The sequence below is a fragment of the Muscardinus avellanarius genome, assembly GCF_963383645.1.
Source record: "Muscardinus avellanarius genome assembly, chromosome: 12".
Classification (NCBI taxonomy): Eukaryota; Metazoa; Chordata; class Mammalia; order Rodentia; family Gliridae; genus Muscardinus; species Muscardinus avellanarius.
The window spans coordinates 62,460,487-62,519,739 of NC_137798.1; the positions used below are offsets into that span (position 1 = coordinate 62,460,487).

The 59,253-nt window shown below is 38.3% G+C and overlaps 1 protein-coding gene across 1 annotated transcript; it reads left to right on the plus strand.

Moving 5' to 3' along the window:
• Positions 1–1,287: 1,287 nt before the first annotated feature.
• AP5M1 (adaptor related protein complex 5 subunit mu 1) lies at positions 1,288–30,946 on the plus strand (the record flags this gene model as incomplete). Its single annotated transcript, XM_080707791.1, has 8 exons — positions 1,288–1,361; positions 6,127–6,769; positions 12,279–12,506; positions 20,102–20,241; positions 21,233–21,318; positions 21,409–21,527; positions 27,419–27,515; positions 30,864–30,946. 8 exons carry the CDS (start codon positions 1,288–1,290, stop codon positions 30,944–30,946), a joined length of 1,470 nt encoding a protein of 489 aa, XP_080563917.1.
• Between the last annotated feature and the right edge of the window lie 28,307 nt (positions 30,947–59,253).

Genomic DNA, 59,253 nt, shown 5'->3' on the forward strand with positions numbered 1-59,253 from the left:
ACCTGTTGTATAGGTTTCGGAGTTTTGTGGTTCAATTAGGGGCATTTCTATTATATTATTTCAAACAATCATACAATCAAATTTCCAAGTTTAGTTTCTGAAGATGCTCAGTGAAATACACTTGAAATGCCCACGGTCTGTCACTGCCCACACATTGCAGAATCTCTAGCTAGCAGTTGGGTGGTTTGTTAATATACTCGAATTCCTTCAGATCAAAACACGTGAGTTCATTTTCATTCTGCTTCCCTTCAGTCATAGGACTAAGCAGGCCATGACTGTCCTTAGGGGAGGGGGGGCAGTCCCAGCCTTTTCAAATGTAAGGGCAACGCACTTGCACCCGAGGGCCACTTCTAACATTTCCTAATGGCATAGCGTCTCAACAACGAGAAGCCCCCAAGAGTCCCGACGTCAGGCGGCTCCCGGCGAACGCTGTCACGAGGAGAGGATTCCCAGACGGAGAAGGCTCGCCGGCCCGGGGCTGCGGGCTTCCTGCTCCGGCTCCTGAGTCAGCCCTTCTCGCGGCTCATCCCGGGTGGAGTCCAACGAGACCACTCCCCGGGCCCGCGCACAGGCCCGACCCGGCTCGGGGTCCGGCCCCCGCCCGCCCCTCCCCCACGGCGCCCGGAGCCGCCGCCCCCGCCCCCGGCCCGCCGCTCCCGAGCTCGGGGGACCCACCTCGAAGAGCTCGGCCGTCGTGGCCATCCCGGCCGGCTGAGAGGCTCGCCCCGCGCTGGCCGCCGTGTCCGCTTCACATGCTGCGCCTCAGCGGCGCGGCGCACAGGTCCCCGCTCCGGCCGCCGCGGGCTCCCGGGTCCTCAGCGCGCTGGCTGGGCGGGAGAGCGGCCATGAAGCGAAGCCGCAGACGCCTGTCAGCTGCGTCCCGGCGCCGCCCGCGCCGCTCCCATTGTCACCGCCTCGCGCGCCGGAAGTGGAGCTGCGCGCGCCGGGGTGGGCGGGGTGGGGCGGCGGCGCGGAGCGAGCAGGCTTGGGCCTCGCGGGCCACCGTCCCGGAAGTGGACGGCCGGGTTGGCAAGCGCTGGGACCGCTGGGGAGAAGCTGCTTAAGCTGCCAGGGGTGGATTCTCTGAACTTAGTGTGGCGTGCGTAGACCCGGAGGGACTGACTCAGTGACGCTAGCCACCTGACCTAAAGGAGCTAGATGAGCCCGAGTGGGGCGTAGAGCGAACCTCGGGGCTCCCCAGAAGAGTCCTTTAAAAAAAAAACGGGTCTTTGCTCGCGGTGGCCGGAGACCCGAGCCCTGTAGGAGCTGATGCGTTAGTGGCTAAGCATGGCCCAGCGGGCAGTGTGGCTCGTGCGCCACGAACCTGGAACCCCACGTTGCGGCACCGTGCGATTCTCCAGGTAAAACACGAGTCTCGGGATAATGAGTCGAAGAATGATTGATGTAGCGTAGTCGTGTGATGAAGTGTCTTAGATCGGCCGCGAGTGGCTGAGGGCCATTGGGCAAGTTGTTAACCTCTACCCAACTTTAGGCTTTTGTGGGAATTCTGTGAGTGGTTGCCAGGCACGTCTTACTACGTGGCGTTTTCTAGCCTTAGTGTTTATAGTGTATCGCTGAGGATCGAGAGGGAGATGATGAAGGGAATGGACGAAAACTTACTGAGCACGAAACGTGGTTCACATTTTTTCGATTCAAATAGATCAAAAGCATTCAAGGGCATTTTAATTCGTTTTGAAAAATCCTCGTTTTGAAAAATCCTTGTTGAGCAGTATAGATGTAATTTTCATCTTATGTCATCGTTTTGTGTCATTGCTAGAAAGGATAATTTACAGTTCCTAGGTGTTGGAGAAAATAGCTAGAAGTCCGAAAAATTAAATGCATTCATTTGCTTCTTAGACGGTAAAAGTGATCTGCTCCCACTCTTCGAATTTGCTATATTTTATCAAAATAGTTCTATGAGGAAATTTATGCAGTAATTCATTGTAAAATATGGGTGGCAATCGAGCAATCTATTTCACCTTTTATTCTCAGTAGCCGAGGAAAGTTCTGTAATGAAGTAGCTAAGTGGAAGTGAGATTGAGGGGATAAAAATGAGTGTAATTTTAAATGTAAAGTGATTGGCAGTATGAATATGAAAAATCTCAACCAGAACAGTTTTTGTTATTGAGGAAATCAGAGTTGAAGTTTACCATTTTCTCCCAAGACAGCTGGCTTATATTTGTTTGTGTTGGAACTTAAGTACAGGAGATGTACTTAAGTGGTCCACACTGTATCAGTCTCATATCCAAGATACCTCTCATACCTATTTCAAACTGCTGCTACTCCCTGTCCCCATCACAGGTAACACTTATGTGTTCCATATTATTCTTTTATTTGCATGTATTTGTGTATACACTTTTAAATTATGTAATTAAGTGTGCTTTAAATTTCATTGCCTTATGTTTGTCAGATTTTTCATTACTTTTTCTAAGCATCATATTACTCTGTGTTCTTTTAGAGCAGCGCTATCCAATAGAATTTTCTACAATAATGGAAAGGAATGTTCTAAATTTGTGCTGTCTAATATAGCCACTAGGCATATATGGCTATTGACCCTTTGAACTGTGGCTGGTATAACTGAGTAACTCAGCTGTTAATTTTATTTAGCTTTACGTTTAAATAACCAAATATGTCTAGGGATTACTATATTGGACTCTGTAGATATATCAGAGGTTCCTAAACGAATTTGGCTCACTGCCCCCTTTTCAGGGGGGGAAAAAATCAGCACCCCATGGGAATCTTCTTTAAGAGAAAATTATTCTTTCTGAATAAACAAAAAGATGCAGTGATGAATTTTGCAGTTTTTATGTTTGTATATTTCATTCTAGCACATGGAGAGGGGAGCATTATCTTGTACTAGAGAAACCTGTGATAGGCCATTGCTTCTACTTGCTCTGTGGTACTGCATGTTTTTACCTCCCCCATATTTTACCTATCCCCTTTTCCTAATGAGAATTTACCAAAATGCCTCCAGTTCATAGCTGTCAGAACAACACCCAGGTAGGTAGACATCCTCAAATAGGTCCACGGGGCATTTCTATGCTGATTTTGAATAAATATTGCCAAATAATTAATTAGCTTCTCTGAATGCCAATTGCATCCATCTACATACTCATCGGCAGTTAGTGAGGGTTCCTATATCTCTCTTCTTTCCTGACATTTATTCTAATTTATTTGCATTTCTTTATGTAGCAATAATGGTCAATCCTTTGGATTTCCTCTACTGTCAATTACCTATATATCCTTTGTCTTTTTTTTTTTCCTTTGAAAGTTGTTGGCTTTTATTTCCTTGTTGATTTTTAGTTTGCTGTGTATTCTTGATTTTAATTCATGCCATTTTTAGATAATATTCTTTTTTTTTTGAAAGTTGCTGGGTTTTATTTCCTGGTTGATTTTTAGTTTGCTGTGTATTCTTGATTTTAATTCATGCCATTTTTAGATTTTTTTTTTTTTTTTTTTTTTTTTTTTTTTTTTGCGGGTTTCGAGATGGAACCCAGGGGCATTTGACCTCCGAGCTATACCCCCGGCCCTATTTTTTATTCTTTTATTTTGAAACAGGGTCTCACTAAGTTGCAGAGAGCCTAAGTAGCTGAGGCTGTCTGCAAACCGTGATCCTCAGGTCTCAGCCTCCCGAATTCTGGGATTACAAGCATGTGCCACCACACCCAGCTTATTCTTTTAAATTATCTTTGTCAATTTAATGTTGCTCTTAAACAGACATCGTTAATTTTGATGCAATCAGAGTTGTTAGTACTTTGGGAGATTTTTTTAAAGGTCTTTTTCTACCCTTCCCAAATATCTCTTTCCATATTATCTTTTCTGAACTTTGTAATTTTATCTGTATACTTAGGTCTTTAATCAGTCCATCTGTAATGCATCTTTTGATATGATGTTAAGTAGGAATCTCATTTTTCTCTATATCACGGGACAATTTTCCTAACATTATCCAAATAGTGTATCTTTTATTCATTGATTTATGGAGATATTGACTGTTTATTGTGTTCCCCCATAAAAATAGTGGCCTGTCTCAGTTCTCTTTATTTGTTTTTCTTATGCTAATACCATACTGTTTTTATGTCTGTGGCTCTGACACTTATCTTAACATCTCATAGAAGTGAACGGTTTTACTGCTTAAGAGTAAGTTCTTTGAAGAAGTCATTCTAGTTTTCAAAATGTTTTCCCAGTCTGCCTAGATAAATGTTTTAGAAGAAAAACTCAAATGTGTTTTGACAAGTTTCTCAGCACCTTTGTGGAGGTATCAAATTGGTTTCAAGTAATTCATCTGTCATTATAATTCTATATGAATGAGTAAGTTTTTTTTATTTTTTAGACTGGTATTAGTGCTAAACAAATAAGCACTGGCGTATCGTCAATATGGCAAGGAATAATGACCATCATTTATGATTTAATAAAGTAAATGATCCTTCCTCTACATAGCAACTTATTACCCACAGCAAACTTGGTTTAGGTTCTGGTTTTAAGAATTTGCTGTCTAGATAATAACAGTATCAGCTTAAGTCTGGCTCTGGTTAGTATGGTACCCTATAGTTGTAGAGCCATTTAAGGTTTGAGTTCTTGTTTTTAGAAATAGCCTAAAATAAATTTGAAATAACAGGTTGAGTCATCCAACAGAATATTTATTGAGCACATAGTAGGGTGTTGTATAAGGTCCCATATTAACTTCTTGTTTATACATTCAACCCTAAAATTTTTATACTTAAGAACTTTTTCCTCCAGACAAGCAGAGAATCAGATGACTTGTTAATAATGGTGTACTAGCTAAATCTTTCTCAATTAGGAAAATACATCAGAGTATAAATGAGTGAGATTCACTTGTAAATGGTTAACTTTGGATACATTCTTTTTTTCTATTCTAAATGTTATTAGCAAACGTCAGTGCTTTATGAGTGAAAAACATTGTCTTTGCCTGGTATTTTTGACCCTTGATAAGAACTTGGTTTTTTGCCACTACTTTATTTTATTTTATTTTGGGTGCAAAGGATTGAACCCAGAGCCCATTGAGCATACCTCCCAAGCCTCTCATATATTTTGTAAATAAAAAGATAGGCCTGTGAAAGGCGATTTACTTGAAAGTTAGTAGCTAACAGATGGCTTTGTTCTAAATTTTGAAGTTGAGGAAGAGGAAATAGGGGAAAATATTGTTTTTGAAACTAAGAAAATGTGATTAAGAAATTTCTGTAAATGATCAAAAGCATTTTCTGTTCTGTTCCCCAGAGGGAGAGAAAAAGATAAATTAGTAACCAGTTGACACAGCATCCAAAACATAGAGTTATTCATGTCTTCTCCATAGTCATCCCTCCTTACCATATCTTCCAGGGTCATAGAGATAAAGCATTATTATTAAAATAATCTTTCATATTTTTGTAAAGTTTGACAAGACACAGGGTATGTGTTACTCACTATAGGCTGAGTAGAGTAGAATATTCCTTTTAAATTTGTATCACCTTGACTAATAAATTCAGAATTTCAGAAGGTTAAATTGAACTTCTTTAGTTCTAATAAAATTGAATGAAAAGAAAAAAAAATTCTCATAGATGCCTAGAATGGTCAAGGTACGCACTCCTTGCCTAACAAGAGGGAATCTGAGTGGCAGAGAAATAAGATTTTAAATTAGAATCATGTACTCTACCTATTTAAAAGATTATTAAAATTAAGCATTTTTTTTTTTCAGCACTGGGGATTGAACCCAGGGGCATTCCACCTCTGAGCTGCACCCCCAGCCCTATTTTTTGTTTTTTATTTTGAAACAGGGTCTCACTTACTTGCAAATGGCCTCAATAAGTAGCTGAGGCTGTCCATGAACCTTGAGATCTTCATGTCTCAGCTTCCCAAGTACCGGGATTATAAGCATGTGCCATCATGTCCCACCTAAAATTAAGAATCTTTAGAAATAAAGAAATAAATATATTATCAGTTAGGATAACATATCAAATGTGAAATATTTTAGTTAGGAACATAGCATATATTTTTGGTTGCTGCTTTTTTGGGTATATTTATGATTTGTTATTGTTATTACTGTTCATCTTGTGTTTAGGGTTGTTTTTCCTAATTTTTCCATTTTGATTTTACTTGAAAGAATTTATATTGTTTCTTTCCCTAATGTAGACGATATCCAACTGTTGAAAGGAGAGCCAAAGTCTTCAATGGAGGAAGCTATGTACCTGTTCCTGAAGATGATCCCTTTCTTAAAGCACTGCTCTTTGAACTTAGATTATTGGATGATGATAAGGACTTCATGGAAAGTCGTGATAGTTGTTCGCGCATCAATAAAACATCCATCTATGGGCTTTCAATAGGAGGTGAAGAACTGTGGCCAGTTGTTGCTTTCCTGAGGAATGGCATGATATATGCTAGTCTCCCACTAGTTGAACAAACTCTGTCCCCTCGTCCACCATTAATTGGCATTAGTGGAATTTCACAAGGCTTGGAACTTCTTTTTGGGATACAAGATTTTCTTTACTCGGGTCAAAAAAATGACACTGAGCTAAATACAAGATTGAACCAGTTGCCTGACTTGCTTCTACAGGCTTGTCCATTTGGAACTTTATTAGATGCTAACTTACAGAATTTATTGGATAATAATTTTGCTTCTGTGTCTCAGCCACAAAAACAACCAGCCTGGAAAGCTGGAACATATAAAGGAAAACCACAAGTTTCCATTTCTATCACTGAAAAGGTAAAATCTATGCAATATGATAAACAAGATATAGCAGATACGTGGCAAGTAGTTGGGACAGTCACTTGCAAGGTGAGATTTTCTCAGGTATTTGCTTTTTCATACCACTTAATATATTTATGGAGAAAATAGATTTTGCTACCTTAATGACACTCTTGATTTTTATCTTTAGAAACAATCATTTAGATGATAGAGTCATGAAATTTTATAGTGCTATCTTTTTAGATGTCTAACAGTTATCTTAGTTATCTATCACTGTGTAATAAACTGTCCTGTTACTCTAAAATATATTAGCATCATAGTTTTTGCAGATCAGAACCTCAGGAACTACTTAGATGGGATCCTTTAGAGAAGTCGAGAAATCAGTCAAGATTTGGCTGGGGCTGGGAGACCTATTTTAAAGATGATTCTCATATGGCTGGGGAGTTGGTGCTGGTTATTGGAGGGAGGCCTCCGTTTCTTTCCACATGGACCTCTCACCAGGCTGCCTTAAGTGTCCTCATAACTTGGTGACTGACTTCCTTCAGACTGAACAGTACAGGTGAGAGATTCAGAAGCTACTATTTTATTTCTTAGACTAGAAAGGTCACATGGCATCACTTCCACTACTTTGTGTTTGTTAGAAGTAAGTCACTTCTGGTCATATTTAAGAGGTGTGGGAATAGTGTCAAAACTTGTGAACTTATTTTAAAATTACCACCCTTATTTTCCATTTTCTCTGGAGAGGTGAAATTGATAAATCCTCTGACAGGATATTTTAAATCATTTTGAAGGGCTCTTGTTTTAATTAAACAACTCTGTTGGTTAATATAGGGCATAAGGTTAGGAGCTAAAGAAGAGGCAGCAGAAATCTCAATATAGTTAGTTGTGATTCATGCCATGTTGAGTAATGACCAATAAAATTTTTTCTTCAAATAAACTTGTACAAGTATGTGTTACTAGTATTCTCAGATGCCCTTATTTTTCCAACCTTTTTTAATTTTCTGCATGTTGATTATATGAAATTTAATTTATATATTAAATTTAATGTTGAGTGGCTATGTATAAACCCTGTAAAAATAAGTAGATTTGAAGAACAGTTAGACCAGCTCTGACAGGCCAGATGTCATGGCTCACACCTGTAATCCCAGATGATTGAGAGGCTGACATGGAAGGATCACGGGTTCAAGGCCAGCCTCAGCAACTTAGACCCTTAGCAACCTATGTAGTGTCATTCTGCCTGCAAGCTATAACCCCAGCCCTATTTTATGTTTTATTTTGAAACAGGGTCTCTCTAAGTTGCTGAAGAACTCACTAAATTGCTGAGGCTGGCCTTAAATCCACAATCCTGTCACGGCCTCCCAAGTACTGGGATTATAGGTATAAGCCATCTCACTCAGCTCTTTTCCTTTTTAATCATAGTTAAAGTGATCTAAAAGTTTTTGTCTATGTTAAATTTACTGTTATCACGGTCAAAATACATTCTGCTTATTCATTCTATTGGAACTATTTAAATGGCCCAAAAATCATGGATACTGTCTTTATTAAGCCCTAGTAATTTAGCAAGACCCTGTTTCAAAATAAAAAGGGCTAGGGATCCAGCTCAGAGGTAGAATGCCCCTGGGTTCCATCTCCAGTACTGATGTGGGGGGGGAATAGTTGATAATTCATTGGAGGTAACCATAATGATGCTGCTTCTCTGACCAGTGTTAGTCTGCTAGGGGATAACCTAACAAGCATAAACCAAGTATTTTAAGATTTTAGTAGTGCTTACTATTGAATGATTACTTATTACATAGTCTTCATAAGTCTCTATCAAGAAACAAAACTACTTCTTTTTGTTTTTGTTTTTTTCTGTTGTTTTGTTTTGCTGTTTTGGTGGTACTGGGGATGGAATCCTTTTACCTCCGAGCTACACTTCCAGACCAATTTTTTATATATTTATTTTATTTTATTTTTTGGTGGTACTGGAGATGGAACCCAGGGGCCTTCTACCTCCAGGCTATACTCCCAGACCTATTTTATATATTTTTTAAATTTGGAAACAGGGTCTCTTAAGCCAGCGCGGCTGGCTTCGAACCTGCGCGATCCACCTGTTTCTGCCTCCCAAGAGAGGGGATTACAAGTGTGCACCACCACGCCCAGCACAAAACTACTTTTTATTTGTTCTTACTAGTTCTCAAAAAGCAGTGGGTTGCCGGACGTGGTGGTGCACACTTGTAATCCCCGCACTTGGGAGGCGGAAACAGGTGGATCGCGCAGGTTCGAAGCCAGCCGCGCTGGCTTAAGAGACCCTGTTTCCAAATAAAAAAAATATAAAATAGGTCTGGGAGTGTAGCCTGGAGGTAGAAGGGCTTCCAGGAACCCCAATACCACTTAAAAAAAAAAAAAAGCAGTGGGTGGCTTAAAAGGTTAAATGCTGAGGAGACTGAGTATGTGTCTCAGTGGTAGAACACCTGACTAGTTTACATGAGTCCCAAGCCCTGAGTTCAGTGTCTTGCAGTACATCCACACAAAGTTGGAACACTAACATTTAAATTTATTTTAGTAAGATTGTTTGGTATTTTTATTTTCAAATGTAATTGATTAGGTGATGGCTCATGCTTGTAATCCTAGCATTTGGGAGGCAGAGACCTGAGGATTGAGGTTCTTGGACAGGCTCAACTACTTAGCGAAACTCTTCTCAACTCAGTGAGTCTCTGTTTCAAAAATAAAACAACTAAAAAATAGGACTGTAGCTCGGAGGTAGAATGCCTCTGGGTTCCATCCCCAGTACCACAAAAAAAAAGAAAATGTAATTGATATTTGCACTTGGCACCAAAAGACTTTTATAAGGCACTGATTGTACCTCATTCTATATATAATGCCTGCCTACTTTCTAAATACTTTCAGTGTTTAGCAGATACATTAATAAATTTACATGTTAAATAATAGGTAAAACATTTTAAAAAATGAAATATTTGCCAGGCATGGTGGCACATGATTGCAGTCCCAGTACTTGGGAGGCTGAGATATGAGGATCACAGATTTGAAGCCAGCCTCAGTAATTTAGCAAGACTTTCAGCAACTTAGTGAGACCCTGTTTACATATAAAAAATAAAATAGGCTAAGAGTATAGATCAGTGGTATAATGCCTTTGAGTTCAATACACAGCACCACACATACAGAAAAAAATATTTCATGTTAGTTTTTTTTAAAGGTAGAATAAAATGACAAATTCAGTAAATGTTTTTTAGTATCTTGTATGCATAGCAGTATTTAGGCAATAGAGATATGAAGAAAAATTTAATTTTTGCTTTCAAGAATGTAAGCGTCAAGAGGGAAGCAAACAGGCACAAATATCTATAGGTCGTAGGCAGTTAAAGATTGGTGCAGACTGTAAACATGATAGTATATCTGGAGCCAAATATTTTGCTTGCTGAGTTCTACAAACTCTTAAAATATCATGTAGGTATAGGCAAATGAAAGTTATCAATAAACCTTATATGGCTTAACTCACCAGTTTGATACAGCACTTTGAAGTTAAATGTTAAGTATCTAAGCATGGTGGTGCCCACTTACAGTCTCAGTGCTTTGGAGGCTAAGACAGGATCGGAGCTTTGGGGCTAATAACTTAGCAAGACCCTGATTCGCAATAAAAAATAGAACTGGGGTTGTAGCTCATTAGTAGAATGCCCCTGTGTTCAATCTCCAGTACCACATACACAAAAAAAGTCAAGTTAGATTTGGGGTAAAAAAGAAGATCCTGGCTACTTCCCCACCTTCAGTAAGGTTTATTGTCTGGTTGTGTCTGGAAAGAAAAAACAACATTATTTATAGTAGTAAAGATATTAGGACATAAGCATAAGAGAAGCTGGGGAAATAAAATAAAACTCTTTTCCTCTGGTCGTAGCCTTCCACAAAGTCAGGAAGAACTTCATTCTGGAGACTGGAGTAGGTAGAGAAGCGAAACTTACACAGACAAGTCTGAGAAGCTGCCATGTTTGTCAGTCTGTTACAACTTCAAAATGTGAATTCAAGAAACGATCTATGAGCCGAGTGTGGTGGCGCATGCTTGTAATCCCGGCATTTGGGAGGCTGAACTCGGACAGCCTCAGCTACTTAGGCCCTCTGCAACTCAGTGAGACCCTGTTTCAAAGTATAAAAACTAGGGCAGGAAGTGTAGCTTGGAGGTCAAATGCCCCTGGGTTCCATCCCCAGACCCGCAAAAAAAGAAAAGAAAAGAAAAGATCTGTGAGAGTGCTCTATCTGGAGCTCAGGAAGAGGGCTGTGACATGTCTTAGTTCTATGACCTCCCAAGAAATATGGCTTCCCTTGCAAATGTTTCACAAGTACCTCCCATGAGCAAATTAACTGAAGTTACGTAGAGAAGATTCTGGACATCTAAAGGCAGAGGTAGGCTGTAGAGGTGACATGACATACAGAATGTAAGGCTTTATACATACTATCAAATGAGCCAGATATGAAGAATAAGAGTTTACAGGAAGAAAAGAAAACTAACTGAAGGGAATAGCACATGCAAAATACAGATGGAAAGTAGAAGACATGAATTATTTAGAGAAATGCAAGAATGCTTTATGCCTACAGCATAAGTCAAGGGTAGGAAAAGATTAAGCAATGAGGAGCCAAATGGTGAATAGCTTTAAAAGGAATATAAAACCAAAGAAGAGTCATTGAGACGATTTGAGCATGGATAAATGGAGTAACAGTTGTGATTCATTAAGATAGCTCTGGCAAGCCAGGCATGGTGGCACACGCTTATAATCCCAGTACTTGGGAGGTTGAGACGGGAGGATCTCAGGCTCGAAGCCAGCCTTGACAACTTAGTGAGGCCCTTCACAGTTTAGTGAGACCCTGTTTCCAAATAAATAAAATTGGGTAGAATACCTCTGGGTTCAATTCCCAGTGCCACAAAAATAATACTAATAAAAATAATAAGATATCTCTGGCATTGATGAACGATGGATTGATTAGAGGGAAACACATCTGGATGCATTTTGAGAGCTATGACAAATTTTAAATGTGTATACAAATGTGATTGTGAAAGGAATGGAGAAAAGGAAGTGGATTTAGCTTTTTAGCGTGTGTGTGTGTGTGTGTGTGTGTGTGTGTGTGTGTGTGTGTGTATTTTACCAGGGATGTAACCCAGGACCTTACACATGCTCTACTACTAAACTATAGGTGCAGATGTGTCCCTTTAACATGTTAAAGGGATGTAAAGGGAAACAGAAGGGTCTATGAAGGCTCTCTCTGGCTTGGGTAAAACCATTTGATCAGAAAACAAAGCAAAGAAAGTAATCTTTAGAAAAGTAAGTTAAGTTGGGGAAATTGACTTTGATAAATTTAGAAAAGCCTCAAACAGGAGGCTGAGATAGGAGGATCGCATCGCGGTTGGCAGCCAGCCTGAGCTACTTAGTAAGCCCTTTGCAACTCATAATAAAATAAAGAATAAAAAATAGAGCTAGAGGTGTAGCTTGGAGGTAGAATACCCCCCCCCCCCAGGTTCCATCCCCAGTACCACACACACAAAAAGAAACTTCAAACAGAAGGTGTATACTTCTAAGATATTAGTAATTAGTTTATGTTTCTGCTTATATTACAGTGTGATTTGGAAGGAGCCATGCCAAATGTCACCATCAGCTTGAGTCTCCCCACCAATGGATCTCCACTTCAAGATATCCTAGTTCATCCTTGTGTGACTTCTCTTGATTCTGCCATCCTGACTTCTAGTAGTGTTGACACAATGGATGATTCTGCATTTAGTGGGCCTTATAAATTTCCATTCACTCCACCTTTAGAGTCATTCAATTTATGCTACTACACTTCTCAGGTAAATAATCCTGGAAAAGTTTGGACTTTGATATAAATATATTAATATGTGTGTGTGTGTGTGTGTGTTTGTGTGTGTGTGTGTGTGTGTGTATTTTTTTTTTTTGTGGTGGTGGTGGTACTGAGGGTGGAACCCAGGGGCCTTCTACCTCCGGGATACACTCCCAGACCTATTTTATATTTTATTTGGAAACAGGGTCTCACTAAGTTGCTGAGAGCCTCACTAAGTAGCTGAGGCTGGCTTCGAACTTGTGCAATCCTCCTGTCTCAGCCTCCCAAGTGCAGGGATTACAAGTGTGCGCCACCATGCCCGGCTAATATATATAATTTATATCGGCTAATCTTTATAAATATTATTGATAAGCAAATTATTCTTTTGGTTCAAATAAGAACTTCTCATGAATTATTTGTCAGACAGCTTATTGAAGAAGATGAAATTCAGTTCTTTGTTTAGGCTAGCTCTTATCTCTGGTGTGTATTAACAGGATTAAAATGTTTTCAAAATTGGCATGTGGTGTGTGTGTGTGTGTGTGTGTGTGTGTGTGTGTGTGTGTGTGGTATTAGGGATGGAACCCAGGGGCGTCACTGAGTGGCAAAGGGCCTTGCTAAGTAGCTGAGGCTGCCCGGGAACCACAATTCTCCTGTCTCAGCCTCCCAAATGCTAGGATTACAAGCGTGCACCACCACGCCCAGCTCAAAATTGGAGATTTTTTAAAAAAATATTTTGTGATATATGTCACAGGTAGATCTGTGTGTGTGTGTGTGTGTGTGTGTGTGTGTGTGTGTGTGTGTGTGTTTTGGTTTTTTTTTTTTTTTTTTTTTTTTTTTGGTGGTACTGGGGTTCCTGGAAGCCCTTCTACCTCTGGACTACACTTGCAGACCTATTTTATATATATATATATATATTTTTTTTTTTTTTTTTTTTTTTTTAAACAGGGTCTCTTAAGCCAGCACAGCTGCCTTCAAACCTGCCCAATCCTCCTGTCTCCGCCTCCCAAGTGCGGGGATTACAAGCATGCGCCACCACGCCCGGCTTTAATTATGTTTTTATGTGAAAATGAAAATACTAATCCTAGCCCATCTTAGTATTTTTATATATAAAATATATAAAAATACTAAACATTTTATATTTTTCTATATCTTATACATAAGATATATATTTATATATGTGTGTAGGTGTACACACACACATACACACATAAAAGGCATCATAGTTAATTACATGTATTTGGTGAGGGAGTACCAGGATTGAACCCAGAGAATTGCACATCAGTGCTCTAACACTGAGCTACACATTCAGCCATTTTTATTACTCAGCCATTATTGTGAGCTAGGGTCTGGCTAAGTTGCCCATGTTGTCCTCTGACTTGCAATCCTCCTGTCTAAGCCTCTGGGCTTAATAGTCATGTGCTGCCGTACCTGGTTATATAATATTTTTAATAGCTATTGATTGCTTACTGAATTAGGGCTATGTATCAGGCATTGTCATAGGCACTTTAAATGTATTTTTTTCTATTGACAACCTTAAAGTAGACATTCCCATTTTTAAAATTTATTTATTTATTTATATACATGTATTTTGGATTTTTTCAAGCAAGGAGAATTTACTTTGTACAAAAAGGGATCCTGCCACCAATAGGTCCAGCATGCAGGAAGAACATGGAGGAAACATGTTGGGCATTTTATTTTCAGTGCAGGGTTTCCATGCTATACCCACAGTGGTAGGAACATAGCATCACAATCTCTATGCCATTGGCTGAAGGAGATTCCAGTGGAGGGGTTGGCACTCACAATTTCCAGGAAATGCTATCCTTATAAAAATACAAGCATGTGTAAAGTTATACAATGGCAGTTTTACAGCATGTAGTAGCCCAAGTCAAACTATTCCTTTGACAGAAAAAATCTAATTATTTTTCATAATTCCCCCTTCTTTATTATATATTATGCTCTTTAAACTTTATTAGTATATGGCAGCTCTCGCTTTTGAAGGTATTTAACAAGAGGTTAATTTGCTAATCTGTAGGGGATTAGATTAGACTAGAACTGTCTCTAGCTATTTAACTATTTTCTGTATGGCATCTAGGGTATGGTTGATAACCCTCCATTGATTGCAATTTATACATCGTCCACCTAATGACCCACTAGAGGATGCCTCAACTTGGAGTTTGAAATGCCAGGTTGAAAGGAATTACCATTTGTATAACAGTGCAAATTTCACTCCAATTGGCAGGTAGGATCTCAAGTAATAGTCCTCCATGGTGCTACCCAACGTTTGCTCAGGCAGCCACTAATGTGGACTGATTATCTAGCTCCTCAAAGGACCAGCATTTACCATAGACAGTTAAGTTGCCCCAAAATATTGACAGTCCCTCCTACCTTAAGAGGCACAAGGCATAGTAAGTATTTGGGACTGGAGGCTGGACAGTTTCGGGGAGCTCTTACTTTGGACCCTGAGCCACTGGGAACAGGAGAGATTGGGTCTTAACCGAACTTGTTGACTTGTGCTAGATTGTCCTTGAACAGGTCTATCATACATCTCAATCTCATGCCCCTTGGGTCTGAGATCCATCTGAGTGGAAATGGGACCACTCGAGCCTCTGGCTTGCATGCTGCCCAAGCATAAGCAGCCACTTTTAAGGTGCTGGCAGAATTTTTAATCTGTTTCAGCCAGGCATTGTTTTTCCATATCCTGTCTTAACTTTTGTCATCTAGTGTAAATCTTTAATTATCTTTGTTTGAAGATGATTATAATATAATTTAGGAATATACAAATATAAACCTTAAAAAATTACTATTAACAATTTTTGATTGGAGAACATCAGATTGGTAATGTTTTCTTAAGCTTCACATTCTAGACAATACTTAGGAAGCACAAATATATCTAACTTACAAAGGAGCCGGTAATAATGAACACTGTAGTTACATAGATATTAACATATATTAACTTAACCATTGAAGTGAAATTCAGAATTTGTGGTTCAGTAAGATAACTATAAGTCTATGTAGGTTAACAGCATTTATAAAAGTCAGAGTAGCTCTAGATTTTTATGAGTTTAGAAGACAATATTAATCATCGGAAATGAGCTTATTACCTGATAGACAGTTGTCTCTGTCTTATAGAATAAAACATTTATCAGTCAAGGCAAGCAGATGTAAACCAGGTCTTAATGGTGGATTTTTGAATGGTACTAAACATAGATGACAAAAGTTTTAATAACTTAAAGTACAAATACAATGCATGTTGTATAACCAATGAGATCACTCATTGGTTAGCTTGCATGTGTATTAAAACCCATACACCTTTCAACCTTATAAGCTTTTTATAAAATATTTAAATGAACCTAGATATACAGCATATTTAGCTCTCAGATATAGATAGGTTGTCAAATATAGTAACTCAAAGTTATAAACCCTGATTCTGCTAAGATACAGTTTGCTAGGTAATCAAAAGCTAAGTAAACATAGTTTATTTTGCTAAAACACAAACTTTATGTTAGTTCTTAGTAAATGCTGAGAGCACAAAACCATATTATTTTAAATATAAGGAACATAGGAAATTATCTTAATAAAATGAAAAAAAATTAAGAGCAGATCAATATCTTGAGCAAACCCAATTGTTTCAAACATATTATCAACGCACCAAATATGACTTTTAGAGAAACCTTTAAGTAATTTTTTTATTTTTAACCAATTTGTGAAATAAAATTACGCTATCTTTAACAGATTTTAACTTCCACCAACCCTCTGTAACTTACTTTTTTAGTTTTGTTCTTAAATTCTTTTTCCTTGAGATAATGCAGCCATCTACACTAAAATTTCACCATACAAAATCCTTTTTTATATAAAAGCATTTAACCCTTTTTTAAATTATAATACTACCATCTCTTTTTATTGGATTTCCCTTTGTCTTAACATTTTTAACTTTAAACAATTAAACTATCCTTACATTTAAGCAATTTTTATACTAAACCCCTATTATATATCTCTCTATTTAGGTAAATTATTTATTTTAGGTAAGATAAAACACTTAGCACTTAGATAAAAACATTTAATAATGTCCTTAATAGTTATTTATGTAAACACAGCCTAAGAATTATTTAGCCTTGTATATGTATAGGATCCCATATCAGTCAGAACTTATGCGATCTGGTGACCTGGTGTGCAGCAGTGTGCTCCCGCTGAGCACCCAAGGCCTGGTCAGGTAGGTGGGTGATGCTCCCTTCAGCCTCCCTGCTGCTTACATATATAAAAACACATTTACTAGACTCCATTATATTATCGTCTGCTGATGTTAAGCCAAGAATACTTTATATTTACCAATTGATGTTTAGCATTTTAACTTACTTGTACACAATTTAGATTTTTTAAAAATGTAAACCTTTAACTTATACACAATTTAGGTTTTTTAAATATAAGCCATTTATACTTATTTATGTTTACCTAATTTAACCATTTTAATAGCCATAGCCAACACTTTAAGTCATTGTTTTAACAAATATCCTAAAAACAATAAATGTTGCTATTTAAACATCAGTTAGGAATTGACAATATAATCCTACTTCGTTAACCTGGAAAAAACTGTTAACTTTCAATGATATCTCTTTATTTTTCAGTAAGCATGGACGCCCGTACAGTAGGGGATGTCATGGATGACACTGAAACAAAATAGTTCCAGAAGGCCACAATCACCATGAGGCTTCATCAAATATCACCAATATATATTCCTCAGGGGGGGGAATCCAAATATTTATATTTCTGGTCATTTTCTTTCTGACTTATAGAACAAACTTCCATTTTCTTATTTACATTAGGACTAAGCCAGATAAGGCAGCTAAGTCCTTCAAGGTGGCACCACACAGTCCCAACCACATGGAGACCAAGGTGAAGCCCAAGGTGGCACCACCCAGTCCCAACCATGTGGAGACCAAGATGTCAAACTTTATTTTTAAAAAAAGTTAAGCTTTGGTAGGAAACCCAGTAAGAAATCTGGGTGCCTTACTCTAAAATTACCACTCTTACCGGGTGTGGTGGTGCATGCTTGTAATCCCAGCATTTGGGATGCTGAGACAGGAGGATTGCAGTTCAAGGACAGCCTCGAATACTACTTAGTGAGGCCCTTTGCAACTCAGTGAGACCCTGTTTCAAAATAAAGAATAAAAAATATGTAGGGCTGGGGGTATAGCTCAGAGGTAGCATATCTCTGGGTTTCATCTCCAGTACCGTAAAAATAAATAAATAAATAAAATAACCATCCTTGTTTTCACAATTACCAACTGCCCATGATTTGATTTGGGTCTTTTTTTTTTTTTTTCTTTCATGGAAAAATTCTTTTTTTTTTCTTTTCTGTTTTCTGTTTTTAGAACTGGGACTGGAACCCAGGGGCTTTCTACCTCCAAGCTGCACTCCCAGACCTATTTTATATTTTATTTGGAAACAGGGTCTCACTAAGTTGCTAAGAGCCTCACTAAGTAACTGAGGCTGGCTTCTTATCTTTGTGATTCTCCTTTCTCAGCCTGCCAAGTGCTGGGATTACAAGCGTGCACCACCATACCCAACTGCAAACACATATCTTACAACTTTAATTTGCCAGGCATTGCATCCCACAAATAGAGGACAAGAGTTATAGCCAATTTGCTAAAATACTATAATTTTGCATACTTATCTTTCCAATATTGTTCCCATCCAAGTATCAAGCCCCATTTTCCTGGGGGTTTCTTGAACTCAGATGCTGCTTTTCACTCCAGCCAGGCCCCTCACAAGGAAGCTTAACTTTTGGGGTGCATTTTTGTTAAAGACGTCTCCAAAATCCCCCATTATTTCCACACTACCCTCTCCCCCGGGATATTCCACGCATCAAGGAAATAGTGGGTCATCTCCTGTGACTTTTCTTCCTTTGGCCTGCTTGCAGGGTTTCCTGGCAGCCATAGAATAAGCAAGGGTATCTCTCCAGTTGCCAGTCTACTTTCTGCTCAGGGTCTATCATCAGCCAGGGAATTGGTGCTGTTTCCTGTCTTGGGGCCACCAGCAACTTGGCAACAGGACCCATCTACCCAGAAAGGAATTTCTACATCTCTCTTCCTCTTTTTTCCATGCAGGCTACCAATTGTTATAAGTAAATTTTTATGGTATTGTTTAAAAAAAAAAAGAGCCGGGCATGGTGGCGCACACTTGTAATTCCAGTGCTTGGGAGGCTGAGACAGGAGGATCACACAGGTTGGAAGCCAGCCTCAGCTACTTAGTGAGGCTCTCAGCAACTTAGTAAGACCCTGTTTCTAATAAAATATAAAAATAGGTCTGGGAGTGTAGCCTGGAGGTAGAAAGCCCCTGGATTCCATCCCCAGTGCCACAAAAAATGTAAATAAACAAGTAAAATACTTTAAAAGACACATATTTGAAAGCAGCTCAGCAAGGCAAATTTTTACTTTATATACTTTTGTGGCATTGGTTCTTGAAACCAGGGGGTTTCTACAAAGCCTGAATTTGAAACCACATTTTCTTGACTCTGAAGGTTCAACCTGTGTTCTACTATACCATACTATTTTTTTTTTTTTTTGTCCTAGTTAGCATTCAGTAGATTACAAAATCCTACCCAAGCCAGCTTAGGTAGAGGGAATTTTAAAAGTGACGTTTGTTAGCCTCTTTTGAGAAAGCAATGGGCACTCTATCATTCAAGAAACTTTAGCCCTATCAGGCCTAGAACCAGAATGTGAAAATGAAAATTGGTCTGTATTTAAAGTCAAGCCTGTCTCCCCTCTCAACTGGCTTTCTCTGCTTACATGTGATCTAATTGCTCTAGGACCTCACCTTGTGAGTACCTTGTGTCTTACTCACGTGTTACATCACATGAAATGATAGCTCACTGACCCTACACATTATGTCCCCTTCAGTTAGCTGTTGATAGCCAGTCAGTTAAGTTACTGCTGAACTATGGAGTTGAGGAAGGTGGAGGAATACAGTGACAGGATACAAATGGATCAGCAGAAACTGGACAGAACAGCAGTGACCAGTGTGACTAGTGTAAGTCCTCTGCTGCAAATCAGAAACTTGAAGGAGAACGTGGCTGAGCAAGAGGAGGGACAAGAATGTATTATACAGTATTCTTTCTCATTTCTGGAACCAAAAAGAGATAAAACAGTCTCTACCCTTAGAATTAATATAGATCAGCCAGGATGGTAGTACATGCCTACAATCCTAGTACTGAGAGAAGCTGAAACAGGATTGCAGGATTGTGGCCAGCCTCAGCAACTTAGCAAGACCCTCTTTAAAACTGAAAAATAAAAAGGATAGGGGTGTAGCTCAGAGGCAGAATCCCCCTGAGTTCAATCCCCAGTACCCAAAAAAAAAAAAAAAAAGTGGATCCATCACTGCAATTATCAAAACAACGTAGAGTAGTTCACTGGCTTTAAAGGTAGGTCTGTATATCACTGTGTGTGTTGTGTGTGTGTGTGTGTGTGTGTGTGTGTGTGTGTGTGTGTGTGTACAGTGTATACATCTATGCAATGTAATGTATATACAACATGCAAGGCCTTATTCCTAATCACTATTGGTATTTTAGACTCATCTGAGAATTATGTAAAATTTTATGTTTATTTGCAGGTCCCTGTACCACCAATTTTGGGTTTTTATCAAGTGAAAGAAGAAGAAATGCAACTAAAAATAATAGTTAATTTAAAACTTCATGAAAGTGTGAAAAATAATTTTGAATTCTGTGAAGCTCATATACCTTTTTACAATAGGTAGGAATAAATAGCATGAAACCATGATTTCTACCTTCCCTAGTATATTCCCACTGTCCCATAATAAATTGTCTTTGTTTTTTCCTTATTTTTAAGATCTAAGTAATTTTATATTTTTCAAGTGAATGCTGATTCTGAACCAAAACATAATTATAAAAATAATCTTTTTACCTTTAAATGTGCCTTCACTTTTCTGGTTGTATTTGTTAGTAACTTCCTCAGGGTATATTTTTTACTACTGGCTTTATTTCAAGTGATTTCATTGTGTTCTGTGTAGAAGTCAATGGCAGCTATTTACTTAGTAAATTATCTAATTAAATCATAAGATTACTTTCTCTTCACTTTTTTTAAACTTATTCTGTAGCATGATTTTTTTCAAAATGTATATATATATATATATATATATATATATATATATATATATACATATATATATACATATACATATACATACATACTTCAAGCTGGCCAAAACTAACTTTGTATTCCAAATGTGTAATTGGACCTCTTTTAAAAAATAAGAGAGAGAAAAAAATGAAGTAGTCACTCTTTTCTTGAAACACCCAAACAACACCAATCAATTAGCTGACATGCATTATTAAAAAATCCCTAGGGACCAAGGACTACATCTGGTACTTTTCAAATACAAATCTTGAATTTGACAAGATCTATATTAATTCTATATTAATTCTAAGGGTATATAGCTTGAAGTATATAATGTTCTGTCAACCCATGTAACTGTATTAATACATTCTGTCTGATTTTTATAATTATCTTTAGGAATAATAATGGAATGCATATCATCACCATAAGAGTTTATGTGGTTTCTGGTATTTTCCAAGATATATATTTATTCTGTTACGTTCTACAAAGTTACATTCAGATATGCTGTTAGCCTGTCCTTGTATTAAGTTATAGCAGCAAAATTTGACTTAAATCTCTTAAAGCATATATGTGTGATCATTTTTTTCTCTCTTTTATTTTTTAAAAGAGGTCCAATTACACATTTGGAATACAAAGTTAGTTTTGGCCAGCTTGAAGTATTTCGAGAGAAAAGCTTACTGGTCTGGATTATTGGTGAGCAAATTTTGTTACTGATTTTTTTCTTTTATTTGGTATAGACTCTCCTTAATTTAGACTAGTTTATTAATGTATTTGTGGTTTTAGGTCAAAAGTTCCCTAAATCAATGGAAATTAGTCTTTCTGGAACTATAACATTTGGAGCCAAAAGCCATGACAAGCAGCCATTTGACCAGATTTGTATTGGAGGTACAGCATATGTAAAGGTAAACTTATCTACTGGGCTCACTACATTAGAACCACTTCCTTTGGTTCTAGATTTAATATATCTAATTGATTTTTTTTTTTTTTTTTTTTTTTTTGCGGGTCTAGAGATGGAATCTAGGGCCATTCGACCTCCAAGCTACAACCCCTGCGCTATTTTTTATTCTTTATTTTGAGACAGGGTCTCACTAAGTTGCAGAGGGCCTCACTAAGTAGCTGAGGCTGTCGGCGAACCACGATCTTCCAATCTCAGCCTCCGGGATGCTGGGATTACAAGTGTGTACCACCACGCCCAGCTTCTAATTGATTTTTAATGTCTTCTAGCAGATTTTTAAAAAACTTTTTGCTTTTGACTGGCTAAGTCCCTAATTATTTTTGGTTGAGACTACTCATTTTTTATTTTACTTAATACTTAAATTTTAAGGGAAATAGTTAAATATAACTTAAACATCCCAACTAAATCTTCCCAGCTCTTAGTTGTCAAATTCAAGATTTGTATTTGAAAAGTACCAGATGTAGTCCTTGGTCCCTAGGGATTTTTTAATAATGCATGTCAGCTAATTGATGGGTGTTGTTTGGGTGTTTCAAGAAAAGAGTGACTACTTCTGGCCAAGTAGTCAAATTGAATGAAATTAAAGCAAGCTCGGAGGCTTAAACATGAATGTGAACCCTTGAGGATTTACTAAAAGTATTGAAATTTGAAAAATGATTTTACAGAGTGAAGAAAAAACAAGGCACACTTAGGAAGTAGTGCTAAAAGTAGTACCAAGCTGGGCATGGTGCCGCATGCTTGTAATCCCAGTACTTGGGAGGCTGAGAGGAGAATTACCAGTTTGCAGCCAGCCTCAGCTACTTAGTAAAGCCCTCCACAACTTAGTGAGACCCTGTTTCAAAATAAATAATTAAAATATAGGGCTGAGAGTGTATCTTGGAGGTAGAATGCCCCTGAGTTCAATCCCCAGAACCAAAAGAAAAGAAAAAGAAACAGTGGTACCAAATAAGACTGGATATATAATTTAGGCTTCGATTGTAGAAATGTGAACAGTTTGAATCTTTTGTTCATTTGGTAGATGCACTCTTTTGAATGGGAGAATAGTCTTTGACAAAGTGGTATTAGTCCTCAGTGGATGTGAAGAAGGTGAGTATAAAATTAAGAGACAACAAAAACATTTTCTAGTTATATTAATACTCCAGATGAAAGCAAAAACATTTTCTAGTTATATTAATACTCCAGATGAAAGGTGATGAGTTGATGCTGAGCTAGTGTTAGCAGAAAGAGAAAGGAAGGAAGAACAAAGAAAGGACTGCTGTAAGCTATGGCGAAGGTGAAACTTTGGTCATTAATCTGGAAACGAGAATAGTTCAAGTCATAGATGGGATGTTCAAAACAATATGTAACTTAAACCACACCTAGTCTTTGTGCAAAGACTTTGTGAGTCTCATCCATTCATTGTTCTAACTCCAACATTTAGTCCACTTAAATATTTTTTCACTGGATGAATATACATGGACAAAAGTATAGATATGGAAATAGTTGAAAAGTAGTGAGCTTCTTCATGTATATGATGCTGTTAATAGCAACATATCTCAATATATGTGTAGTTAAAACCTAAAGCTTTCTGGGTGTGGTGGCACATACTTGTAATCCCCATGCTTGGGAGGCAGAGACAGGAGGATCTCACTGGCTTAAGAGACCCTCTTTCCAAATTTAAAAAAATATAAAATAGGTAGTGTAGCTTGGAGGTAGACGGGTTTCCAGGAACCCCAGTACCACAAGGGAAAAAAAAAAGAAAAAAGGAAAAAAAAAAACCTAAAGCTTGATTCTCAAGAGAGATCAGGTATATAGAAGAATATAGGGGTTATCCACAGAGAAATAATTGAAGCCAATTATTATACTGTAATATTACTGTATAGTATAATAAAAATACTGTACTGAATAAGATTAAAAATAAATAAGAGAGAAAATAAGCGGAACAATTTAGAAGAACTAATGAGGGAAATTAAAGGGGTGATCAGAAAGCCAATAGGAAAATAAAATGCTGTTAAACCAAAAGAAAGATTGAAATCTACTTATAAAGGTTATTAGGATAGTGGTGAAGTCAGACACACACTGCTAAAAATTCATTTCTGTGTCGGCTCCCACTATGTCTACTATCTATGTTGCACAGATTATTATAAAGGTTTCTCATTTTTCAGGAAAATATGGAATGTTACCATGTGTATGTGCTTCAAGGGTAGATATTATGCTTTTCTGTTCATTTTCACCATTTCTTTTTCCTTTTTTTGTCTTGAAAAATAGTATTTATTTATTTGTGACAATTATGATTTTTTGTAATCATACATCACTTTAGAATACAAGACTTGAGAGGAAATACAAGCACATATCATCCAATAAGCCCTCATCCAATCCCCATCCCATTCCCTCCCCCTCCCTCGATCCCATGCTTAATTGGTGATTATCTTTGATATAATTGTTTATGCACCTCATGTTTTAAAGAGATTCCATCCTCCCCCATCCCCTCCCCTCTGATTTGTCACCTTAATTGCTTCTCAATAGGGCCCTTTCTACTACTTGACCTCCTCCTGTTACCCTTTCCTCCTAGTTCTTGCTAATTAGGGGAAGCATCTGGATTTTATTTTCTGTGCTATTTCTCTGTGCATGCCGCATTGCAAGTTCGATCCCACTCTTGACGGCCCCAGTAGTGGCCTGGCCACCCGGAGGACTCTGATCCCGACCTCGCTGGCTCCAGCCCTGGCCTTGCTTCATGGGCCCGATCCTGACCTCGCTGGCCCCCGCACCGAACTAACCCCTCGGCTGGCTCCTTTCCCGGTCTCAGAGGCCCCAGCACTGGCCTAGACTCACGACAGGCTCCGATCCCGGCCTCACTGACCCTGGCACAGGCCTAACACCTCGGCAGGCTCCTATTCTGGTCTCGCAAGTCCCAGCGCCATCCTTGCCTCACAGCAGTTTCTGATCCCGGCCTCACTGGCCCCGGCACTGGACTTATGCCTCAGCAGAGTCTGATCCTGGCCTTGTAGGTCCCAGCACCGGTCTTGCCTCACGGCAGGTTCCGATCCCGACCTTGCTGGCCCCAAGCACCAGCCTAACCCCTTGGCTGGCTCCGATCCCTGCCTTGGAGGCCTCAGTAGCGGCCTTGCCTCACAGCAGGCTTCGATCCCGGCCTTGTTGGCCCCGGCACTGATCTCACCCCTCGGCAGGCTCCGATCCCAGCCTTGGAGGCCCCAGCACTGGCCATACCTCAAGGCAGGCTCCGATCCCGGCCTCGCTGACCCCGCTACCAACCTAACTTCTTGGCAGGCTCCTATTCCAGCCTCAGGGACCCCAGCACAGGCCTTGCCTCACGGCAGGCTCCAATCCCGGCCTTGTTGTCCCCAGCACTGGCCTAACCCCTTGGCAACTCCAATCCCAGCCTCGGAGGCCCCAGCACCAGCCTTGTCTCACGGCAGGCTCCGATCCCAGCCTCGCTGGCCCCGGCACCAGCCCCAAACCCTCGGCAGGCTCCAATCCCAGCCTCGAAGGCCCCAGCACCGGACTTGCCTTACGGCAGGCTCCGATCCCGGTCTCACTGACCCCGGGACCGGCCTAACCCTTTGGCAGGCTCTGATCTGAGCACCCTCTTCACCCAGCAGGTTGTCCCACGTTCCCAAGGGTGCATGGTGGTAGTATTCTGCCTCTGAGGTAATTTCTTCAAAAGTTCCAGGTGTATTATGTCAGATCTCTGCCTCCCCTGAGTACTTGCCGCTGCTAATGTGACTGCCTCCACCATTTCAAATCTTTCCAAAGCTCTTTTCCCATACTGCATAATGTCCAGTGTTCCTAAGCATGCGACCTTTGGGGTAATTTCAGAGGATCAGTGTTGGTTGGATCAGATGTCTGCCTCTCCCAAATCCAAGTCTTCACCGCCACCTCGGCCACTGCTGCCGCCACCGCCTTCCTCCTAAGTCTCTGCTAGACTCTCTCCTTACAGGTGATGTCCAGGATTCTTAACGATGTAGAGAATCAGCAGTCCTCCTTTGCGGGGAATTTTTTCAAAAGTTCCAGTTCAGATGGATATGTTTTGTCTGTATCTCCAATATTCTAGCTACCGCCGGGGCCATCTTAACCCCTCTCAGATATTTTTCTTTTTTCATTTCCTTTTTTTTTTTTTAAATAAGAGAAGAGAGTATGTGTGGTTTGGGGAGGATGTGGGATCAGGCACTCGGTAGTGATGAAAATTTTTTTTTCTTTACGGGTGGTAGGGGTCGCCCTAAGGGTGCCCCACCCATGCCTGCCCACCCTCCCAGGGTTGGGGCCTTGTGGCCCGGACCTCCAGGGCCTTCCGGATGTGGGGGGGGGGGGTCACCTAAGGGTGCCCCGCCCACGCCTGCCCACTCGCCCAGGGTCGGGACCATGTGGCCCGCACATCCGGGGCCCTCCGAGTGGAGGGGGTCGCCTAAGGGAGCCCTGTCCACGCCCACCCATCCGCCCGGAGTCGGGGCCATGCAGCCGAACCTCCAGGACCTTCCAGGTGGGGGGGACACCTAAGGGTGCCCCGACCACGCCTGCCCACCCTCCCAGGTTTGGGACCATGTGGCCTGGACTTTGGGGCCTTCCGGGTCCATTTTCACCATTTAAACACTTGTAATCTTATCAAAAACATGATACATATGTGTGCTCACCAAATGGACTGAGGGAGTTTTACATTATCTCAATTATACGGAAGTCAGCCTTGTCATACATAACTTCAGCATTCAAAATTACACCAAAGAAGCAAGCACATGCTCTTTACTATCTGATTTTTTTAGTTGCAACAAGAAAAAATTACTGAGATCTAAAATTACATTCTATACACAGCAGTTAGAGATAATTAAAGAAGGAAGTTATGAAATGGAAGAAATTTGCTGGGGAAAAAATGTAGAGCTAGGGATATACCTCATTGGTAGACTACTTTGCTAGCATGCCTGAGTTTGATCCCTTAGTACTGCCTTCCCCCCCAAAAAAAAAGTATAGAAAAGATACCAGGATATTGGAATTTTAGGAACATTTAGCAGTAGAGATTAGAACCACAGCAAAAGGAGACTGGTGGTCTTTAAAACAGTCCTATTCATAGTTCATGTGCAGGTTGTGATTCAGAGGAACCTTGGCCCCATGCCTTCAGAGGAGGTGCTAATGCTCATTCTGTTACAGTACAGCATAACAGTTGGCATTTATAGCGATAATCCCACATTATCAGTGAAATCCAGGAACTGATTACATTTTAGAAAACATTTTCTAGGCAAGGAATGGAGCTACCTCTGAGCTCGTTTCTATAGAAGTTAAATTTCAGTTTTCTGGAGTATGAAATAGAGTTAATTCTCCCCAGACACCACATAAACTGATGTTTCTATTTTAGTAATTGCTAAAGGTATAGATATTCCTGTCTGTAAAAGAATTACAGTATGAAATAGCTCACACCTGCATAGGAAAAGAATATACAGTATACCGGATAGCACAGTGCCAAGAACATCCTCTTTGCAGTCAGCCAGGTCTGAGTTCAGACGGCAGTTCTGCTGCCCGCACACTGGGGGACTAATTGCTCCCATCTCTGAATCTCAGTGCACTCCTCTGCCAAATGAGGATGCCTTCCCATGTGAAGTAGAATCCATGTTGGTGAAGTTCTTGGTATGTGTTAATACTTCATAATACCAGCCTTACAATGGAAGGCCATTGTGTAAAGGGAAAAATATCTCTGTATATATTTTTCAAAAGTATTCACATAATTGAAGTTTAACATATGTGGTTTCTGTAAACTATTGAAGCTGGATTTCCTTAAGTTGTATCAAGCAAAAAGATATATATGACTCTCCTTTTTACTAGCTGATCATCTCAATTTAGTGTCTATCTTTTTTCTAGCTTCATTTTAGGATTTTAGATTACACACTCACTGGGTGTTATGCGGATCAACATTCAGTTCAAGTTTTTGCCTCAGGAAAACCAAAAATAAGTGCATGTAAGTTGTACAGATTCAAGATAACATATTGCAATTAAAATGTTGGTATGTTATTATCAAGGGTAAAATTATAACAGACTTTAGAGATTGGAGAATAATCTCAGTTTATATAAATTCTAAAAGATGCACCCCTGAATAATACTTTGTGAACTTCTCCAATTTCAAAAAAGGTCTGGATGAGCAAGCATTAGGATAGGAGTGGGCTTTTATATAAAGTTGGATTTGCTTTGTTGCTGGTTATATTAAACTCATCAGAGGTAGTTCACAAGGGCTTTGTTATTGCACATTCACAGATTTGAGTCTGGCTTCAACATTTTACTAGCTGTGTAGCTTTGGGCAAGTTAGTAAACATATGGAAGTTTTAGTTTCTTCACCTACAAAGTGGAAATGAGCCAGGCATGGTGGTGCACACTTGTAATCCCAGTACTTGGGAGGCTGAGACAAGAGGATCACAGATTCAAGGACAGCCTCAGCAATGTAGCGAGACTCTTAGCAACCTAGCTAGCAAGAGCCTGTTGTTTCAAAACAAAAAATTAAAAAGGACTAGAGGTGTACCTCAGAAGTAGAAAAACTCTGGGTTAAATCCCTAGTACCAAAAAAGAGTAGAAATGATAGTATTACCTTATGATTGTTATAAGGTTTAGATAAGATTATATTGATCAGTCACTTAGCACGATGCTTAGTATATAACATAGATTCAATAGATGTTAATATGACAGATTTTATAGGAAAATATAAGGAGATGAAAACAATTAATAAATATTCAAAATTACTTAATTCAGATCAAATACATATAGGTGACATAGAAAAGTAGAGTTAGATAATGTTAAGGGGAGCTTTTTGCCTCACTGAGAATAATAAAGCTTTTTAAATATATATTTAGATGAAAAACTCCCAATTTATAAAAATTCTTATATTTAAATAAGTATTACTTAAACTAAGAGTGGGTTCCTAAAATAGGAAGGATAGCACAAAACTTTTTACTCAAATATTTCAAAAGAATTAGAGAATTTAGAACTACAAATCCCCCCCCCCCATGGTACTGGGGTTCCTGGAAGCCCTTCTAACTCCGGGCTACACTCCCAGACCTATTTTATATATATATATTTTTTTAATTTGGAAACAGAGTCTCTTAAGCCAGCGCGGCTGACTTCGAACCTGCGTGATCCTCCTGTCTCCACCTCCCAAGCATGGGGATTACAAGCGTGCGCCACCACGCCCAGCTAGAACTACAAAATTTTAAGCAAATTTTTTAAAGAATTCATGAAAGAATATAGTGCTTTTTGTTTGGGAGTTTTTTGTTTGTTTTTTAATATGTGTTATTGTTTTAAACTAGGGATTGGAGCCGGGCGTGGTGGTGCACGCTTGTAATCCCTGTGCTTGGGAGGCAGAGACAGGAGGATCGCGCAGGTTCGAAGCCAGCCATGCACGCTGGCTTAGGAGACCCTGTTTCCAAATAAAAATGTAAAAATAGATCTGGGAGTGTAGCCCGGAGGTAGAAGGGCTTCCAGGAACCCCAGTACCACCACCACCACTACTACTACTACTACTACTACTAATAATAATAATAATAATAATAATAATAAACAACTAGGGATTGAACCCAGGGGCATTCTGTCTCCAAACTGCACCACTAACCCTTTTTTATTTTGAAACAAGGTCCCACTAAGTTGTTGAAGCCATCCTCAAACCTGTGATCCTCTATCTCAGCCTTTCAAATACTGGGATTATAGGCGTATAACAGACACTATGCCCCATTGAGGGTTTTTTTTTAGTGTAATATTGGACAACCAGCGTTTTTTGTCCGAATCAGACAGACTAATATTTTAGATTATTTAGGAGAATTGTGTTGTCTCTTTAGGTAGCAACTATAATATTTTGAATATTTTACTAACATTAACGTCTAATAATTTAAGAGAGCATAATACAGAATGGGAAGTTTTAATAATATACTTGCTTGTAATACAAATTATATTGAATGAAAGGGCTTATTTTAAATGGATAATTCAAATTCATCTTTTATTTTCTTCCTCTTTATTTCAGAACATATCTGCCATTTGTACAACTATGTGAAACTTATTTTGCCATTCATATCTTGACAATAAAATCTATATTCACAATATACAACGTAGTTCTGAAAATTGTTTAGTAATATTGCTAATTTCAATAATAGCTAGCATCTATTGCTTACTATGTGCCAGGCATGGCTTCTACGTGTTTTGTGTAATTAACTCATTACTCCCCCAGGATTGTTAGCTCCATTTTACTGATGAGGACACTGTTGGAACAATGAAATTAGGTTTTCATAGCTAGGAAATGGCAGAACCAAGACTCGGTCTCAATCAGTCAGAGAAACCCAAGCCCTGGAGCTGGTCCACTTAACAGTATACTTACTGTGTTGCCTCAGTGGTACTAGGTTCTCAAAGTTTTAAACTAAAGAACAAACAAAAAGGGACAAGATGATATATCCTATATTCTGTTCATTATGAAGAAAGGTAGAAAAGGATGAATTGGATATTTAGTGGTCTCTCTCTCTCTAAGGGTGTGTGTGTGTGTGTGTGTGTGTGTGTGTGTGTTATAATTTACATGTGTCTACTCCATATGAGCATTACTGTCTGAACTGTATCAGAAAAAATTAGTTCAAAGAGTTGCCATTTGATCAGAGTTAAAAGCTATTAAAATTGAATGCCTAAATTTGATCAGAACTATAAAAAAAATCTATGAAGCAACCTTGGGGGTTGATAGCTCTGGTGCTTTGAATGAGTAAGGAATAGCAAGCCAGGCATGGATGTATACACCTGTAATTCCAGTACTTGGGATGCTGAGACAGGAAGATCACAGGTTTAAGGACAGGCTCAACTAACAGCAAAGCTCTGAGCAACCTAGCAAAACACTGTTTCAAAACCAAAAATAAAAAGCTTGAGAGGATAGCTCATAGGTAGAATGCCCCAGATTCAATACCCTCACAAAAAGAGTCAATATCCTCACAAAAAGAGTCTGACCAGAATCAGAACAGTGGTGAAAAGATTATGGAAGAGAAACCAACAATTAATTGTTTTCGCATTTGGAGTAATGGTTCACAAAATTAGTTTTGGGGGAAAATATGAGGACAAAACTAACAGATTTGTCATACATAAGGACTATTTCATATAAACTGAAAGGGGTTTATCAAATACTTAATGAACTCATTTAAAACAGTGTAAGTTATAAAACTTTGATAAAGTAAAATTAAAGGAATATTTCAAAGTTTAAAATGATTGTACTCCAGTTTCAGAGAAAAATCACAATTTTGCTTTCACCAAATCTTTGTAAAATAATTTTATCATTAACTTCTATTTTCTTTTTTAGATCGGAAACTAATTTCTTCTGATTATTACATCTGGAATTCTAAAGCCCCTGCTCCAGTAACATATGGATCATTAGTACTTTAATTTTCTTAGGTTTAAGTGAGACTTATATAATGGCAACATATCTTAAATTGATTAATACTTTTATTTCTAATAAAAAAATTCATGTAACCTATAAGTGATAAGTCATTGAATGATTTACTTATAAAATACTCATGTTTAATTTTTTTAATCCAATATAGTTTGAAAGAATATTTTAAAGGCTAATGTTTCCAGGATGTATAACCCTTTGATTATATGTCAGTAGGGTTCAGAACATAGAAAAGTAGTGATTCACTTTGGCTTATTTTAGACTAGTGCTCAGTCAACATGCCTCACATATTCATTCCTGCCCCTGTAGCAGACATTGCTAATCAATCACAGCACTCCTCCTACACTGAGCATTCGTGTGTGAAAAGCTTAGACTTCTCAATGCAGACCTTCAGGCAGCCACTAGAGTGGATTGTAGCTGACATGCAATATAACTATTTGCTTTTCTATATGTAATTACTAAAACTTCTAGTCCAGTATGCTGTTACAGAATACCAGAGACCAGGTTAAAGACAACTGTAAATCCCTTGAAAAACCAGCCAATATAAACAAAGGAGAATTATTTAAATAGTAACCTATTTATTAGTCATACATAAGGACTATTTAAACAGATTCTTTATTAGTAAAGAATAAAAAATCTGTTTAAGGCACTTACCTCTGTTCTAGAGCTACTTATTAAGTAAACTTGTTAATCTACCACAGTAACAGTTTTCTTTGGATGTCCATAGGTGTGTTAAGATGAGCAGAATACCTTCAGAAGATGAACATAGTGTTTTGTGATTATTTAATGTCTCCAGCCAATTTTTAAAAATAAACATAGAAATATTATTGCTTTTTTGTGTTTTATTAAATTAAAATCCATTAACGAATGAGTTAATGTAAAATCTCAACAGCCTTTCTGTGGATACGGAGTTTCATTTACTCTTAGTCCTCTGTAGTATATTTTCTTAGATTTGTCATGTTTTTTATTATCATTCTCTTGATTTCTTTAGAAACTACTATACTTTATTCTGTTTTTTATAATTAATGTCACATTCTGTCTTCAGAGTAGTTCATTGTCAAGTTGGACTTTAATGACCACTCAAGAAAAAAATCTAAAGATCCTCAGAACTTAATTCATGTCAAAGTTCTTTTAACATAATGGTATTTAGGAGCATTATAAAATATATGCTTTATAGATTACTGTTCAATTCAGTTGTATCCTCAGTTCTGTTTTTTAATGAGCTTCCTAAGGAAAAGCTTAGAAAAAGCTGCTAAGTCCTCGAAGGAGAGCTGTAATAGTTTGAGGGGATGGTGCATATACACTTGGGATTTGAAATACTACTTTTTTAATTAAGGCCAATCCTACTCATTATAAAACCTGATTTTCTGCAAAGCATTATCATAGCCTAAGATTCTATGTTCAAAAGTATCCTAAGTAACAAAGAAAAGAGAATAACTGCCTAATCAGGACTTTTAACCTGTTATTCTGGCTTAATCATAGATGATCAGTAGTAAAAACTTTACTTTTGAATGAAAAAAATATTCTCCAAATTTTTCTTCAACTCAAAGCTTACCATTTTACTTGTGTTAATAGTAATGGAGCCATTTTGGAATTTCGATTGTACAAATGTTTAGTGAAGTACCCTAAAGTAGACAAGAGGCATTTAGTGAGCGGCAGAGATTCAACATAGTGTAACTCCTGAGGCAAAACTTTCTTCATAAACAAATTAGAAAACTGAGTGGACTTTGATTTGACGTTTCTGGAAACCTGAGGAAAATCTAGGGAGTACTGGCCAGTGTAGGCATGGTGGAGAACCTCGTGCCATCTGTTGCCGCTCCATCCCAGCGCGACAGTGCAGAACTGGACCGACTCATGTTTGCGTCCCATTGAGTCAGCTGGGCATACTGTGATGCTTTTGATTTTGTCTAGAAACCTGTCACTTCAGGATCATTTCTGAAGACAAAGTCTGTTTCCCGTTTGGTAGGTGACCTGTTTAATGTTTTCCCTGTGTCTGGGAACTCCTTAGTGTAATTAGCGACCTTTGAACTCCACAACTAATCCTGCGCTATTTTGTATTCCTTACTCATCTGTAAGGCTGGACCTTTCTTTTCTTCAGAGTCTGCTGCCACAATTAAAGAAGAAACAGCTGCATTTCAAAGGGATTCCCACTCCAGAAGCCTAATCGTGATTGACACGTTCTTATTCTAAGCCGTAAGACACTCTAAGAGTCCTTTCTTGGGTTAAAACTTCAATCATTTTCTAAAAAATTATCTCACTATGGATTTTATTCATTTTCTTTGATAACCATTCTTTGCATTTTTTAGCTGGAAAGATGCTTTGCGTTTGTGGTGAATATGAGCAGCTACCTCCAGCGGAAGTCTCGGAGGGTGTCAGACCTGCTCTAGATGCTAAATTGCCACATTCCCTTCGAGTGCCCAAATATGACTCTGAGATCTGATGTCTGTCATTTTGGGTAATTATTCTTCACTTAAACCCCAAAGGCATGGGAAAAAGTGTTAAATTTCTGAGAATGAACTCCAGTAAAGATGGCTTGTGATTCTAGTAAAACCTTTTTTACTAAACAATATTTAAAAATTTTTTAAAGCCAGCAGTATAACTAGGCAGTACCATTAGAGTGGTGGTATTTTGTATTTTTTGAATAATTGATTCAGGATCTAGATGGAAGTAAATAGCCTCATCAGAGATTCTTGCGAGAATTTTTTTTTAAATATTAGTCTACCTCTAAAATAATTTTTATGTCAATAGTTCTACTGTGTTAAATTATTATAGTTTAATACATTGTTTGGCTTAAGATTTTTAACTGCAGTTTATACACATGGCTACAAATATTTGTCTTCTCATTTTTGTTATAATATTTAAAAATGCTTCATAGACATTCATAGATTCCTACACTACCCTTCAGAGGTAGGTAGGTAGAATTATCTACCAAAACGTGCAGGGACTGCTGCCACAGCAGAATACTTGTTCCTAAGACAAAGGTCAAAAAAGGGATGTTAATAAACAGTCCTCAGGTTTAAGGGACTTTTTTAGGATTACATCTTAAATTCCAACAAATCAGATTTAGGAGTTACTGAAAGTGAAATTGATCCATCCCTCATCCAAACTTTGCAATACTTTCCTGTTCTGACATCATTTAGATAGTTAGCTGTATTATCAGATTAGAAACCATTGTACCAGGCTGCTGAAAGGAAAAGGAGGCAAAAAGCTAAACATGGGATGAATTCTGAACCTTTTAACCTGGCTGAAGTACGCTGGTCCCTGTTATGCAAATACCTTCAATCCTCTGCTAAGTTCAGTGGAAATAATTTTCTTGAATGACAGGTTTATTCAGCAAGGATTCAGTTGGTGATTAATCCCCCTTTGATCTAGGGTATTTCACTTAACTACCAGTTACCTCGTTCTGACAAAGTGCAACTGAGATTAGGGAGATCACTAGAACACTACCAGGGTGTGCGTTTATTCTCTATAACCTTTTAAAGCAAGGGCCAAGAATGCAATTTATTTTCAGTATTTGAAGATGTAAAGTCCTGTCTGCTAAGTTAGAAAGTCAATTGAATACCAAATTAAGTTTATTTCTTACGTAATAGAACAAACATTTCTTTTTGCTTTGCCTAACAATGATATTAGGAAACATAGGCTTTGAAGAAAGAAGAAACAAAGACTACATGCCAAGTATAGCTTCTTGTTTTGTTTCATGTAGTAGAGTGTATACTTACTGACCCGGAGATAACCCAAAATCAAAGGAGTGACTACAACCTCAGCAGAGAAAATGCTTCTGTTTTGTTAAACTGCAATTTCTCCTCACCTCTTCCCAACACCATTAGAAACTGTCATGCTATGTGGTAAAGAAATCCAGTGGGGGGAAACAAGTTGTAATACACAGTTATCTGTCTTAATACTTGTGATTTTGAAGCTTTCCTTGTTAACTTTCTTGTGGAAACAGGACTTGTATTTCATTTAAAAGAATAATTGCATTTTTAGAATGAGAATTTTTTTTGTAAGAAGAAATAAGCAATATTATTCCCCAAATACTTCTCTTATAAATATATACTTAAAGATATTCTGAAGAATTTGAGAAAACATCTTTAAGATGTGCTTCATGCTAGATTTCTCAAAGAATTCACTTTTTATAATTTTTCAAAGCCTATTTATTTTGTAAGAGGAAAAATTAGAGAATTTATTGCTCAAGTATATTTCAAGTCCTTTCAAATATATGTCTAGTTATTTGTAACAATTTATTTTAAAGATTAAATTTCATTAATAATTAGTTTTATTTTTATAGACAAAGCATTTAAAAATGTTTTATGGTTGCTCGTTATCTTAGAAATTTGCAATACAGGTTTTGTCCTCAGATTCTTTTTTTGGCTTAACCCTTTTTGTGGTCTAAAATTAAAAGAATGATGCAAAAAGGTGTAGACCTAAAGTTTTTATCAAATCTGACTCCTCTAGTTCCAATTTAGTAACCAATTTCTAAATTTTTTTGTAATAAGTTATTTAATGACAGTAAGATTGGGAATAAAAAACTACATGATAGTAATAGGATGACAGAGTCTCATGGCTTTGTTGCTAAGAAACTAGTATTTTTTTAAATAATTATTCTGCAGTGTTTGTCTAGTTAATAAGGTACTACAGTATATCTTAAAATATACCATCATAGAATATGTTAGCATGTGTGAATGTATGTTTCTATTTAATATATATAATGCTAGTGTGTCTGAGTTGGTGAGTTTTATGACATATTTCAGTATCATGTCAGAGGAATAAAATTTTTCAAAGTAGAATATTTAAATATCTTCCTTCCAAATACAATGTTAGGTGAGAATAATGAAGAGATTCATTAAAATGAAAATTGCCAAGGATCTCATGAGATTAGTGTTACAAAATGGTTAAAACTCTTAAGAGCTAAATGGTTTTCAATGGCTTTTAATTTTCTCACTAACTTTCTTTTATGGATTTAAAATTACTGCTTATGTACTCTGTGGAGCAGTGTAGGGGCACAGCTCTATCACTCGTTTCCTGCCTCTTAAGCAGGTTACTCTGAGGCCAGGGTGATTTCTCTAAGGATCTGGCTAGTATGTGCAGTCGATGTCAGTGTGGTGTTAGTACGTGGTACACCAGCCCAGGAATGGAAACTACCTGCTGATGGTTTTTCCAGTCAAAAGTGAAAGTTTGCATATCAAATAATGCATTACACATTAAGTCAAACTGTATGCTGCCTTTATACTCTCTCTTTTAAATGATGGTTTTTAAAAAATGTTTAGAAAACACATGGATAATGAAAAGTTAAAAAATAATCCCTCTTAAAATTTTTTTCCTTCGAGGGACTTGAGTGCCCTCTTCAGGTTATAAAGATAATTAATGACTACTTTTGAACTATGTGCTTTTTTCTCTTTTACAAACAGAATTCATTTACCTCTGGTCTCATGGAAAGCATGATTCAAATTTTTTATACTATTAACTCTTTCTGTTTGCCAGCAGTTAAAGTAAGCCTTTTTTGTCTGTTGGTTTTATTAGTGTAAATGTGGTAACAGTAGACATTTCACATCAATTAGCTGGGACCCTTTAAATTTTAGCTCTGTAGTAAAATAAAACATGTTTCCTCACAGAAGGGAGACTGGGAAAACATTAAACTGTTTTGAAGTATACTGAAAATTTTGAGAATAGCTTCCTTATTTCCCATTGCATTGTTGGAGTCTATTATACATTTGAAATAAGCCTTGCTCTTTTAAGATTTCATCATGTAAAATTACATGAGAGAAAAAAATTACATGAGATTTGTTTCTTAATTTGGTTGATGAATGATGATAGTATTCAAACTCAAAAAACAAGTTTCTTAGAATTATGATCGAACAGATAACATTTTGGTATTACTGTTGAATGGGTCTCCCAACTAGAAAGAGTATTTCTACTTGAAGAGCACAAGGCAACGTATTTTTTTTACCGTAATATGAAAATGCAAATGAACCATTCACGTCTGCCTACCCATGCTTTCTTAAAAGGGCGTAGCTGATTTGTTTCTAGAAGACATCAGAATTCATTTGTATCTGAAACTATAACTGGAGTGCTGGTGGCACTTTTAATTCAATTAACTACTTGGTGAAGCTGCCAGGGAAACTAAATATGATGAGCGCAAGGGGAATGACTGGATCAAATTAATAGAAGCAGATCTTTTTGCAAGCAGTGTAATGATTCTGATCATCAGCCTTGAAAAGTAAATTAGAACAAGCAAATTACTGTTGAAGAATTCTTTCAGCACCCCGCAGTTGCTACTCAGCCAGTCATGGCTCAGCCAGGGGCAAGGGGAAAATGCACTCAGCTTTGCCCTGACAAAGGAAACATTATTAAATTGAATGTTTACACTGTGTTTATTGAAGTGTTCAAAGAATATTTGTTGCATCTTTAAGCAACCTGCTGCTCTCCAGACTATTACAGTGCAGTAGTGATAATAAAAATGAGTCACTTGTACATTTGAGGAAAATAAATGGCTTTTAAACAGTGGTTCTCTGCTACCTTCAAAACATTTGTGTGACTGAATCATGCTTTCTCATTCAAAGATTGTTTTTTCTCTAAATAATTTATGCTATTAAGGGGAAGAAAAGATTCATTTACTTGAATATACCTTCCATTTAACTTCGACATCCTTTGTGTAACTTTCCTCCAGAAAGTATAATGTAAAGAAATAATATTTCTTAATATGGTAAACATAACAAAAATGAAAACAATTGTGAAATTACTGAAGTAAAAGTTCAGTTGAGTGTAGAATATGTGTACTGGGAGGGTATCTTGGTTAGTGTGATAACTTTTGAGAGCTATAGTTATCTTGAACTACCTCATAAAGATTAAATTCAGAATGGGAACAATAAACATGCCAGTCTGACATTTAAATGTTTAATAAATATTAGTTGTACTGGCAAAATGGGAAAGTCAATATTAAAAATCTAGAAAGATTTTTAGCCTTTACCTTTCTAAAATGAGCAATTTAAATTACTTTTATATTTTAAAAATAGAAGTGTAGTGTGTAATGGATTAAATTTTATTTCTTGTTACTGAATATAAATCAGTATTCTGCAATCCTTTGGGGACTGATTTTTTTTTTTCCAGTACTGGGGATTGAACCCAGGAACACCTTATATTTGTTAAAGTCCAGAATCAATAAAAATATTTTTTTCATAATTTAAGAAGTCTTTTGAATCTAAAAGAGCAGATGCCAGTTCTCTAGCTGCTTTTGCTAAAGCAATAACCAGTAGAAGTGGTCAGTAATGTATATGCTTGTTGCCTAATAATGTCAAAATTCCTTTTTTTTCCTTTTTCTGATGGGGAGTGCTGGAAATTGAACCATGGCCTTGAGTGTGTCCCACTGAGGACTGCCCCAGCCTGGAGGACTTTTTAGCTAATGTGAATATCTATCTCTAGCCTTATACCCATAATATATCTTTCCTTTGTACATGTTAAGATAGCACATGCTATCATTGTAATATCGAAGACTGAAACACAAATAGATGGTATGGCTCGGAATTAAAACTCCTGAAGAGTCCAGTTAAATGGGAGGTCTTAATTTCAGTACATATTCACAATGTTAAACTCCCTTGTTACTATTATATGCCACTCCATAACTGGACACAAAGGCAAAAAATAGTTCCACATTTTTGAAGTATATAGTATAACTTCTGTATTGTGTTAGCATCATAATACAGAGGACTGCTTCTCTACATTAACACAGAAACTCTCCAAACACTGAGCGGTGAGGGTTCACCAGGCAGATGTAGGAAGGGCTTCTGAGGGGCAAAGGATCTCTGGGTCTGTCTCCAACAAACAATCCCAGAAACCTGAGCATCTGACATAATGGACAAAAAGATTATAGTTAGAATATTTATGCAAGTGAATACTTTTTACTTTTAATTGTTTGGGGTTTGGAGATATAAGATGAATATAATTTTTTCACTACTGAAAATTAAACCCAGGGGCATTCTATCACTGAGCTATATCCCCAGCCCTACCCAAGTCTAAGTTACTGAGGTCCTCACTAAACTGCTGCAGCTAGTCTCTAACCTGTGATCCTCCTGTCTCAGCCTCCTAAAGTACTGGGATTACAGGGGTGCAGTACCAGGCTCAGCAAGATGAATGTATATTTCTAAAAAAAAGCCATGATATTTAATGTTTCATTTAGTGGTGCAAATACAAGCAGTCAAACATACTAAATATGTGTTTCCCTACCATCCACGCCCTCATATCTCCTTTGTTAATTTTGAATGTTCACATATGCTAATGTGGCATTTTCTACTGGATTATCAATGAAAATATAATGGAATATAGATAGAATGATAAAATTAATATGAGGAAATGTTATATAGCCATCCTATGCTAGTGTATATTTTGTTTAGTCAGTTGACAAGCTAGATTTCTCTCTAGGATAGTTCACATCCAATAGAACTTATACTTTAGAATGTATTGTTTTAGCTGGGCGTGATGATACAGGCTTGTAATCTCAGTACTTGAGAGGCTGAGAAAAAAGGATCACAGAGCCAGCCTCAGCTATTTAGTGAGGCCCTCTGCAACTTAGTGAGACTTTTTCAAAATAAAAAATAAAAAAATAGGGCTGGAGTGTAGCTCAGAGGTAGAATGCCCCTGGGTTCCATCCCCAGTACTGAAAAAACAACAAAAAGAATGAATTGTTCCCTTTGAACATAAACACACACATATACATGTGCATAAGAGAAAAATGCATGCTCTGGAGCACCAGTCTTGCGTTGATTTAAATTAGTATGCAAATCTTTACCTCCCACCCCAAAGTTTTAGCTTTTTGGCAGTGACATTGATCTTCACATCTTTGTATTTACAGTACCACCAGAAACGCAAGCTTAGTGTTGATTGAATGAAGTAGCACAAGTTATGTACATAATAAAGCCGATTGTCCTTCTACCTAAAACAAATTAGTGATAAGTGATTTTAGTTTCTGCAGGTGTATAAAAAGTCCATTGTGCAAACGGTTCAATCCACATTCTGCACAGGTGAATCCTGCCCTGTGGTTGCCATGTGTGACACTGCTCTTCAGACTCACTGCAGAGCCTTGGCACAACCTGTTAGACTGCAACAGCTGAGGCTGCACATCCTGGGAACGTCCCCTTCAGCATGCTTCAGTGAACTTAAGGCACTTGCACTCCTGTTTAGAAATTCCCTTTGGGAACTCACTCTGTAACCTCTTTGTAGGCTCCCCACTATCTACCAGGATCAAACTTGGTTTGGCTTGGTATCTTATACCAGATAGACTATGACTCCCCTCACCCCAGTAAGTCACAGCTTTCATGGATCCTCAGATACTGATGAAATATACTTTCCAGTATTCATGAAGTTCAAGTGATTGTTTTACAGCACTGGGGATGGGATCCAGGACCTCAAATATGGCAAGTGCTCTTTACCACTGACCTATACTTTCCACCCCCAAGTGATTATTTTAAACATTTCCATTAACTATAAAGGCAGATTGGTATCGAGAAAATAACAGTCTTTGAAGTCACAAGGGCCTTATTTCAAATCCCAGCTCTGCTATTTACAAGCTGGGTGGTCCTGGAGAAGCTACTTAACCTCTGTAGTCTTTGGTTTCCTCTCATTTTCTTAGGGTTACTGTGAGTATTGAATGATACCGAGTTTTAAGTACATGGGTATTCAGTGCTCATTCCTTTCTATATCAGAGGTTTATAATGGCCATTTCATTGGGAATGTCTCTATAAGTGGCTATGCATTCAGATTATTAAAATTATATTAATTGTCCATTTGCCCTTGGTTTTGAATGCTCAGCTATAGTATTGCAGGAACACCTACTTAGTTGCTTGAATGGGTCCTTGAAGTTAATAAAGTGGCTGTAGAATAGAGTGGGTGTTTTAAAGTTTTGTAATGCTTAACATTCATCACTATTCATGGAAAGACATTTACTCAAAATTTACATGTAAAAATAGTCATATTCTGCCAAAAGTGGGATTGAGTGAAAATAAAATTCATCCACAGAACATTGAACAAATTTGGTAATAATCCACAAACTAGTAATAGTGCACAATTAACTTCTGGAGAGCTTTATATTCAAGATAAGGTCTGTGTTGTTCATAACAAATTGCTACATGTGGAAGTCACTTTTTCAAAAGATGAATTACTAACTGAACGTGAGACGTCTGTTAGAGATTAATGCATTCAGGATATTCTGACATATACTATTATCAGGCCCCAGGAAAAAATTAGTCCAAGTGCTTATTTTCCCAGAATTTACAATCTTAAAGATAAATACCAGTTGTTGCCCCTTCAGTGTTCCCCTCTTATAAAGTTGCTTTTAATATTTGATTGACAACTTCTTTAGACGTCAAATTGTCAGTGGTTTATTGATTTAATAAAATGAGTTGTTCAGCTTCTGCAAATCTGAACTTTCAAAAAGGCACTTAGATTTTAGTAATGCTAAAAAAGTGGAAAATTATTCTTATTGAAGGATATTTGTTTTATTCTATCAGTACTTTCCCCAAATTAGCACTATTGTGTAAAGTACTCTGAGCTGCAGCTACAGATTTTCCGTGGCAGTGGACACACTCCTTCATCCTCTCCAAGACTGCCACTGCTGGGTTTCTCTGATGTCGGCATGTGGGGAAGTGAATGACCTGACACTGGCCTCACTGTGGCCCTCAGGAATGCCTACTGAAAACCACTGCCTTCCACCCAGCAAGCTTCAGGTTCTGCATAGAAAAGTCCTCACCCTGCCATCTTGGGGTACACGGTTGGGCAGTGCCTGAGAGCTTCCTAGGAGCTGCAGGTACTCACATCTTTTCAAATCATTTCATATTTTCTTTGTTTCTCTGACTGACATATTGCTAAATACTGTGTGGTACTGGGGATGGAACCCAAGGGCATTCTACCTCTAAGCTTCACCCTCAGCCTGATTTTATTCTTGGAAACAGGGTATCACTAAGTTGCAAAGGACCTCTAACAGGGTATAACTAAGTTGCTGAGGCTGGCCATCAACCTGCAATCCTCCTGTCTCAGCCTTCCAAGCACTGGGATTACCAGTGTGCTGTGCCGCCATACCCATCTCTGGTTTTATGTTTTTAACAGTAATATAAATTTTTTTCTAAAATTTAAGTTAAAATGAATTCATATAAAGTAAATAATTCAGGTTTTGTATGGCTAACGCAAAGGCTGAAGGTCAGAGTGCTTGACAGTAATTTGGGGCCTTCATGAAAATCAAAGAACGATGCCTAGGGAATCTAAAATAGAGATCACTAACATGTGACCTAACGGAGTTTTCAGGAAACCCCTGGAGGAGTTACTAAACAGTGTCAGCAGTGGAGAATATACTCTAGTTCAATAGTTAGGCAGACCACAGCTCAAATGCCAGTGCTCTTTAAGGAGTCCTCGGATCCAGAGCTCTCATTTGTGAAATAGGAATAAGACTGGTGCATGAATTAAATGACATTTGTGTCAATGGCAAAATCAGGTTTAGATTTTCATCTAGGTAAATTAATTTAAAAAAAATAAAGGTTTGGGGGTAGAGCTCAAAGGTAGAATACCCTTGAACCTAACCTCCCCTGCTGAAAAAATAAATGAAGGGAAAAAGAGAGAAATATAAAATATTTGGAAGAATATGCCACATGCTTTGAAAAACCATAAAGAAAAGACTGCCCAGAAAAGATGCAGCACAAAGGTGGACTCCTCGGAGCACCATGTGGTTAACCAAAGAGGCTAGTCTGAGGATCGGTTGCAAATGAATCTTAACAATAGGCACACCCCGTACAGCATAATCCTACATGTTTCTAGGAAGCCAAAATATTTTCAATACCAGGACTTATTTGGGTCCTATTTGCACAAAGCATAAAGATACATTGTAAAAATAAAAATAATAATTTGGGGGTCTTTTATAGCAAATATCTATTTGACAGGAAAATTATAGCAATTGTACCTGTAGTGTATAGGCAAGAACTGAGACTTCTTAAAATGAAAATAAAATGAAGGGGTGTTTGTACATGTGTTTTCATGTTCTAATTTGAATACTCTATGAGGAGAAACTAAAAATTATGTTTTACAGGTCATTCCTGTTCTTATGACAATCTTGTGGTCATTTGTATTTAATGTTAAATATTACCTGACACTTTTACTTCAATTCTTTTAGTTATCCACCCACAAATGCAGTAAGGCTAACATAATTACCCCCTTTTAATTCACAAAAGACATGTATTTACCTATTTGTTATAATGCTTTTTGTACTAGCATGCTGTTTCTGTGACAAGACTACTTTGAACACACAGTAGGTAAAATAATATTGTGTATTGCACAGCAATCCTAATAACTGAATGTTAATTTAACCAGCGAAGACAAAGTAATTGCAATAATAATTCTTATCTTTTAATGGAGTTAAAAATGGAACTCAAATTGGTCTTATTTTTCAGTAGAAAAATAAACCAGTCAAGGCAGAAAGTATGTTTGCAAAGCTGCAACTAGTTAGTATCTATCTGTCAGGACTCAGTACCAGCTGTGTGTTAGTTGCATACTTAGAGAGTTGGAGAAAATTATTTTCAGTAGTAATCATAAAAGGAACAAGAATGATGGCTGGAAGAGATGTGTGGATAGGGGAAATTGTTTTTTACTGAATGTATACTCTGGGTATTCGTAAGTATAGTACAAAAATTTAAAAGCATTACATAATGAAAAATGGCAATCCTTCTAAATTACATAAAAGAACCTTAAAAAAGATTTATACCGCCGGGCATAGTGGCGCACTCTTGTAATACCCGCGCTTGGGAGGCGGAGACAGGAGGATCGCGCAGGTTCAAAGCCAGCTGCGCTTTGAGACTCTTGTTTACAAGTAAAAATATAAAAAAAATAGGTCTGGGAGTGTAGACCAGAGGTAGAAGGGCTTCCAAGAACCCCAGTACCACCAAAAAAAAAAAAATTATACCTAAATATTGGTCTGTTGTAATAATGCATAATTACATTACAATAATCAGTAAATGAGTTGGTTTTTGTTTTGTCTGCCAACCCATTACTGAGGACCAAACACAGGACCTAGCACAGTACCACTGAGCTACATCCCAGCAACAACCCCCCTCCCGTTTTTCCCCCATTTTATTTTGTGGCAGGATCACTGTTTTCCAGGCTGGCCTTGAACTTGTGATCTTTCTGTCTCAGCCTCCTGAATATCTAGAATACAGGTGTGCCCCACCATACTCGACTGGGGCAAAATATCTTAGCTGGGCATGGTAACTTATGCCTGTAATCCTAGTACTTGGGAGGCTGAGACAGGAGGATCCTTAAGTTTGAGCCCAGCCTCAGCAACTTAGTGAGACCCTTTTATTTTCAAAATTAAAAGTAAAATAGTTTTGGAAATCTGTAGTTCAGATGTAGAATACTTCTTGGTTTAATCCCCAGTAACACACACACACACACACACACACACACACACACACACACAGCTTGCAAAATGTAGGTATGATTTTTTTTTTTTTTTTTGGGTGGTACTGGGGGTGGAACCCAGAGGCTTTCTACCTCCAGGCTCTACTTCCAGACCTATTTTTATATTTTATTTGGAAATAAGGTCTCACTAAGTTGCTGAGAGCCTCACTAAGTAGCTGAGGCTGGCTTCGAACCTGTGCGATCCTGTCTCAGCCTCCCAAGCGCTGGGATACAAGCATGCGCCACCAGGCCCTGCTAATGTAGGTATGATTTAGACAACTAATCATACCAGTGAAATACCGTTGGTTTTTTTTTGTTGTTGTTGTTGTTTTAGTTTTTAGTTTAAAACAAATGTCTAACAAAAAAGTATTCATAGTTGGTAAGAGAATTGATGTTTCAAATAAAATCTGTACTTCTCAAATAAAAACAGTGAACCTCAGAGTTAGCGCACTGTATCACTGTAACAGAAACTACACAGAATGGCCTAATGTAACTTGGGTTATGTTTCATCTTTAAAATCACTGTGTTCAACAGTTAACTTCAACTATGCTGATAAAAAAAAAAAAAAATTCTATAGTACCATACTGTTTGGTTTCTACACCTCTCCATTGTCAGTTTTCCCTGGAAGGAGTGGGTGCAGCAATTTGTGTGTGGAGGATTAACTGCACAATTGGGAATTCGCAAAGTTGATTTAACGTTTATTAAAAGATAAGTGGTTAGCCGGGCATGGTGGCACACGCTTGTAATTCCAGCATTTGGGAGGATGAGATAGGAGGATCTCAGTTCAAGGACAGTCTCAGCTACTTATGCCCTTTGCAACTCAGTAAGACCCTGTTTCAAAATAAAGAATAAAAAGTAGGGCTCGCTGTGTAGCTCGGAGGTAGAATGTCCCTGGGTTCCATTCCCAGTACCTAAAAAACAAAACAAAAAAAACCCCAAGTGGTCAAAATTTGCTAGCTAAATCTTTCATGAGTTTAACTCAACAGTTAACTACAACAATTGTTTATAATTTAGACCAACAAGAGATTGTTTGGGGAAAGATTATTTTATCAATAGCACTGTTTAGAGTTATTGGCACATGGTAATACTGAAAAACAGCTAACTGGTTAGTTTTTATTTGGTCAGTTTTATTGTGTTTAAACGTATCGACTTCTGGGAAGATAGCGACTGAGAAAAGCGGGGCTTAAGAGCCCCGCTAACAACCAATCTCCATTACCACAAAATCAGCGCCTTTCATAGCCAGAAAACACCATCACCAGAGAAATAAAAGAATCACCAGGCTCCAGAGAGAAAGCGGACTGAGAACAGAGCTCAGAGCCACAGAGGAGATACACCGGCCTCACGCCTGAGGACACAGCGGCAGCAGCAAATTCACCGGACAGCTACAGCAAGCCGAGGTGAGCGCTGCGGAACAGCAGGGGGGATTTCTCGCCGTAGGTAAAATCTAAAGCTCCTAGTGGCTGAGCTCAGCACACGCCACAGGGATTCAGAGTGGAAAACAAAACCAAGAAGAAATACGCCAGCCTCACGGCCGAGGGCATAGCAGCGGCGCCATATTGCCACCGGCGGCAGCAGCAGAGAATTCACCGAATCCAGTACATCTACATCTGTGTACTCAAGAACAGTGAGTCAAATTGTGGGCCACAGAGGAGAAATCCCAGTACTGTACTCCCTGGGACTTGACCCAGTGGGGGAGTGGCGGTGGCAGAGATATCACACCATAGGAGAATGTGCAACCTGGCACCACCCATAGTTTAAAGCAGCCTCTATCGACTCCCTGGGTCGGAGACTCTGTGATACAACCCAGTAAAGGAGTAGTGGGGTCTGAGATACTACAGACTTGAGATCCAGAGCACCTTAAGCGAAGTCATAGTGACCCAAGGGAAGAACCCAGAGAAGGCACAAACTTCCGAAATCATGGGAAAGAGGAATAATACTGGAGCAATGAATGCCCACAACCCCACAACATCAGAACCCGATAAAAGAGAAAATCAAGAGATTTCTAGAAAATCAAATTAGGAAAATAACTGTAGAAATAATAGAGGTGCTTCGAAAAGAACTCAGAAAGAGCCAAAAAGAGATAAAGGATGCAATTAATGAAGTAAAGGCCTCAATTCAAAGCACAAACAACTGATTAGACCACGTGGAGAATAGAATCTCGCTCCTAGAAGATGATTATTCAAAAAATGAACGCATAGTTTCTAATCTAGGAAAAAATATCCGACAGCAAGAATCTGATATTGAAGAAATATGGGCCCATTTTAAGAGCGCTAACCTAAGAATAATTGGAATAGAGGAGGGAAAAGACAGTGAAACCAAAGGGATCAACAATCTCTTCAAGGAAGTAATAGAAAATTTTCCAAACATAGAGCAAGAGGTTGATACACAGGTCCAGGAAACTTATAGAACTCCCTTTAGACAGGATCGGAGAAGAGGATCCTCACGCCACATAATTGTCAAAATGACCAATGTGGAAGCCAAGCAGAGAATCTTAAAGGCAATAAAAACAAAGGGCCAAGTGACATTCAGAGGCAAACCAATTAGAATCACTCCAGACTTCCCAAACCAAGTCATGAGAGCCAGAAGGGCTTGGAGTAACATATTCCAAACTCTGAAAGAAGACAACTTCCAGCCAAAAATTTCCTACCCAGCAAAACTTTCTATCAAATTAGATGGAGAAATAAGAAGCTTCCATGACAAACAGAAACTGAAGGAATTTATGTCTTCAAAACCAGCGCTAGAGAAAATACTCAAAGAGATTAACTACAAAGAAGAAATAGGTAACGCACACCAGAACCAGAGAAACAAGAGTTTCTATCTAACAGTCAACTAAGATTGGTTATCTGTGGAGATTCATTACTTATGTTAGTCTTTTACCTATCTCTAAATGGTGGTGTTTGCCTTTATTGTTACTTTTTAGGATTTCTAGTTGGAATATTAATATACCTTCAGATATAGCATTTGGAAATATTTTATCCCATTCTATTAGTAACTGTTAACTCTGTTTACATTGTCTTTGGATATACAATATCTTTTTTTATTTTTTAGGGAGTTTGTATACTCTTCTGTTGCCTGTGCCATTGAAATCATATCCAAGAAATCACTGCCAATTTCAATGTTGTGAGATTTTATGACCCAGATTTTCTCCTAAAAGTTTATAGTCTTAAGCTTTATATTTAGGCCTTTTATCTATTTTGAGTTAATATTTGTATATGGGATTAGGTAAGGGTCCAACTTTATTCTTTTCCATGTAATTATTATGTTTCAACAATATTTAGTTAAAAGATTATTATTTCCACCACCAAATGTTCGTGGAAACCTTGTCAAAAATAACTTGACAATATAGGGAAGAATTTAGCTCTAGGCTTTTATTTAACTCCAATGGTTTATGTATCTGCCTTTAGAATAGTACTACACTGTTTCAATTATTGTAGCTTTATATGGTTTGAAATCAGAAAATATATGTCTTCTAGCTTTGTTCTTTTTCAAGATCATTTTGGGTATCTAGAGTCCATATTCCATATTAGGATAGATTTTTTTTCTGAAAAATAAATATATAAATATATGATAGTTTCACCTAAAAAAATAGAAAAAATATTCTCTGGTAAGAAAGAAAGTAAAAAGAAATATTGAAATGTTATCTTTAAGTCATCAAAAGCTTGGTATCAGACAAATAAAACTGTTATGTGAGATTATCATTGTTAATTTTGGATAAATTGCTATAATACTAGATGTCAACCACTAAGCCAAGCATGGGAGGGAGGGATGGGGAGAGAATGGGGTGGGGATTGGGTGGGGGCTGACTGGGCGATGTGTGCATGTATATCTACAAAAGTTTGTATCCCACTATGATGTATGAATACAGTGCACCAATAAAAAAAAATAAAATAAATGTCTCGACAGACACGGCATCCCCTACATCAGGAGGGGACTACCTTGCCCTCCACATGTTTGTTTGTGTGGAACTGCAGATTGAACTCAAGGGCATTCTACCTGTGAGCTACAACCTCAGCACTGTTTTATCTTTTAGTCTGAAACAGGGTCTCATCAAGTTGCTGAGGGCCTGACTAAGCTGCTGAGGCTGACCTTAAACCTGCGATCCTCCTGTTCCAGCTTCCCAAATCCCGGGATTACAGGTGTGCACCACCACGCCTGATTCTCAACATGTTTCTGAATACTCTTTCTCATTGCTGCCCTTCAGATATGCTTTGTACTGTGTTGTTTCACGCCAGGTACATCCAAATGCAGAAACCATTTGGGGATGTACCGCACCAGTCTTGAACCTTCCACATTTCATAAATAGGAAGGAGAGATCCAAGGACGCCATCTATTAGTAAACTAATGATTGTCAAATAACTATGCGCCAGCCATGTGCCTTTATGCAATATAATTTATTTCACATCATATTCCACCATTAACACTATAAAGGCTTTTTTTTTTTTTTTTACTCATTTAAGTGGGGAAGAAACTGAAAGCTGGCCGTCAGTGCTCAGCTGACCCTCAGCATTTTTGCTTCCTCTTTAAGTCCATGCCTAGTATCCCTTCTGCCCTTTCCCCAGTCCTACGTTCTCAGGGCTTCTGTGCTCTTGGTTTCTAGAAAAGGATTCCTTCAAAGTCTCTGGGTCCTCATTAAGCATTAGAAACCTTTTATGTTCGATATTCAGAGGATTTGCCTTTCAAGTAGGATTGCAGAGTGAGTAAAGCTTAGCACAAAGGCCAACAGTGCTTTTTTGGACATACGCATGTTTCGGGTTATAGGGTCTCCTTCCTACTTCTCAGAACACACTGTCAGCAGTTCCTTCCTCGTCCTACTCTCGTGATCCACCTTTCTAAGTGACTCAAGCGGGGACATGGGGCTCAGGAGCCACGGGAGTGTCTGTGGTGATGAGGACTCTTAATAAAGTCACAGGGCTTTTCCATCTTAAAACTAAAAGAAAACGTCTCTGACTCAGACAGTGCAAATAGCTGTACAAACACAACTACACTGCAGTCACTTTCCACATCTGAAAAACATGGGAATGGGGCAAAATGACCCGAGGACCTCTTTTTTAAATCATTATGGTTTTCTAAAGACTTCTTTTATTATCAGTGTAAATAGTGTGTGTGTGTGTGTGTGTGTGTGTGTGTGTGTGCGCGCGCGCGCTAGGGATTGAACCTAGGAGTAATTCTACCTCTTGAGCTACAGTCCCAGACATTTTTTTTTTTTTTTTTTACTTTTTATTTTGAAACAGTCTTACTAGGTTGCCGAGTCTATCCTCCTGTCTCAGCCTCCCAATTACTGGGATTACAGGTGTACACTCCCACACCCTCCTGTAGAGATCAAATTTTATCATTTTTTGCCATACAATTTTGGGAGAGGAATCAAATTATGAATAAGAAAAAAGTGGTGGTGGTGATAATGATGATCAGTAGTGCTCTTAGTTAGAAAAAAATCTTTCCCATTATAAGTTTCGGGATCAGGTCCCAATTAAAAATTTTAAAATTAAGCCCACCTAGAGATAACTATTTATTGAGCACTTGCTAAGTGCCAGATATTGTTATAAGTAAACTGAACAAAATAATAAAATCCCCTGTTCTCACAGAGATTAACTATAGTGAAGGGGAGGCAGAAAATAAATAGTATGTCTGGTGGTGATAAATTCTTTAGAGTTAACAAAATAAATTAAGAGCTCTAGGAGTGGGAGGGGTATACATTTTATTTATGTTATTATTCTTTATTTTTATTTTTATTTTTTATTTTTTGCAGTACTGAGGAAGGAACCCAGGGGCATTCTGCCTTCGAGGTACAGCCCCAGCCCTATTTTTTATTCATTATTTTGAAACAGGTTCTCACTGAATTGCAAAGGGCCTCACTAAGTAGTAGCTGAGGCTGTCCCCATCCTCCCAAGTGTTGGGATTATAAGTGTGCGCCACCACGCCCAGCTACGGGGGTGTGATTTTTGTTTGTTTGTTTGTTTACAGCAGAATGCATAATGGTCACAAAAATGAGGGCAGAAAGCAAAATGAACCATCTAGTAATTGGGAAAGGATCAGCAAACACTGTGAAAGGTGGTGTCCACATCATCCAGAAAAGAAAAGCGGCTCGATGCTTGATCAGGAGGTATCGCCGGACAGGCGAAAGTCTAAGTACTTCTGCTTCTCATACCTCATACCTTGGAACAAATTAAAAGATTCTAAAGCAACTGCTGTCATTTCACAAAGCACCAAAAAAGCCTAGTTAAAGTTTTGAATATCTTCTGAAGTTCCATTAAAATTCATAGACATGAAGGATGATAATGGTTGAAATTCCATATTCTGGGTAATATTGTTTCCCAACAAGACAAAGTCTGCTATTTGACTTGCCTCCCCAAACCCCTCACCCGGCTTTCTATCAGTAATCATAACTGGAAGTTGGAGATTGGAAATTTGCAGTCCAGGAAACTCCCTTTAGAAGAGTCTTAAGGGAAGGGCTGGAGGGAGTGTTCCAGGTTGAGGAGTTGGACCTCTGAGACCTGCTTTGTCCTCCCTGAGAGGGCAACCGAGAACATCTACTTTTCAACAGCGACTCCAAGCGGCCGTCAGAAGCAATAGCAGCAGGGCACTGGTAGGGTGGGTGGATGGCAGGATTCCACTCGGATGGGTGGAGAACTTGGACCAAACAAAAGCAGGTTTGCTTTGGATAATGGAGTGGGGGGGGGTCCATTTTTGCCCATATTTACCTATATATTTATAGAAAATTAGTAGAGCAGCTCAGGCATATCATATCTTCAAGTTGCATAAAAATCCTTTACTTCTCATTAAATTGAGAGAAAACCAAGCAAACTATTTACTCACTACTATCCAAGTAAAGTTTGAAAAAATTTTCCCAAAGAAAACTTTGATAGTATTCAGTTTCACCCAAAAAGTTACTTATACCATGCATATGCACAATGCACTAGTCTGATCCTAAGCGTATGTAATAAAAACTACCGTTTGTTAAATGCTATTGATTAATCCCTATACTTTTCTCCTTTAATCCTCCCAGTAACCCATAGACGCTTGTTTCATTAGTACCTACATTTTGCAAAGGAGAATAATTGGGACTTGGAGAGGTTAAGAGGTAGAGTCAATCTGAACCCAGGACAGGTTACCTCAAAAGTCCTCCTTCTTCTAATACAGCACCTTCCAGGAGACAAACCTGATTTTTTGGAAGTTGTGATGGAAGCCTCACATTTATTTTTTCTCCCTCATTGATCTTATTCCTGCCTAGATAACGCTGAAGCTAAATTACTCACATGTGTCCAAATCCATCTTTTCCCCAGTTAGATTGTATGAACATTTCTCTGCAGATCTTTCTTCTTTCCTAACCCTCCCTTTTACCAACAGGGCCATTTCTGCCAGCCTACCACCGCGATTTCCTGCAGTCATCTGTAAAATAAACTTTTCACTCTGACTCTCCATTTCTATGAACAAATAAATCACTCATATTTCAGAGACAAGAGGTGAGGAACCTGTAAGTGTGATCCTTTACAATTTCTCCTTTGGGTATGGGGACCATGCCTTGTAGGAGCTAATTGTCAGAAAGTTTAATTGTTGCCCTGAAACTCCAGCTTCCTCGTGTGCTGGGTGCACCGTAGGTGCTAATAGTGAGAAAATTTGTGTCTCTGCCCTGTTCTCTTCATTAAACTAATGGAACATTTTCCTCTCATTTTCTCTCTAGGGTAGCTGTAGGAGTACAACCTTATAATTGTTGCTCTTACTGTAATTGGAGGTAGTGGGAGTATATATAATCTTATTGTCTTTTCTAGGTGGTGGTAGTTTATTTATGACCTATTGATAATTCCCAGCCAGCAGCCTAAAACTCAGTGAGTATTACATTAGCATTCCCTCCTAGGAAAGTGACTACTAAACAAAGACTATTATTAACTAGAAAGAACACCTGCTAGGGATGGCCCATCAATACCAAATATAAACTTCATTACTGCAAAGATTGACCCCTCTGGGTATCATGGGTGTTTATTTTTTCCACTAGAATTTATAAGTCTTAATCTGTACCTTTCTTTAGACGTGGGGGTCTAAGCTTCATAAGCCATTTGGGGAGGCTCTCAAAGGCTACCACCTTGATTCTTCAAAGTGGGGAGAGTTCTATTTAGCCACTGAAGTTGGAGTGTGATAGGCCAGGAGAAAAACATTGGAAATCGGTCTTCACCCCCTGGTTCAGGGATGCTGTGCTGTGCTGAGTACAGTTTGAGGCCAGCAAGACCCTTTCCCCCAGAAGAGATACTGGGGTGCCCTCGGAAACTGTTAACCCAAACACAGATGAGGAAATGCACTGAGGCACCAGCACCCATATTGCCAAGCCTTGACCTCCTGAAGTGTGTGTGTCTGTGTGTGTGTGTGTGTGTGTGTGTGTGTGTGTGTGTGTGTGTGACAGAGAGAGAGAGAGAGAGAGAGAGAGACAGACAGACAGACAGACAGACAGACAGACAGACAGACACAGACACATAGAGACAGAGGCAGAGACAGAGCGACAGACTGGGGATTCAACTCAGGAGCTATCTACCTATGAGTTACACCCCCAGACCTTTTTTTTTTTTTTAAACAATCTCATTAAGTTGCCAAGGACCTTGCTAAGTTGCTGAGACTGGCCATAAACCTGCAATCCTCATGTCTCAGCCTCCCAAGTACTGGGAGCCCAAGGACGTTGGCCTCCTGCAATATATTTTGATGGACTAACCCTTTACCATTTACAAGATGTAACATTCTTTAAGACAGTGTTCTCTAAAAATTTTCCACAACCCGTGTGTTTCATTTATTCTTCATAAAGAGAAATTGTGAGTCTTTTGCTGCTTAAAATAGTTCCCTTCACATATTGCCTTTCAGTGTGTGTGTGTGTGTGTGTGTGTGTGTGTGTGTGTGTGTGTGTGACAGAGACAGAGAGAGAGACTAGGGATTGAACCCAGGGGCAACCTACCTCTGAGTTCCACCCCCAGCTCTGTTTTTAGTTTTTATTTTTTGAAATATGGTCTTGCTAAGTTGTGGAGGACCTCACTAAATTCCTGAGGATGTCCGAGAACCTATGATCCTCCTGTCTTCAGCCTCCCAAGTACTAGGATAACAGGCAAATGCCACCACACCTGGCTTGCCTTTTAATTTTGAAAAGTCTCTTATAAGAATTGGGCATGTGGCTCAGTGATAGAGTCTTTGTCTGGAATCCATGAGGGCCTGGGTTCAATCCCCAGTACCACAGAACAAAGGAAAAGAAAATACACAGAGTTTATAGATGTCAAAAATTAAGGTGGCATTCACAAGGATGTATTGTTATCTATTCTGCTCCTAACAGAATTTGAATACTTTCATGCTAAGATACATGGTCTAACATTAGAATTAATAAAACTTCTAAACTGTGCAAATTGGCATCAACTCAGTATTTATTATGTGGCAAGCACAGTGCTAAGAAGCTTCATAGATCGCATTTCTTCTCACACTACTGTGTTGTGCATAATAATGTTCTCCATATTCTCATATTCCAATGGCTGAAACTTGTGAATATGCTACCTTAGATAGCAAGGTAAGTTAAGGATCTTGATATGAGCAGTTTATCCTGGATTATCTGGATGGCCAATGTAATCACAGGTTCACTGTAAGAGGGAGACAGGAGAGTCAGGGACCAGAAGAAAAAAAGCTGAAGTTGGGGTAATATGGCCATAGCTAAGAAAGTAAGCTGCCTCTAGCAATTTTTCTCTATTTTAATTCAAAAGTAAGCACATTGTACATCACAAAACACAATTCTTAACACCAAACATGCTTATTGGCTGTGTGTGTGTGTGTCTTTTTCTGGAGACAGAACCAAGGGGCATTCTACTGAACTATACCACAGCCCTTTTTCCCTTTATTTGGAAACAAGGTCACACCAAGTTGCTGAGGCTCCTCCTGTCTCCACCTCCCACTTACTGGGATTACAGGTGTGCACCTCCACGCCCAATGGTAATCTTTTCCTATCAATGAACAGAAGTATCTTCATTTCTCTATACAGCTTTATAACATTACAGTATCTATTCTGATGAGAAGGACCTTGGAAAAGCAGTTTGATTTTAAAAAACAAGTCCACTTTATATGAAACACCAGTTTTGCTCCATGCCAGGAGTGGATAGGATTTCTAGGCCTATCTTTAAGTAAATCCAAACCTCCCCCCCCCCTTTTTTTTTTTACATCTTAAGAAGCTTAATATTCCCCAGAAGTGAGTGTCAATCTCTGGGACTACATTTTCCAGCACAATGACAAATGACCCTATACAGTCTTGAAATATGAACCTAGGGCAAATGGCACACTATGGTATGGGTTGTAAACTGGACACATAAAAGCAATTTGATTTTCTTGGCCTTTACAATATGTTTAAAATATTTTCAGTCACTTGCCAGTGTTTAAAATGTCTAAATTGAGTTGCTTTATATTAATATTTTTTTTGGTGGTACTGGGGTTCCTAGAAGCCCTTCTACCTCCGGGCTACAATCCCAGACCTATTTTTACATTTTTTATTTGGAAACAGGGTCTCCTAAGCCAGCGCGCGCAGCTGGCTTCGAACTTGCGTGATCCTCCTGTCTCTGCCTCCCAAGCGCGGGGATTACAAGCGTGCGCCACCATGCCCGGCCTATATTAATATTTTAACATTTCATTTAATATATTATAATTTCATTATATATGCTTATATGTATGTATATGTGTGTGTGTGTGTGTGTGTGTGTGTGTGTGTGTAACTTGTGTTGCCCATTTTCACAAGTAATTAAGAAGTTAAAACCAGGTGTGGTGGTGCACGCTTGGAATCCCAGTGCTTGGGAAGCTGAGACAGAAGGATTGCACATGTTTGAAGCCAGCCTCAGCTACTTAGGTTCTCAGCAACCTAGTCAGACCCTGTTTCCAAATAGAGTATAAAATAGCCAGGTGTGATGGCTCATGCTTGTAATCCCCACGCTTGGGAGGAGGAGACAGGAGGATCACGCTGGTTTGAAGCCAGCCTTGCTGGCTTAAGTGACCCTGTTTCCAAATAAAAATATAAAATAGGTCTGGGAGTATAGCTTGGAGGTAGAAGGGTTTCCAGGAACGCCAGTACCACAAAAACATAATAAATAAATAAATAAATAAATAAATAAATAAATAAATAAGAGCGAGCGAGTGAGCGAGCGAGAGAGAGAGAGAGAGAGAGAGAGAGAAAAGAAGTTAAAGTTCAGTAGCAAGAATCCACTCTAAATAGGTCATTTACTTCTTTGTGTGTGAATCCAGAGCATTCCACGGTCTGAGCTATACCCCGATCCTATTTTATTTTTTAGTTTGAAATGGAGTCTCACTAAGTTGCTGAAGGTCTTGCCAAGTTGCTCAGGCTGATCTAAGCTAAGTTGCTGAAGCTGATCCTCCTGTCTCAGCCCCCCAAGCCCTGGGATTGCAAGCATACCCGTATGCCTGGCTGGTCGTTCACTTTCAAGTTCTCCACACTCTCCCCATGCTTTCTGTGGTGCCCCCACTGATTCTAAGATCAAGAGCCTTTAGCCATATATCCTATCCCATGCCCTGTTGTTTTTCTTTATACTCATGTGGCTCTAGTGGACATTTGATTGTAGAGCCTTTAGTCTGTTATATTTGAATCCTTGAGATCTTTAAGGCCCCCTCAAAAAAGAGTTACTTTCGCAAGACTATCTTAGTGCTCAGAAAAAACAAAAAGTTTCTCTCTCTTTTTTTTTTTTTTAAATTGACTCCATTAATTATTTTGGTCAGTGAAAGAAAAAGAAAATTATTACTGCATAGAGAAAGCTCAGTACATGAAATACTTCAAGTTTCTTTGCTCATTCTAACTGGCACAAGTATTACATCAACCGGTCTTCTTTTGACACTCAATCACAAGAAAATTAGGATCTTGAATCACTCACCCTTGCTTGAATCACTCAGTCCTTGCTAGGGTCAATTCTAGACTTCAGGTTAGTACTCAGACCTCGCTATGATTCAGTTGCTTTACTGGAGAGGACATGTCATCTCTACTGTCCTAGTGGACATCTATTCAAAGATAACAGGTTAAACACACACATTTCTTTAGACACCCTTACCAACTCACACAGAAGCAAACAGGAAGGTGTTTCCAAAAGTAGGGGTAATGTCAAGGGAGAGACAGTGGGAAATGACAGCAGCAAATGTTGACAGTTGGGAAGAGGACAACTGGTGTCTTACCTGGAACACTAGAGAGCGCTGAGTCCCAGGTGGTGGAGGAGAAGGTGGCACCATTCTTAGAACTGAATCCCTAAAGGCTCGGGAATTGGTGGCCCCATATTTATAAACAGGCACAAAGCTGAAAACAGGAGGACAGGCAGAAAGACTGCTAAGGGTGTAGTTGGAGTTCTACTGCCTCTATTAGTTGGTGGAAAATTGGTACTGGTTCTTGTAAAGAGGTTAGAAAGAGGGAAGGGGAAGACCAAGGGCTCTAAAACCAGTTAATCTGTGGACACTATTCTGAAGAGAAAAGGATTAGGTGAACTATGTTTACTTACTAAATATTGAAACCACTTTTTTACTCTGCTCCCAAACTGCAGACAGTGAGGCACCACTGAGGCACCACCCATCCAGAGGCAATCAAGTTTATTGTGCAGAAATCTGACCCAGCCAAAAGAAGAGATCTAGAAATAGTGATGTGGGTCAGGGATTCGCATAAGCAGACTAGCCCAATCACTCTGCCCAAAAACCCATCATCATCAAAGCCTACCACACTGAGCACAGAATTTTCACTGACATTTTAAGTGAACTATTCTTAGTTAGTATGATTAGGGATCATGCAAGAATACCTATATATGTAAAATTAAGCCCCAATATAAAAATATATGAGGCAAAGGACCTCACTAAGTAGCTGAGGCTGGCTGAGAACCACAATCCTCCTGTCTCAGCCTCCTAAATGCTGGGATTACAAGCCTGCACCATCATGCCCAGCTTTATTTTAATTTTGAAACAGGGTTTTGCTAAGTTACTATGCACTGGCCTTAAACCTGAGATCTTTCTTAATCTTATGCCATTAGAAATACTAACTAAAATTTTACAGTCTGAATAATTTTAAACAGGTATTTCAAGAATTAGATTGAAGACTATACAACCCAAGTCATGAATGCCAGGAGAGACTGGTATGATGTGATCCAGATCCTGGAAGAAAACAACTTCCAAACAAAACTGCTATATCCAGCAAATTATTATTCAAAATTGATGGAGAAACAAAGTGTTTCAAGATAAAAATTAGATTCAATGATACTAAGTATTCTAAGAGCAGAAACCCATCAGTATATAGAATAATTAATATTATTAGTCTTTTCATTTTCATTTGGAATATTCAACAAATTTTACAAATCCCATTCTGAGTCATTCAGTATGTGCATACCTATCATTCTTTTTTTAATCTGAAAAAAAGATGTTTTTGCTCCCTATAAAATAAAAACTAACACCAGAACTTAAAAATTACTTCAGAGTAGGGTGTGATGGTGCATGCCCGTAATCCCAATGATTTGGGAAGCTGAAGAGGAAGACTGTGAATTTGAGGCCAACCTGGGCAGCTTGGCCAGACCCTGTGTCAAAATAAAATAAAAATGGGCTGAGGATTTAGCTCAGTGGTAAAGCATCCCTGGGTTCAATCTCTAATACTAGAAAAAATTTAATTCAGAAAGAGGCAGTTGAATTAAATTAATATAAGATTTATACTATATAAATGTGAATTCAAGGTTAATCATATTTTTCCCCAAAAGTTACATTTGTACTTTAAAGTACAGGATGCAACTCAGTGGTCTGTGTCAAATAACATAATCTGGTTGTTAGACTTATGATGAGACTTCAACATTTTAGTGAAGGGGAGAAATAAAATATTCTTTTGTTTAAGTTAAGCTTGCAATTCAAAGGATTTGTCTATTTGGGCCTCCAAATTCTACTTTTCAACATGAGAGAGCCTTGAACATACATACTATCTTTGCTTCAAAGACTTTTGCTTTTAAATCTAACTTTTACTTTGAAACTAACTGAAAAGAAACTAAGTGCATCAGAGCCATACCTAATCCCCTAGGAGTCAGCATTGCATCAAGTTTATTAAAATTAAACACATCTCTTTTTTCCTCTTCTCCTCAAATAGGCATCTGGTAATAACAGGCAAATCAGCCGGGTTAGGATAAAACAAGCAATGTTTTTCCTTCACTAGTTCATTTGGAAAAGTCGCTTTGCTAATTGAGAAAACTTTAATGAATTTTACTTGTATTAAAATAAAGGTGATTGCTTCATGGCAACAATGTGCTCATTTGAGAAAGTCATTACATTTATGCATTGTGTTTTCATGTAAATACTTTTGCCAAAATGTATTAACAAGGAATAGAATATTATGGTTCATGGTTCATGTAGTATCTGAAAAGAATAATTGTATAAGTAATCAGTGAAAACAAAGCAAATGTTCCTCTTGGGTTTGTACAATAAAAATGGAATTAAAATTATTCAGGCTCAAAAATGCAAATAGAGTGCATCTCTACCAACTGAAAAATAAAAAATTTCAAGGCAAAACTTGTATATTCAATTCCTCCGAGGGTTTAAGTTTGATTCTAGAATAGAAAAATAATTAGCTTCACACATTTTTCTTAAATTTCAAAGTAAGAAAATAATTCTTTTTTTTAAAAAAAGAATACAAGTATCATTCATTTTCCTGAACAAGCTCACTGATATTCAGAACACATTCTGGGGGAAATTAATGCAGTACAGTGACAGCAACCAAAATAGCACTTTGATGTATTAAAAGTAACATAAATTAAATTCACAGTAAACTTAAGAGCAAATAGCCAATATCAATTTAAACAGATTAAGTCTTGGGAAAGGGCAAAGTTAGAACCCATCTGAAGCCACAACCAAATTCTGAGAACAA